The sequence below is a fragment of the Muscardinus avellanarius genome (genome assembly GCF_963383645.1).
Source record: "Muscardinus avellanarius genome assembly, chromosome: 14".
Lineage (NCBI taxonomy): Eukaryota > Metazoa > Chordata > Mammalia > Rodentia > Gliridae > Muscardinus > Muscardinus avellanarius.
The window spans coordinates 52,512,906-52,584,994 of NC_137800.1; positions in this window are offsets into that span (position 1 = coordinate 52,512,906).

Here is a 72,089-nt window from a genome sequence, read left to right on the forward strand (position 1 = left end):
AGAGCCTGACGAGGGGTTAGACCGGTGCCAGGGCCAATGGCCTGCATCAGAGCCTGCCATGAGGCCAGACCACTACTGGGGCCTCCGAGGCCGGAATCAGAGCCAGCTGAGGGGTTAGGCTGGTGTCGGGGCCAGCGAGACCAGAATCAGGGCCTCCCATGAGGCGAGGTGGCTGCTTGAGCCAGCGAGGTCTGGATCAGTCCACCGGGTAGCCAGGCCACTACTGGGGCAGTTAAGAGTGGCATAGGTACTTGCAAAGCGGCATGCACAGAGAAATATCACAGAAAATAAAAATCAGATGCTTTCCCTAATCAGCAAAAACTAGGAAGAAAGGGGCAAGAGGAAGAGGTTGAGCTATAGAAAGGGCCCTATAGTGAAGCAACTAAGGTGACCAATCAGAGGGTATGGAATAGGGGAGGATGGAGCCTCTTTAAAGTACAGGAGGTATATAAACAAATGTATCAAAGTTAATCACCAAACAAGCATGGGATCAAGAGAGGGGGAGGGAATGGGATGGGGGCTGAATGAGGGCTAATTGGATGATGTGTGCTTGTATATCCTCTCAAGTTTTGTACTCCAATGTGATATATGATTACAATGCACCAATTAAAAATAACAATAAAAAATTAAAATAAATAAAAATAAATAAATAAAACACCCAAAACAGAAACATCTATCACATGGCTTGGTACATAAGGCAAGTTCTGTGATTTTACATTTTTCAGTTTTCTCTTCTCCATTCATTTTCCTAATCTAAGGTGATAAGATTATGTTTTGATATATCTGACTGCTTATTTACCATACTGAGCTCAACAAATGAATCTTAGCACTTTCTCACTGTCATTCCTACTGTCTTAGAGAAGTGAAGATCAGAAACATGAAATATATGAAAAGCAAGGAAAATGTATTAATCATAACTTTGATCATTAAGGGGTTGATCTATCAGTTGGCTGATCATGTTTGAGTTTTAATGCCTCAGTTGATGACAACTCAGTCCCACTAAACATGCTTGTTCTGGCCTGTAGAGAACTGAGTGGCTGCCTGCAGAAGTCATGGAACTATGAAGCATGCATGAGGCTTGAGAAAATGACAAATGGACTCTTGGAAGATACTGTAAAATGTGTTTTTAAGTGGAACTCAATCTAGATGTAGTCCTGTGAAGTTTCTTATGACTATATATCTAGTAGTTTTATAACTAGGACCATGCAATATAAGTAAGCATATTCTAAGAAACTGGAAAACTAGAAAACACAGTTTATTTGTTATGTTCTGCACATGAGGCAGAGAGAAGAGAACTTAGCACAAATTGACTTTGATCAACTATCACCAGATGTTTAAGTTATTTCTAGTGAAGGAAGTCAAATCACCAAGAGCTCTGATTTGCGATATGCAAAAGATTATTTTTTGTTTACAATTTCATTAGTTTCTTAAAACCTTGCTCTGCACAGGAATACTCCTTCATAGGGCAGACTTTTGTTTTTGTTCTTCTGGAGCTGAATCTACTTCTTTTTGTAAACAGTAGGTATCACATCAAGTAAAAATTTGCTAAAATGGGAAAGTACAAATTTTGAAAACAAACATTTTTACTTTTTGAGTCCTCCATTCAGATTACTAAAACTTATTTTTAAGATGCCATATTAAAATTTAAATAATTAATGGAGGGAAATTGATACTTAAACATACATTTGTTAATATATAGATATTTTTAGATAAAATGATTGTTATGTAATATAATCTATTTAGAGCAAGCTAGAATATAAGTTCAAGTGTGCAGTGGTTAAGTCCATTTCCTCAGAGAGAAGTCTAATCATATAGCTATCAGCATTTCTTTGGAGCATTTGTATTAGGCTGTTTTTCTATTTTTCCAGACAAGAAACATATTTGTTTAGTTGTTTGCTTGAGGCCTGCATAAACAAAAACAAACAATATGGAAGATGATGAGTTTCATCAATTCTTTTTAGAGTGTAAGTTGAAAGAATTAATGTTTATTCATAGCTGTGCATTAAGTAATAATGAAAACCGATACAAACAATTTTATCAGTTACCATAAAATTATTTTTCTGTAACTTCTGTATATATGTCTGATTTTAGAAATAAAATCTAGAGCTGCACGTGCACATTTGTAATCCCAGAACTTGGGAGGCTGAAAAAGAAAGCCTGCATGTTCAAAGCCAAACTCAACAATTTAGTGAGGATCTCAGGAACTTAGAGAAACCCTGTTGGTAAATAAAAAATAAAATAGGTTGGGTATGTAGGCCATAAATAGAAGACCCCTGGGTTCTATCCCCAGTACCACACACACAAAAGAAGGAAATAAAATCTAATATAAAAATATTCTAAAACAGTGAATAATAATGACTCTCAGTGAGAAACCAGCAGCATGAGTAAATGTATGCAGAAATAATAAATAATCTTATATTCCAAAAACCTTTAGGGGTTTGTATAATGGATATTAATTTCTCAATTCAAATAATTAAAAAAAAAACCTGGGGGTGGCATTCTCTTTTTTTAGAATATTCCTGGGGGAAGAAAGAGAAAAATGGGACATACAAGGTTATGAGGACAAAGAAGAGTAGCTAGCAAGGCCTGAATACTATATTTTAACTAGTTTTAATTCATTTGTTATACCTTCACTATAACTATGCAACAAACATTCTCCACTTTTTCTGCTCTCAGTTTATAGGGAACAGTTGTTGTGATTGAAGATTTTGTAGGTTTAGTTGCTCCACACAGTAAGCTGAACAATCTGTATCTAGTCATGCATAGTCCACTGCCCAGCTTCTACTCTGTTCTTAATACTATATCTAGAAATAGGAAACATTTATATAGTTCTTAATATGTAGATATAGACAATGACTTTCTTTAAAGCTGCTTGATATAATGTATTTTTTATTTTTATTGGTTCACTATAGACACACATCATGATGTGGATCATGTTGACAATGACATATATTTACACAGTAGTACTTAATGTCTCCCCTTTTACATTTCCCTTCCTCCTGACACTGTGTTCATGTTAACAATGTTATATTCACATAATATAGTTGCACATAGCTTTCCATTAATGAACCTCAGCCTTCTTCCTTATCTACCCTTCCTTCCTGGCTTCACTGAAGTTTTCTATCCTTTAGCTGGAGTCCCTCTGGTATTCCTAATACTCCATAGTTTGAGCATGTTAGAGAAAACTGATGTCCCTTATCTTTCTGTGCTAAGTTAATCCGGCTTGAAATAATGTTCTCCAAGTCTTTCCATTTGCTTACAAATGAGATAATTTTGTTCTTCTTTACCGCTGAGTAGAATTCCCTTGTATGTGTTTTTCATAATTTTGTAACCTATTCATCTGTTTATGGACACCTAGGTTGGCTCTATGTTTTGGCTATTGTGAATTGTGCTGCTATGAACATGGGTATGCATATGGTACTATAGTTCTCTGATTTTACCCCATTTGTAAAGATACCCAGTAGTGGTATAGCCAGATTATATGGTTAATACGTTCCCAGTTTTTTAAGGAATTTCCATACTACTCTCCATAGTGGCTGAAATAGTTTGCACCCCATACCAAGAGTGTAGAGAAGTTTCTATTTTTCCACATTCTTACCAACATTTGTTATTATTTTACTGCTTTATGCTTGCCACTCTGATTAGGGTTATACAGAAACTTATTGTACTTTTGATTTGCATCTCTCAAATCAAATATAGATACATAAGCAATATAGATATATCAAATATAGATATATCAAATGCAGATACATAAACAATGTTTTCATGTATCTATAGGCCATTTGTATCTCTTCTTTTGTGAAGTGTTTATTAATTTCAGTTGCCCATTTTTTAATTGGATTATTTATTTTGCTAGTGTAAAATCTTTTAAGATATTTTAAAATTCTGGATATTACCCCTCTATCAGAGTGGTAGCTGGTAAAGATCTTCTTTCATTCTGTAGGCTTTCTTTTTTGATTCTCGATGGTTTCCTTTGATGAGCAGAAACTTTTTTAGATTGATATCATCCCACTTGTAAATTCTTGTTATAATTCCCTGTACTATGGAGGTCTTGCTGAGGAAATTACTACCCATGCCTATATGTTGGAGTGTTGAGCCTATCTAACAGCCCTCATCTAACAGCTTCACAGTTTTGGTCTAATTTCCATCTATGTCTTTGATCCATTTAAAATTAATTCCTATGCAGAGTGATAGGTAAGAATTTAATTTAATATTTCTACAAATGGATATCCATTCTCCCAGCATCATTGGTTGAAAAGGCTGATTCTCCAGCATATAAATTTGGCTCCTATATCAAAGATAAATTGACTGTAATTGTGTAGGTTTATTTGTGTATCTTCTATTTTGTTCTATTGGTTTGTGAGCCTGTTTTTGCACCAATACCATGTTGTTTTAAATACTATAACTTTGTAGTGTAATTTAAAATTAGAAATTGTGATAACTCTTACATGGTTCTTATTACTGAGAATTCCTTTGGCTATTTGGTCTTTTTTTTTCTTCATATAAAATTTATTACTAATTTTTCTAGGTCTATGAAGAATGTCATTGGTATTTTGATAGGAATTGCATTGAATCTATAGATCACTTTAGGCAGAATTGTCATTTTGATGATATTTATTCTGCCTATACATGAGCAAAAAGATCTTTCCATCTTCCAATGGCTTTTTTGATTTTTTTAAATGTGTTTTTAGTTTTCATTGTAGAGTTCTTTTAAATATTTGACTAGTTTTATTATAAGGTATTTTATTGATTTTGAGGTTAATGTGAGTAGAATTTTCTTATTTCTTTCTTCATGGATTCACTGTTGGCATATAAAGAAGTTACTGATTTTTTTAGGTTGATTTTGTATCCTGCCACTTTGTTGAATTGATTAACCAGCTCTAGTTGTATTTCGTTGGTTTTTTTTTTTTTCTATTTGAATTCCTTTGATGTCCTTTCCATGTCTTATTGCTGTGGCAAAAGTCTTAAGGACTATAGTGAAAAAAAGTGGTGATAGTGGGCATCCTTATTTTGTTCCTGATTTTAGAGGGAATTCTTGCAGTTTTCCTTCATTCAGTATGATGTTGGCTTTGGGTTTACTGTATACTATCTTAATGATGTTGAAATAAATTTCTTCTCTTCCAATTTTCTGCATTTTATTTAACATGAATCGCTGTTGGGTTTTTTAAATGCTTATTCAGCATCTATTGATATGATCATTTTTTTTTTTTGTATTGTATTGTTTTGGTGGTACTGGGGTTCCTGGAAGCCCTTTTACCTCCAGGCTACACTCCCAGACCTATTTTATATTTTTATTTGGAAACAAGGTCTCTTAAGCTAGCATGGCTGACTTCAAACCTGCATGATCCTCCTGTCTCCGCCTCCCAAGTACAGGGATTACAAGCGTGTTCCACCACGCTCAGCTGATCATGTGTTTTTTGTCCTCAGGTTTTTTTTTTATGTGGTAAATAACATGAACTGATTTGTGTACATTGAACCCTTCTTCCTTTTCTGGAATGACCAACTTGGTCATGGTGTACCATGGTTTTGAATGTGTATAGCTAGTATTTTGTTTAAAAAATTTTGCACCTATGTTCATCAAACATATTGGTCAATATTTTTATTTTCTTGTGGTATCTTTATTTGATTTTGGTTAATGTGATACTGGCCTCATAGAAGAAGTTTGGAAGAATTTCTTTCTTTTGATTTCCCAGAACAAGTTGTGAAGTATTGTGTTTAGTTCTCCTCTGAATGTTTTGTAGAATTCAGCCGGAAACCTGTCTAGGCCTGGTCTTTTCTTTGATAGGAGAATTTTTCTAGCTGTTTATATTTCTTTGTTTACTTTTGGTTGATTTAGGCTTGATATTTCTTCTTGGTTCAGTTTAAGTATGTTATATGTGCTTTGAACTTATCAATTTCTTCCATGTTTTCCAGTCTACTATAGTATAAATTTTCAAAATAGTTTCTGATAATTCTTTGAATTTTTCCATTGTCAGTTGTTATGTCTCCTGTCTAATTTCTGATTTTAATTATTTGCACTGATTCTTTCTTTTGATTAGGTTGGCCAGAAGTTTGTCAATCTTATTAATCTTTTCAAAGAAACAGATTTTTGTTTTGTTGATTCTTTGATTTTTTTTAATTCTCTATTTCATTTATTTCTTCTCTTTTAATTATTTCCTGCCTTATGCTGGCTTTGAGATTAGACTGTTGCAGTTTTTCTAGGTCCTTGAGATGTGTATTAGGTGTTTGTTTTTTTGTTTGTTTTTACTACTCTCTACTCTTATTATTTAGGTACTGAATTCTATAAATCGTCCCCTTAATACTGTCTTCGAAGTGTTTCATAGCTCTTGGTATTGTGTGTCTCTATTTTCATTTAATTCCAGGAATTTCTTTATTTCTCCCTTTATTTCTTTTTTTGTGTGTGGGTTTGGGGATGGAACCCAGGGACATTTGACCTCCAAGCTATACCCCCTGCCCTATTTTTTATTCTTTATTTTGAAAAAGGATCTCATCAATTTGCAGAGGGCCTCACTAGGTAGTTGAGGCTGTCCGCGAACTGCAATCATCTGTTCTCAGCCTACCGAATGCTGGAATTACAAGCATGCACCACCATACCCAGCTATTTCTTCCTGTATTTCTGATTATACCCATTCATTCAACAGTGTATCATTCAATCTCCATGTATTCATATAATTTCTTTGGTCTTCTTGTTGTTGATTTCTACTTTTATTTTCTGGTGATCTGAAAAGATACAGAACATTATATTACACATTTTGAATTTGCTGGTGGTTGCTTTGTGGCCCCGGATGTCATCTATTTTGGAGAAGTTTCCATGGGCAGCTGAAATAATCTGTATTCTGCTGTTTCCAGTTGAAATATTCTGTATATGTCTATTAGGTCCATGTGGTTTAGAGTTTTCAATACTTCTTAAAAGTGTTTATGGAGGGACATGGAATATGGCAGTGGCTGCAGCTGTGACAACTGTCAGTGGCTAAATAGGACATGTATTCTTCTATGAAACACTGGACAACAGATTTTGGTTTAATATCTGATTGCATTTTAATATCTATTGTATTGTATTCTGCAAGGTTTCTTTTTTGTGTTTCTGTTTGTATGTATCTTCACTGTTTTGTTTCTCTTCTCAAGGGGCTGCTTTGTTAGTTGGATTTTGTTTGTTACAGCTACTGAGATGTGCTCAGTTTCAAAGTCAACATTTTCTCTATCAAGCCTGACATATTGTATTTACACAAATGGAAAAAGTAGTCCAATAAAATACACATGTCCCACAACCCTTAAATTTCTTTCTTCTTTTCACGGTGCCTCTTGTGTTGTACAGTGACTACTTTCTATATAAAAAAGTAAGTTTTTTAGTGTTTTTACTTTAGAATACCCACATGTTCTTATCCCCCCCCTTTTTTTTACAATATTGGCGATGACAAAACCCTAGGGCTTGCTATGTCTGAACTACCCCCTGAAGCCTTATTTTTTTATTCTTTATTTTGAAACAGGGTCTCACTAAGTTGCAAAAGACCTAACTAAGTAGCTCAGGCTGTTCCTGAAACATGATCCTCCTTTCTCAGTCTCCTAAAGCTTGTAATAATAAGCATGCACTACCATAGCCAGCTTACTCATTCACCTCTATAGGATTACCCTAATAAAACATCAGGAAGTTATTTAATTGCAGTAAAGACAGATCTTAGAATGAGATAAGGCCAAGACCCAAATAGCAATGGGGGGAACAAAATTCTGAAAGGAAGTGAAACACAAATGCCTTGGCTCTTTGAGTCAGAGCTCTTTAAGTAAAAGGGGAACAAAGGTGATGTAAGAAAGTAAAAAAAAAAAAAAAAGCATTGTCACAATTGCTGTCAGCTATAGCTGGTTCTCCATATGGCAATGCAGCTCTGATTTAAAGCATCTATTCTTCTCAAAGAGCTCCATTATATGTTATCACATGCTGTTTTTTTGTATTCCAGGCAAAGAGGCTCTAGTAATCACTCTCAGATATGTGCCAGAAAGTAATTTTTAAGAAAGGCATGAGCCCAATATAATTAGAACACAATCTCAGTAATTACTACCACTGTGTTTTATGCAAATGCTGCCTTCTAAGGTTTCTCTATCTTGTTTATGTTATAGAAACATCATTATTCAACCATTCACTCATGTAACAGAAATTTATCAACACCTACTGAGTACAAATGACATGATTTCTGCCCTTAAGAAAAGTCACACTCAGTTACAAGAAGTAAAAATTTGAATAGTTATAATTTAAAAGATGGTAATTGCTGCATTGGTGACAAGAAATTGCAGAATGGTAGATTGACAGGAGGGGTTACATTTAGTAGTTCTTCCTCCAAACCATCTCAGAACAAGTAATTCATTATCTAGGCTTCAAAGAACACAAAGAAGTTTGTTAGATGAAAGAGGCATTCCTGGGGACAGAAATAACAGCATGGATGTGTTGGAAAGAAAGAAGTCAATTGATGTGGCTGAGGATAGCATATGATATAAAGAGGTAGAGAATTTTCACTTAGATGTGGCCTGAGTGGGAGTGAGATCAGATAGCAGAGCAACAAGAAGCAATAGACAATCAATGGGTGGAAGTAGAAAAACTTTGTGTTAGGCAATGCACTGGTAGTTGATGGAAAATGGTGCCAGTGTGGCTGGAGACAGTGATCCCAGTTGGTGTAAATTATGGTGTCCCAGAAAGAGGCTAAACCATAAAGATAAAAGAAGGCAAGTGAGGGAGTTATATCAAAGTCAATCATTAAGCCAAAAATGAGAAGAAAAAAGGGTGGAGAAAATGGGATGGGATTTAGGTAAGGATTAAATGAGTGATGTGTGTAAGTATGCTTACATTAAACCAATTAAAAATACATGCATCCAACTTTTCATTCAGTAACTTGGAAATCTGGCTCCGTAGTCCTTATGAAACATTCTGAATTGAAGTAAAAATAGATATTTAGATGAAAAACACAAGAATATTATTTATTTATTTATTTATTTATTTATTTATTTATTTATTTATTTTGTTGTACTGAGGATGGAACCCAGGGGCATTCTACCTCCAAGTGACACCCCAAGCTCTATTTTTTATTTTTTATTTTAAAACAGGGTCTCACTCAGTTGCAAAGGACCTCACTAAGTAGCCAACACTATACTTAAACTGCAATCTTTCTGTCTCAGCCTCCCAAATGCTGGAGTTACAAGCATGTACCACCATGCCTGGCTAGAAATTATCTTTTAAAAAAGGCTTCATAGGAAAAACATCTTATACTCTGAAAAATATTTTTTTATTCTGGCTTTTTTATTCAGAATGCATGGGTTAAAATTTACTTAATAACTAGGCCATTTGAGCAAGTTACTTAATATTTCTGTTCTTTATATTGTTCATCTTTAAAGTGAAAATAACCCTGATATTGAAAATCACACTATTGTATTACACTTTCATTGAAAATCACACTATTGTATTAAGATAATAAATGTAAAGATTGAAGTGTCTGGCATATTGTAAAGGCTTAATCAAATTATCTACTAAAAGCAGCAGTAGACATGATTACTTATAAACACATTGATGGACAGTTCACCCCCTCTGAACTGCATTTAGAATATTTGTATGTTTGTTTAGTGGACATAAATTTCAATAGGATCAACAAATATAAAGCAGCATATTTTAAGAGAGTTTTTATGATTCGGTGGCACACTCCTATAATTCTAGTTCTTGAAAGACAGATAGGAGGATCACAGGCAAGACCCTTGGCAACTTGGCAAGATCATGTTTAAAAATAAAATATAAAACATGATGAAGATTTAGCTCAGTAGAATGCTTCTGGATCCAATCAATATTACAGAGAAAGGGAAAGAGAGAAAGAGATAGATAGAAAGTATATATCATCAATGAAAGAGGAAGAGATCAGTGTTCTGAGAAAGTTGTAGTTTATATTCATTATGAATTCACATACTCAACACCCTCATGAAGATATAAACTCTTGACACCGAGACCAAGCCAGATTATATCAGCAAAAAATAATGCCTATTAGAGTAGACAACAACATCCATGTTATCAGGAAAGATGAAGAGAGATAAAGATAAAAACTGGAAGACAGAAAGAGAAAGTCTTTGTTAAAACACTAATCATCTGGAAGACCTTGGAATAATGGAAAAGAAATTAATGTGGAGCAGATTCTTAATGTACAGCTACAATCTCAAAAATAGGATGCAATTAGATGTTTTTAACAAGGCTCTAGTAGCCTGATAATAAGTATAAAAAGACTAACTTGATGAAATATCATGGGGACATGTTTATAACAATCATATGCTCTGGATACCAAATGGAGCTTTACCTGCTGGAGAAACAGTTATGAAAGGAAAGAACAAAGCCTACCAGCTGTTAGGAAGTAGAACAGAATGAAGTCTAGGGCCCTAGGGAATGTGAAAATTAACACAGCCTCTGTGTCTTGTTATTTTTTTTTCTTACAACTGTGCTTTTCTCTTCTCAGTTAAAAATTGTACAGTTCCCACTAGGCCAAGAATTTTTAGGAATGCAGTATTAGACCTGATGTCTGGACACTGCAAATTTGGAGATTAGTCTGGGAACCACACTGCATATAACCAGTGATGAGGTGTACCTCACCAGGCTTTATATTTACAGTTATTTGCTTTGCTATTTTTTGTTAATTCACATTTTATATTCCCAGGTGGCTTATTAGCTTACCTGATGTATTTGTTCTTTCAAGTTTCTCAGCAAATGAATATATCAGATTTTCTCTGAACACCTTACATCAAGCCCTAGAGATACTATAGCCAATTATTCTGTTTCATTTTCTTTCTAGCATTTTCAGCTCAAAAATATGATATGCCATTTATATATTCTTGGCTATTTACTGATACTTTACTTGCCCTGCCTACCAAATATGATAGAATCTCCATGAGAATAGTACACTTGTTTCTTTATTACATACTGTTTTTCAAAGTGGTTGAACTAATTTGAAGTCCCACCTACAATGTAATAGAGTTCTCACTTCTCCACATCCTTTCCAGCATTCATTGTTGTTTATGTTTTGAATGTTTGTCATTCTATTTAAAGATAGGTGAAATCTCAAAGTAGTTTTTATTTACATCTCTCTGATTTACATCATCATCTGATTGCTAATGATGTTGAGTATTTTTCATGCATTTATTGGACATTTAAATTTCTTCTTCTATGAAGTTTTTGTTTAGTTTCCTTGCCAATTTAATTGGGTTATTTGTTTTCTTAGTGATAAATTTCTTGAGTTCTTTGTATAGTCTAGATATTAGTCCTGTATTGGAAGAGTAGGTGGCAAAAATCTTCTCCCATTCTGTTGGGTTTCGGTTGAGATTCTTGATAGTTTCTTTGCTGTACAGAAGCTCCTTAGATTCATGCAATTCCATGTACTGATTCACCTTTTAGTTTCTTGTGCCTTTCGTGTCTTACTGAGAAAGTTTTTATCTGTGCCTATGTGTTGCAGTGTTGGACCTATGCCCTCTTCAAGGAGCCTCAAGGTCTCTGGTCTAATTTATTTGTGTGTGTGTGTGTGTGTGTGTGTGTGTGTGTGTGTGTGGTCCTGGGAATGGAACCCAGTGGTCTCTACCTTTGAGCTACACCCCCAATCTATTTTATATTTTATTTTGAAACATTTGACTAAATTGCTGAGAGCCTCACTAAGTAGGTGAGGCTGGCTTCAAACCTGTGTAATTCTCCCATCTCAGCCTCCCAAGTACTCCCAAGCATGTGCCACTATGCCTGGATTTCTCTGGTCTAATTTCTAAGTCTTTGATCCACTTTGAATTGACTCTTGTGCAAGGTAAGAAAGTGGGATTAATTTCCATTTTTTAGCATATAGTTAAGCAGTTTTGACAAAATGATTTGTTGAACAGGTTATCTTTTTTCCAGTGTATATTTTTGGCCCCTTTGTAAAAAATCAATTGGCTGTAAGTGTGTGGATTTGTTTCTGAGTCTTCTATTTTGCTCCATTAGTTTATGTATATGTTTTTGTGCCACTACCATGATGTTTTTATTACAATGGCTTTGTACTATAATTTAAAGTCAGTCATTGTGATTCATCCTGCATGGATTTTGTTGTTGAGAACTACTTTGCTATTCTGGATATTTTGTTGTTCCAAATGAGATTAATGACTGGTTATTCTATGGATGTAAGTAATGACCTTGGAAATCTAGTGGATATTGCATTGAATCTGTAGATAACTTTTGGAAATATGGCCATTTTGATGATATTTATGCTATATATGAACAAGAAAAAATTTTCCATCGTCTAAGGATATTGTCAAAATTTTTTCAGTGTATTTTAAAATGATCATGTAAGTTTTGTCTTTGCTTCTGTTTATGTGATGAATTACATAAATTGATTTTTTTGTGTTAAACCAGTCTTGCACCCCTGGGAGGAGCCCTTCTTGGTCATGGTGTATAATTTTCATGATGTGGTTTTGAATGCATGTTGCTAGTATTTTGTTTAGCAGTTTTGCATCCAAGTTCATCAATAATATAATATATTAATGTGATTTCCTCTTCATAGAATGTATTTGGGAGAGTCCTATTTCTTCCTATTTTAAAAAATAGATTGAGGAATGTAGTGATTAGCTCTTCTATACAGGTTTTATAAAATTCACTTGGAAAACCATCTGGTCCTGTGCTTTTTTTTTGATAGTAGGCTTGTTATTGTTGTTTCAATCTTTTTTAATACTATTGGTTGGTATTAATTTTTTATATCTTCCTGACTCAGTTTAGAAGGATTGTATTTACCATGATATTTGTCAATTTTCTCCAGATTTTCCATTTTGTTGGGGTATAGATTTTCAAAGTAGTTTCTGATAGTCCTCTGGATTTCTACACTAACAGTAGTGACATATTCTTTTTCATGTCTTATCATTATAGTTTGGATTGATTATTTTTCCTGATTAAGTTGGATAGTGGTTTGTCTATTTTGTTAATTTTTTTTGAGAAACCACCTTTTGGTTTTATTTTTTTGTAATTTTTTAATTCTCTACATCTACTGGCTTTGGAGTAAGATTGTTCCTGTTTTTCAAGGGCTTTGAGGGGTGTTATTAGGTTATTTTTTGATACCTTTTTTTTTGGTAGAAACTCAGTGCTATAAATTTTCCTCTTAATACCACCTTCAAAGTGCTCCAGATGTTTTGATATGTTGTGTCTCTGTTTACATTTGTTTCTGGAATTTTTTTATGTCACCTCTTATTTCTTCTATGACCCATTATTTATTCAGCCATATGGTGCTCAGTCTCCACATGTTTATGTGGTTTCTCTGGGTTTTCTTATATTTGATTTCTAGTTTCATTCCATTATATTCTGAAAAGACACAGGAAAGTATGTCACATTTTTTAAATTTGCTAGTGCTCACTTTGTGTCCCAGAATGAGATCTATTTTGGAGAAGATTTCATGAGAAGTTGAGTAAAATATAAATTCTGATATAGTTGGGTGGTATATTCTATATGTGTCTAACAGGTTCATTTGGTTGATGGTGTTCTTTACATCTAAGGGATTTTTACTGACCTTTGTTTTAGAAGATTGGTCTAATGGTGTAAGAGGGGTGTTAAAATCTCCCAGTATTATTTTACTGGAACTTATGTGTGATTTAATGTCTCAAAAATTTTGTTTTATGAAAGTACCTGCACTTATGTTTGGAGCATAAACATTGACTATTGTTATTTACTCTTGCTGTATTTTTCCTTTTACCAGTAAAAAAAAAAATATCCTTCTTTGTCTCTTCTAATAGGCTCAATCTTAAGGTCTAACTTGTCAGATATCATAGTTGCTACTTTAGTGTCTTTGAGTTTCATTGGCATGGATTACCTTGCTCTAGTCTTTTAGTTTTATTTTATGACTATATTTACTTATAAAGTGTTTCTTGCAGGCTGCAGATATATGAATTGTAGTTTTTAATTTTTAATTCATTATACCACCTTCATTCCTTTTATTGGGGAGCTGAATTTGAGGTAGTTGTTTTTTATTTTTTGTTTTTTGTTTTAGTTGGTTTTTGAGTAGAAATTTTTGTTTCTCTGGTTCTGGTGTGGATTACTTCTTTGCAGTTATTCTCTTTAGGCATTTTCTCTAGTGCTGGTTTGGAAGACATAAATTTCTTCAAAATCTATCTTTTAAGATTTTCTCTTCCCCATATATATCTCTTAGTTTTTCTGAGTAGAAAACTTTTGGCTGCAAGTTGTTTCCTTTCATAGTTTATAATATGCTACTTCAGGCTCTTCTGGCTTTCCTGACTTGGTTTGGGAAGTCTGGGGTGATTCTAATTGGTTTGCCTCTGAATTTCACTTAGTGTTTTGTTTTTGTTGCTCTTAAGATTCTCTCCTTGGCATCAGCATTGGTCACTTTGACTATTATGTGGCATAGTGAACCTCTTCTGTAATCTTGTCTAAAGAAGATTCTATAAAGCTCCTTAACCTGTGTATCAAGGTTTTATGTTTGGAAAATTTTTCTGATATTATTTCTTTTAAAAGATTGTTGATCCCTTTGGTTTAACCTTCTATTTCTTCTTGAATGCTAATTATTCTTAGGTTACTTCTTTTAAAAGGAGCCCATATTTCTTTATTGTTCAATTTATGCTGTTGAATTGTGTTTTCTAAGTTATATATTATGCATTTATTTTTTGAGTGATCATCTTTTTTAATTTTTTTTATTGGTGCACTGTATTCATACATCATAGTGGGATACAAACTTTTGTAGACATACATGCACACATCGCCCAAGAGCCCCCACCCAATCCCCACCCCATTCTCTCCCCATCCCTCCTTCCCATGCTTGGCTTAGTGGTTGACATCTAGTATTATAGCAATTTATCCAAAATTAAAAATGATAATTTCACATAACAATTTCATTTGTCTGATACCAAGCTTTTGATGACTTAAAGATAACATTTCAATATTTCTTTTTGCTTTCTTTCTTACCAGAGAATATTTTTTTCTATTTTTTAGGTGAAACTATCATATATTTATATATTTATTTTTCAGAAAAAAATCTATCCTAATATGGAATTTGGACTCTAGACACCCAAAATGATCATGAAAAAGAACAAAGCTAGATGATATATATTTTCTGATTTCAAACCATATAAAGCTACAATAATTGAAACAGTGTGGTACTGTTCTAAAGGCAGATATATAAACCATTGGAGTTAAATAAAAGCCTAGAGCTAAATTCTTCCCTATATTGTCAAGTTATTTTTTACAAGGTTTCCACGAACATTTGGTGGTGTAATATTAATCTTTTAACTAAATATTGTTGAAAAATAATACTTACATGGAAAAGAATAAAATTGGACCCTTACCTAATCCCATATACAAATATTAACTCAAAATAGATAATAGACCTAAATATAAATCTTAAGACTATAAACTTTTAGAAGAAACTCTGGGTCATAAAACCTCAGAACATTGAAATTGGCAGTGATTTCTTGGATATGATTTCAATGGCACAGGCAACAGAAGAGTTTACAAACTCCCTAAAAAATAAAAAAAAATATTGTATATCCAAAGACAATGTAAACAGAGTTAAAAGTTACTAATAGAATGGGATAAAATATTTCCAAATGCTATATCTGAAGGTATATTAATATTCCAACTAGACATCCTAAAAATTAACCACAATAAAAGCAAACAATACCATATAGAGATAGGTAAAAGACTAACATAAATAATGAATCTCCACAGATAACCAATCTTAGTTGACTGTTGGATGGAAACTCTTGTTTCTCTGGTTCTGGTGTGTGTTACCTATTTCTTCTTTGTAGTTAATCTCTTGGAGTATTTTCTCTAGCGCTGGTTTTGAAGACAAAAATTTCTTCAGTTTCTGTTTGTCATGGAAGCTTCTTATTTTTCCATCTAATTTGATAGAACGTTTTGCTGGGTAGGAAATTTTTGGCTGGAAGTTGTTTTCTTTTAGAGTTTGGAATATGTTACTCCAAGCCCTTCTGGCTCTCATGACTTGGTTTGGGAAGTCTGGAGTGATTCTAATTGGCTTGCCTCTGAATGTCACTTGGTCCTTTGTTTTTGTTGCCCTTAAGATTCTCTGCTTGGCTTCCACATTGGTCATTTTGACAATTATGTGGGGTGGGGATCCTCTTCTCCGATCCTGTCTAAAGGGAGTTCTATAAGTTTCCTGGACCTGTGTATCAACCTCTTGCTCTATGTTTGGAAAATTTTCTGCTATTACTTCCTTGAAGAGATTGTTGATTCCTTTGGTTTCACTTTCTTTTCCCTCCTCTATTCCAATTATTCTTTGGTTAGCTCTCTTAAAATGGGCCCATATTTCTTCAATGTCAGATTCCTGCTGTCAGATTTTTTTTTAGATTAGAAACTATACGTTCATTTTTGGAATGATCATCTTCTAAGAGCGAGATCCTGTTCTCCATGTGGTCTAATCGGTTGTTCATGCTTTGAATTGAGGCCTTTACTTCATTAATTGCATTCTTTATTTCCTTTTGGCTCTCTCTGAATTCTTTTCGAAGCACCTCTATTATTTCTACAGTTATTTTTCTGATTTGATCTTCTAGAAATCTGATTTTCTGTTTTATCGGGTTCTGATGTTGTGGCGTTGTGGGCATTCATTGCTCCAGTGTTATTCCTCTTTCCCATGATTTTGGAAGTTTGTGCCTTCTCTGGGTTCTTCCCTTGGGTCACTATGACTTCACTTAAGGTGCTCTGGATCTTGAGTCTGTAGTATCTCAGACCCCACTACTCCTTTACTGGGTTGTATCACAAAGGTTTTGACCCAGGGAGTCAATAGAGGCTGCTTTAGACTCTGGGGGGTGCCAGGTTGCACATTTTCCTATGGTGTGACATCTCTGCCACCGCCACTTCCCCACTGGGTCAAGTCCCAGGGAGTACAGTACTGGGATTTCTCCTCTGTGGCCGCAATTTGACTCTCTGTTCTTGAGTTCGCAGATGTAGCTGTACTGGACTCAGTGAATTCACTGCTGCTGCTGCCGGTGGCCATATGGTGCCGCTGCCACGCCCTCGGCCATGAGGCTGGCATATTTTTTCTTCTCTGGTTTTGAGTTCCACTCTGAGTCCCTGCAGCGTGTGCTGAGCTCTGCCACTGGGAGCTTTAGATGCTCCCTGCGCTGAAAGATCCCACCTGGCTGTTCCGCAGCAGCTCACCTCGGCTTGCTGTAGCCATCTGGTGAATGCGCCACTGCCTCCGGCAGTATGGCGCTGCTGCCACATCCTCAGGCGTGAGGCTGGTGTATCTCCTCTGTGGCTCTGAGCTCTGTTCTCAGTCCGCTTTCTCTCTGGAGCCTGGTGATTTTTTTGTTTCTCTGGTGATGGTTTTTTCTGGCTATAAAAGGTGCTGATTTTTTGGTAATGGAGATTGGTTGTTAGCGGGGCTCTTAAGCCCCGCTTTTCTCAGTCTCCATCTTCCCGGAAGTCCTGGAGTGATCATCTTCTATGAACAAGATTCTATTCTCCTTGTGATCTAATCAACTATTTATAATTTGAATTGATGCTTTCATTTCAATGATTGCATCTTTTATTTATTTCAGGCTCTCTCTAAAGTCTTTTAAAAAGTCCTGCATTATTTCTACAGTTACATTCCTCATTTGGCCTTCTGGAAATCTCTGCAACTCTGTTTTGTAAGGTTTTGTTATTGTAGCATTATCGGAGCTCATTGTTTCCTTGTTATTCCTCTTTCCCATGATTTAAAGAGCTTGTATTTTTTACTTTTGGGAGTTTTCTCTCAGTCTCTAGGTGTCAGCTTGTATATCCAAGATTAAGTTGTGTTGTATTCAATAGTAAAGGCTGAGTGAGGAGAGTTGTAAATGTAGGAAAGGGTAAAGCCACAGATAGGATCAAATAGTATGAGAGTATAAATTTTGTAAGGTAGAATATAGTATAGATTAGAGATGGTGAATATTTAGTAGTATTCTAGTAACCAATGTAGAGCTTTTATTATAGTGGTATTAAGTGGATTAAATACAAGACAAAAAAGAGAGAAAAAAAGGAAGAAAAGAAAAGAAAAGAAAAAAAAAAGAAAAGAATGCCAGACATGGTGGCACATGCTTGTAATCCCCATGCTTGTGAGGAGGAGACAGGAGAATTGTGCAGGTTCTAAGCCATCTGCACTGGCTTAAGAAACCCTGTTTCCAAGTAATAAAATATTAAAAAAAAATAGGTCCCGGAGTGTAGCCCAGAGGTAGAAGGATTTTCAGGAACCCCAGTACCATCAAAAGAAAAAGAGAGAAAGAAAGAAAGAAAGAAAGAAAGAAAGAAAGAAAGAAAGAAAGAAAGAAAGAAAAGCTATGGAGAGAAGAGGGTAGGTATGTACAAGGAAAAAAACATGAAACAGGTTGAAGCAATCAAACTAGCATACACACACACATACAAAAGAAAAAACAAAGATAACAAAAAAGATGCAATCCTACAAATATATAAATGTTCAGCTGTCTCAGCCTCTGCAGTCTCTCTCTGTACAGAGACCTAGTGCAAATGGCACCTATTCTGCTGCAATCCTGGTTCCTTGAGTGTTTCTCAGTCTATGTAAATGGCCAGTATCAATGGATCTGGTCCATTAATAAATGTAGATCACCCTCCACTATCTCCACAGATGTGGAATCTCAGTCTCTCCTTGTCTTTGTAGGTGGCCTTTGAAACCAAACTCTATCTATGAGCCTCTTTTCTAAACATCTAGGGCTGCACTTGTCTAACTTCTCCTTTTTCTTCTCGATTGGGTGGTCTGTAGTGATCCCAGAGATCTTCCTATTTGGATCTAGTTTTAAGCATAGGTCTCCCCCCAAACTTTCTACTTATTCAGAGCCTGAGTCTGTCCAAGCCTCTACTATGTCCAACAACAAACTCCATCCCCACCTTCACAAGGTTGAACTGCAAAGTCTCAGACTCAGAGTTTATTGCGGCTGCATGAGTCCCCATAGGCGCCCCTCTGGGCATTCTTCCGCAGGGATGGCAGGTTCACTTACTGATAGGGATTAAGCTGGTATATCAAAAAACAAGCTGTAATTGTATTGAATAGTGAAGGTTGAGTGAGGAAGGAAATAAAGTTGCAAATGCAAGAATAGGGTAGAACCACAAACAGGATCAAGGAGAATGAGAGTATGGTTTTGGTAAGGTAGTATATAGTAGAAATTAGAGATAGTTAATATATAGTGGTATGCTAGTAACTAATGTAGAGATTTTAGTATAGTGCTATAAAGTGGATTTAATAAAGTAGAAAAAAGAAAAAAAATTGATGGAAAGAAGAGAGCAAGTATGTACAAGGAAAAAGCCTTGAAAGAGTAAAAAAAAAATCACACACACACACACACACACACACACACACACAGAAAAAAAACAAAACAAAACAAAAAACACCAATAACAAATTAATGCAACTCTACAAGTAGATAAATACTCAGCAGACTGGGCCCATGAAATATTTCCTGTACCAACACTGAATCCCACCAGCATTTTTCCTGCTTCAAGCCTGGTTCTCTGAATCTTTCTTAGTCTATGTAGATGGCCAGTATCAATGGCGCTGTATCTAGTTTTAAGCCCAGGTCATCCTCCATGCTCTCCACAGATGCAGAGTCTTGGTCTCTTCCTGCCTTTGTAGGTGGAAGATGCCTGAGACCAAACTAAATTTAAGGGCCTCTGTTCTCCACAGTTAGGGCTGATCTGGCCTGACTTCTCCTCATTCACCATGATTAGGTGGTCTGTGTTGTTCCCAGAGTGTCTACTAGTTGGGTATAGTGTTAAGCATAGGTCTCCCCCCACACTTTCCTCTGATGCAGAACTTGAGTCTGTCTGAGCCTCTCCTATGTCCAAGAGCAGACTCCAACCCCACCTTCTTTAGGTTGAACAGAAAAGATTCAGACCAAGAGAGTTTTTTACAGCTATGTGAGTCCCTGGGAGTGCCGTGCTGGCATTCTCCTGAAGAAACTGTAGTTTCACTTGTGTATCTTGAGCAACCTGGTCGTGTAAGGTCATTCCCCAATGCTACAAGCTGTAGCCGATATTTGTGCAAGAGGAACAGATGACCCACAATTCCAATTATCCATAGCTGCCCATTTCAGGTCTCTGGTTGCCCTCCTTTTTGTTCTTGGAGTGGGGTGCATCAAGGCAAGATGGTGCTGGTGTGGCAAACTTCACTGCAATGTGGGCATGCTTCCTCTCTGGGTGATCTGGATCCTTGGTGGGAGAAACAAATGTAGCTGCTATTGCTGGAAGCAGCAAGTGATGTTTGTGAAGAAAGAACTGATGACCCACAACTCAGATGATCTGCATCTGCTCAATTCAGGTCCTTGGCTGTTTTTCTGTTTCTTTCAGGATTTGGGTGTATGAGGCAAGATTGTGCCACTGAGGCACCTGCTTCCATAATGCCTGAGGGTTTCTTTTCTGCTCTCTGATTGGTCTTCTTGCCTTTCTTTTCTTCTAGCCTTGTACATATTATGTTTTTTTTCTATTCTAGTAGTATTTTCTGGCTTTGTAGAAAGTTTTTTCCAAGGCAATGGAGATAGGGTATCAGCAAGACTGGTATGTGATGCTTTCTTCAGTCGCCATCTTCCTGGAATTGTGATAGCCAGTTTTTGAGGAGAAGTTTTTTATACAGATTATTCTTATTTCACCAAATTTATTTGGCAACTTTGTTAAAAATAAATAAGCTATTCCTATTAAATTTAGTTCTCTATTTTATTCCATTCATCTATGCCACCATCCCCCTTGGCAAAATGCAAGTGTGACAAATGCTTGCATTCGGCAAGGCCCACGGAGACCATGCCCTGAGGAAGGAGATGTCATTTCTGGCAAAAACACTCCCTGCTCTTAGATTTCTACACTAATAAGCTCCGATGATCTAAAATAGGATCCCAAGAATTAGGATTGTGGAAGAAGTTGAGTCCATGAAAGATAAATTTTCTAGTAAAGGGCAGCCAGAATTCAGGGGCTGAAAAAATTCCTTTTGGTTTTTTCCACAGGCAGGTCCTTTGATCTAAAGATTAGCTCCCAGCACCTCTCTGCCAGCAGGGGAATCTGCAAACCCATCTCTTGCCCCATTTCCAAAAGAGATGTAAAACTGTCTCTGGAACCTGGACCATTTGTTTTTCCTCTTAAGAGATGCTAATAAGCTCATATCTTGCCTTAAAAAGCCTATCGTTAGTGACTCAGCAGCAGGACAGTAAAAAACTCAAAAGTCTGCCTTAAAATCATGCATTAAAGAACAATTATAGAAATCCAATCACCTGTGTTATAATGTTTTTGCCCTGTCTACTAACTGTAATATAAATATTGCCTTATAGAGGATGGTGGAGCAGACAGGACTGGACAAATCTGCAACGCAGCCCATGGATCTTGATAAAGGAGGGCCTGGACTAAGCCCTAGAGACAAAAAGACTCTGGAAGGATCAAGGGAGATCTTAGAAGACTGAATTTCCCCAAAACAAACTTTGGGTGTGACCCCCGCCTTTACAGACAGCCTGTCTGTCCCGGATGCCTTTCCAGACTTCAGACCTTGCCCCCTGGCACTGAGTGTCCTCACCTGTGAGGACAGAAATCTGATTCCAATGGCAAAGGTGAAGAGGGCTAACTTCAATCACCTAGTCGCAGATGAATCTTAAACTGTTACGCCATGGATCTTCTTTTATCCTGTTTATCTTGTTTACACTTAATGCCTCACTATTGTCCTTTGGTGCTTACATGGGGTATAGGGTATAAATACTGGTGATGGAAATTAAAACATTGTCAATTTCACAGAAAGCAGTTGTCCATGTCAATTATTTCAGATTTTTTTTCCCAGAGAGGAATCTCCACTTTTAGTGCCATGAACAAGAACTTAAAGGAGTTTATTTCATAAAAAGGGAAAAAAATCACTGCAGATAAGTGGCTACAAACTGCAACCAAAGCCTTTGTCCATCTTTCTGAGGATCTCAGTCCCAAACGGACTCAGTGCCAGATTTATTGCCCCCAGGACTGAGCAAGCTCGTTGTAGCACATCTGTATGTTTATCAGTAAGCACAATATCTTGGTACCAAAGCTTTAAAATATTTTTTAAATAAAAAAATCTTAGGTAGCATATTATTTTATTTGTTTAATATATTTTTGTTGGTGCATTGTAGTTTCACATCATAATGTAGTTGAGTGATAGGGACATACTTGCACAGTCTCAAACTATTTCCTTCTGAAAATTGTATTAGCCATTCTACATACTTGACTTTCAAATATACATATCACTATGCAATGAACACTTTTTAGTACCGCTCTTCCTCCTAAGAAAAAGGAGGTCTTCTAAGATTTTTTTTTTTTTTTTGGTGGTACTGGGGTTCCTGGAAGCCCTTCTATATCTGGGCTACAGGGCCAATGGCCAGCATCGGAGCCTGCCGTGAGGCAAGGCCACTACTGGTGCCTCCAAGGCTAGGATCTGAGCCTGCCGAGGGGTTAGGCTGGTGCCAAGGCCTCCAAGGCCATGATCGGAGCCTGCCAAGTGGTTGGGCTGGTGCCAGGGCCAGCAGCCGACATTGGAGCCTTACGTGAGGCAAGGACACTACTGAGGCCTCCAAGGCCGGGACTGGAGCCTGCCAAGGGGTTAGGCCAGTGCTGGGACCAGCAAGGCCGGGATTGGAACCTGCTCTGAGGCAAGGCTGGTGCTGGGACCTCCTGGCCGGTGCCAGGGTCAGCAAGGCTGGGATGGAGCCTGCCTTGAGGCTAGGCCTGTGCTGGGGCCACTGAGGCCAGGATCAGAGCCAGCCAAGGGGTTAGGCCGGTGTGGGGACCAGTGAGGCCAGAATCGAGGTCTCCCATGAGGCAAGGCGGCTGCTTGAGCCAGCGAGGTCTGGATCAGTCCACCGGGTAGCCAGGCCACTACAGGGGCTGTCAAGAGTGGGATTGGTACTTGCAACACGGCATGCACAGAGAAATATTGCAGAAAATAAAAACCAGATGCTTCCACTAATCAGAAATAACTAGGAGGAAAGGGTCAACAGGAAGAGATCGAGTTATAGAAAGGGCCCTGTAGTTAAGAAATTAAGGTGAACAATCAGAGGGTATGGAATAGGGGAGGATGGAGCCTCTTTGAAATGCAGGAGGTACATAAACAATGTATCAAAATTAATCACCAAACAAGCATGGGATCAAGGGAGGGGGAGGGAATGGGATGGGGAGTGGATAAGGGCTAATTGGATTATGTGTGCTTACATATCCTTTCAAGTCTTGTATTCCAATGTGATATATGATTACAATGCACCAATAAAATAAATTTAAAAATACATATATATATATATATATCTGGGATACACTCCCAGACCTATTTTTGTAGTTTTGGAACCAGGGTCTCTTAAGCCAGGGTGGCTGGCTTCAACCCTGCGCAATCCTCCTGTCTCCGTCTCCCAAGTGCGGTGATTACAAGTGTGCACCGCCATGCCCGGCGTTAAGATTTTGAATGTACTAAATCTATGGATAAATCATGGTACTTGCAAAATATAGTAGTGTGTGTTGTGGATAATGAACATGGTATATATCTTTACACTCAGGTTTACTTCAGATGCAAGTACTTGAAAATTTTAATTATATTTTACTTAAATATTTTGCTTATCAGCAACTTATATTTTTTGTGTAAAAGTCCTATACATATTTTCCTAAATTTAAATTTAAATATTTAATTTTTATGCTATTATAAATGCCACCCATCACCAGGCGTGGTGGTGCATGCTCGTAATCCCTGTGCTTGGGAGGTGGAGATAGGAGGATTGCGCAGGTTTGTAACCAGCCTCACTGGCTTATGAGACCCTGTTTCCAAAAAAAAAAATATAAAAATAGGTCTGGGAGTATAGCCCGGAGGTAGAAGGGCATCCAGGAACCCCAGTACTACCAATAAATAAATAAGCAAATTAATTAATTAATTAATTAAATGCCACCTATTTTTATTTTAAATTATTAGTCACTTGTACTGTATGTACAAGTACAGTTGATAATTGATTTTTATATTTCCCTTAGGCTCTATAATTAAGCTAAACAAACTGATTAGTTTTAATATTTTTTAATTATATGGAAAATCATATATAAACAAATTTTCATTTCAAATAGTGTTATTTCTTTTTATTCTGTCATTTTATTGCACTAATAAGTCTAATAAAAATAATAATTAGAGACAAATATATTCTTGTCTCCTTCCAGAACTTAGAAACATCCTTTTTCTATTAATATTGACATTAGTTCAGACTTTTAGTTAAGAAATATTTACTCCTTTACTACTTGCTGCACACTTGTCCTTAGCATTACTTATCCTTAAATATTTGGAATAATTAACTATTCTCTCAGTCAAGATTTTTTATTGTTTGGGAATTTGAGGTATAAAATCTACTTAACAGATTTATGGATTTTTAGGTTACTATGCTTTGTTTATCTGAATAAATGTTGTCTCTGACTTTTGAAAAATGTGTTCAAGCCGAGTATGGTGGCACATGCTTCTAATCCCAGCATTTGGGGAGCTGAGACAAGAGGATCGCAGTTGGCGGACAGCCTCAGCTACTTAGTGAGGCCCTCTGCAACTTAGTGAGGCCCAATTTCCAAATAAAGAATAAAAAATAGGGCAGGGGGTATAGCTCGGAGGTCAATTGCCCCTGGGTTCCATTCCCAGACACACAAAAAATAAATAAAATAAAATAAAATAAAAATTGAAAATGTGTTCATTACATTGAAGTTGTCAAATTTATTTATCAGGCTATTTTAGTTCATTTTAATGATACAGAATAATGAGATTCATTGTGGCATATTCATATATACAAATAATATATTATATTAATTTTATATGAATTAATTATAATAGTAATATAATATTAAGGCTACTCTTAATATTCTTTTTTTAATCTTTTTATTTTTTAGGCTCAGTATGATTTCACTTCTCATATTCCTGATAGTTTGGTAATTTGTACTTCCATGTTTTATTGATTTTGTTATTTTCAAATAATCAGTTTTTGGTTTAACTAATTTTCTCTACTGTTTGTATAGTATATGTTTTATTGATTTTAGCTCTTTGTTCATTTTTTCTTTTCTATTTGGTATTGATTTGCTCTTTTTCCAACTTATTTCAAAACTGTCATTTATTTTAGCTTTTCTTCTTTTCCAATAAAACTGCTTAATGCTTCCAACATATTTTAGAGCATCTTTAACTGATTTCTACCAAAGTTATATTTTTATTTTAGTTTAAAATATTTTTAATATTTAATATTTTTACTTTGAACAATAGATTACTTTAAATGTGATATTAAGCTGGGCGTAGTGACTCAAGCTTGTAATTCCTGATCTTGGAAGGCTGAGACAGGAGGATTGTACAGGTTCAAAGCCAGCCTCAGATACTTATTGAGGCTCTAAGCAACTTACTGAGACCCTTTTTACAAGTAAAATATAAAAAAAGGTCTGGAAGTATATCCTCGAGGTTGAAAGCCCCTGGATTACACCCCCAGTACCATAAAAATAAATAAATAAATAAATAAATAAATAAGCTATTAACAACTTATATTAATTTTGTTTATATTTATTTTTATACTTTTATTGTGCATTATAATCTCACATCATAATTTAATTTATAATGATAGTGTCATACATGCTTGCAGTACTTATTTTTTTTTCCTTTTAAATTTTTTTTATTTGTGCATTATATTTATACAACATATTGGGGTAAAAAACTTGTGTGTACAAACATGTACTCATCGCTGATTTAACCCCTACCCAATTCCCACACCATTCCCTCTCCGTCCCTCCCTCCCTTGCTTGGCTTAGTGATTGACTTTGATATGTTTAAGTACATTGTGTGTTTCAGTGATTTTCCTCTTCCCCCTCCTTTCTTCTCCATTAGATTGTCTTGTTTGCTCCTCTATAGGATTTCCTCTTTCAAGAGTTCCTCCTATGACCCATTTCTCCCTAACTCTCACATATTAGAGAAAGCATCTGATTTCTTATTTTTTGTGACTGACTAATCTCATTTAGCATAATGTCCTCCAGTTCCATCCATTTCCCTGAAAATGATGTAATTGAGGTTTTTTGATGGCTGAGTAAAACTCCATTATGTACATATCACACAGTTTTGTAATCCATTCATCTGTTGATGGACATCTTGGCTGGTTCCATAGTTTGGCTATGGTGAATTGTGCAGCTATGAACATAGATACACATGCATTCGTTTGGTAGTTTGGTTTCTTTTCTTTTGGGTAGGTATCCAACAGTGGTATTGCTGGATCAAATGGTAGATTTGTTCCTATTCTTCTGAGGATTCTCCATACTGTTTTCCAAAGTGGTTGCACTAATTTGCAATCCCACCAACAATGTCTTAGAGTTCCCACTTCTCCACATCTTCTCCAGCATCTGTTGTTGTTTGTGTTTAGAATGATTGCCATTCTAGTTGGAGTTAGGTGGAATCTCAGGGTAGTTTTGATTTGCATCTCTCTGATTGCCAGTGATGTTGAGCATTTTTTCATGCATTTATTGGCCATTTGAATTTCTTCTTTTGTAAAGTGTCTATTTAGTTCATTTGCCCATTTTGTTATTGGATGCTTTGTTTTCTTAGTGTTGAGTTTCTTGAGTTCTCTGTATATTCTAGATATTAGTCTTCTATTGGTGGTGTAGGTGGCAAAAAATTTTCTCCCATTCTGTTGGCTCTCGATTGAGGTTCTTGATAGTTTCCTTTGCTGAACAGAAGCTCTTCAGTTTCATGCAATCCCATGTATTGATTCTCCTTTTAATTTGTTGTGCCTTTGGGGTCTTGTTGAGGAGATGTTTGTCTGTACCTATGTGTTGCAGTGTTGTACTTATGCCCTCTTCAAGGAGCTTCAAGGTCTCTGGTTTCATTTCAAAATCTTTGATCCATTGTGAGTTGACTTTTGTACAGGGTGACAAGTGGGATTAATATCCAATTTTCTGCATATGGTTAACCAGTTTTGCCAACAGCATTTGTTGAAGAGGCTATCTTTTTTCCAGTGTATGATTTTGGCCCCTTTGTCAAAAATCAATTTACTGAAAGTGTGTGGACTTGTTTCTGGGTCTTCTACTCTGCTCCATTGGTCTCTATATATGTTATTTTGCCAGTACCATGCTGTTTTTATTACAATGGCTTTGTAGTATAGTTTAAAGTCAGGTATTGTGATTCCTCCTGCGTGGTTTTTGTTCTTGAGAACTACCTTGGCTATTCTGGGCTTTTTGTTATTCCAGATAAATATAAGGACTGATTTTTCTATGTCTGTGAGGAATGATCTTGGTAGTTTAATGGGCATTGCATTAAATCTGTAGATCACTTTTGGGAGGATGGCCATTTTAATGATATTTATTCTGCCAATCCATGAACATGGAAGGTCTTTCCACCTTCTAAGATATTCTTTGATTTCTTTTTTCAGTATTTTATAATTTTCTTTGTAGAGATCTTTTACCTCCTTGGTCAAATTTATTCCTAGGTATTTTATTTTCTTGTGGGAGATCCTGAGTGGAAGTGTTTTCTGAATTTCTTTTTCAGTGGATTTATGGTTGGTGTACAGGAAAGCTTCTGATTTTTTAAGATTGATTTTGTGTCCAGGTACTTTGCTGAATTTGTTGATCAGTTCTATAAGCCTTTTGGTTGAGTTTGTTGGGTTTTCTAAATACAGTATCATGCCATCTGCAAATAGTGAAAGCTTAAGTTCTTCTTTTCCTATTTGTACTCCTTTGATTTCCTTTTCTTGCCTTATTGCTCTGGCTAGAGTCTCTAGTACTATATTGAAGAGAAGTGGTAATAGTGGACATCCTTGTCTCATTCCAGTTTTTAGGGGAAATTCGTGAAGTTTTTCCCCATTTAATATGATGTTGGCAGTAGGCTTATTGTAGATTGCCTTAATAATGTTGAGACATGTTCCTTCTATTCCAATTCTCTCCAGTGTTTTTAATCATAAATAGATGTTGAATTTTATCAAATGCTTTTTCAGTGTCTATTGAGATGATCATGTGAATTTTGTCTTTAATTCTGTTTATATGATGAATTACATGGATTGATTTTCATATATTGAATCAGCCTCGCATCCCTGGGATGAACCCTACCTGGTCATGGTGAATGATTTTCTTGATGTGGTTTTGAATGCGTGTTGATAGTATTTTGTTTAATAGTTTTGTATCCAAGTTTATATAGGCCTGTAGTTTTATATAGGCCTGTAGTTTTCCTTCCTTGAACTGTCTTTATTCAGTTTGGGTATTAGTGTGATGTTGGCTTCATAGAATGTATTTGGGAGAGTCCCAGTTTTTTCTATTTCATGAAATAGTTTGAGTAGTATTGGGGTTAGCTCTTCTATAAAGGTTTTATAGAATTCACTTGGGAAACCATCTGGTCCTGGGCTTTTCTTTGATGGTAAGCTCTTTATTGCTGTTTCAAACTCTTTGATTGTTATTGGTTGGTTTGTGTTCTATATCTTCTTGACTCAGTTTAGGAAGGCTGTATTTATCTAGGAAGTTGTCAATTTTCTCCAGATTTTCCATTTTGTTGGAGTATAGTTTTTCAAAGTAGTTTCTGATAATCCTCTGGATTTCTACACTGTCAGTAGTAATGTCTCCTTTTTCATCTCATATCTTCATAATTTGGGTTGATTCTCTCTTTTTTTTTAGTTAGGTTGGCTAGTGGTTTATCAATCTTGTTAATTTTTTCAAAAAACCAGCTTTTGGTTTTGTTGATTTTCTGTATTTTTTTATTCTCTATTTCGTTAATTTATGCTCTAATTTTAATAATTTCCCGTCTTCTGCTGGCTTTGGCATTCAATTGTTTCTGTTTTTCAAGGGCTTTGCGGTGTGTCATAAGGCTATTTATTTGAAGATTTTCTGATTTTCTTATGTGAGCACTCAGTGCTATAAATTTTCCTCTTAATACTGCCTTCAAAGTGTCCCAGAGGTTTTGATATGTTGTTTCTTTATTTTCATTTGTTTCTAGAAATTTCTTGATTTCACCTCTTACATCTTCTATGACCCATTCTTCATTCAGAAGTGTGGTGTTCAGTCTCCACATGTTTATGTTGTTTCTCTGGGTCTTCTTATAGTTGATTTCTAGTTTCATTCCATTATGGTGTGAAATGACACAGGGAAGTATGTAACATTTTTTAAATTTGCTAGTGCTCATTTTGTGTCCCAGGATGTGATCTATTTTGGAGAAGGTTCCGTGAGCAGCTGAGAAAAATGTAAACTCTGCTGTAGTTGGGTGAAATATTCTATATGTGTTCAACAGGTCCATTTGGTTAATGGTGTTCTTTAGTTCTGAGACATCTTTACTGACCCTTTGTCTGGAAGATCGGTCTAGTATTGTGAGAGGTGTGTTGAAGTCTCCCAGTATTATTGTGTTGAGATTTATGTGTGACTTCATGTCACAAAGAGTTTGATTTATGAAAGTAGCTCCCCTATGTTTGGGGCATAGATGTTGATTATTGTTATTTCCTCTTGCTGGACTATTCCTTTTACCAGTAAAATGTGACCTTCTTTGTCTCTTCTAATAAGTTTGGATTTGAAGTCTAATTTGTCTGATATCATAGTTACTACTCCTGCTTGTCTTCGAGTACCATAGCATGGATTACCTTGCTCCAGCCCTTTACCTTGAGTTTTTTCCTATCTTTACTTGTAAGGTGTGTTTCTTGTAAGCAGCAGATGGATGGATTCTGGCATTTAATCCATTTTGCCACTTTATGTCTTTTTCTTGGGGAGTTGAGGCCGTTTACATTCAGTGTGATTATAGAGAGATAATTTTTAATTCCCAACATGTTAAGATCTTATTTCTGTTTGAGATACTGTTTATTCTTCTTTGCTTAGTTGTCTGCTGGATGGGAATTCTTGTTTCTTTGGTTCTGGCGTGTATTACCCATTTCCTCTTTGCAGTTAATCTCTTTGAGTATTTTCTCTAGCGCTGGTTTTAAAGACATAAATTCCCTCAGTTGCTGTTTGTCAAGGAAGCTTCTTATTTCCCCATCTAATTTGATGGATAGTTTTGCTGGGTAGGAAATTTTTGGCTGGAAGTTGTTTTCTTTCAGAGTTTGGAATATGTTACTCCATGCCCTTCTGGCTTTCATAACTTGATTTGGGAAGTCTGGATTCATTCTAATTGGTTTGCTTCTGAATGTCACTTGGCCCTTTGTTTTTGTTGCCTTTAAGATTCTCTGCTTGGCTTCCACATTGGCCATTTTGACAATTATGTGGCATGCGGATCCTCTTCTCTGATCCTGTCTAAAGGGAGTTCTATACATTTCCTGGACCTTTGTACTGACCTCTTGCTCTATGTTTGGGAAATTTTCTGCTATTACTTCCTTGAAGAGATTATTGATCCCTTTGGTTTCACCTTCGTTTTCCTCCTCTATTCCAATTATTCTTAGGTTAGCTCTCTTAAAATGGGCCCATATTTCTTCAATGTCAGATTCCTGCTGTCAGATTTTTTTTTCTAATTTAGAAACTATGTGTTCATTTTTGGAGTGATCATCTTCTAAGAGTGAGATTCTATTCTCCATGTGGTCTAATCTCTTTTTGTAATTTGAATTGAGGCCTTTACTTCATTAATTGCATCCTTTATCTCTTTTTGGCTCTCTCTGAATCTTTTTGAAATACCTTTATTATTTCTACAGTTATTTTCCTGATTTGATCTTCTAGAAATCTCTGAATTTCTGTTTTATCAGTTTCTGATGTTGTGGGGTTGTGGGCATTCATTGCTCCATTGTTATTCCTTTTTCCCATGATTTCAGAAGTTTGTGCCTTCTCTGGGTTCTTCCCTTGGGTCACTAAGACTTCACTTACGGTGCTCTGGATCTCGAGTCTGTGGTATCTCAGTCCCCACTACTCCTTTACTAGGTTGTATCACAGATTCTCAGACCCAGGGAGTCAACCAAGGCTGCTTTAGACCATGGGGGGTGCCAGGTTGGGCATTCTCCTATGGTGTGATATCTCTGCCACTGCCACTCCCCCACTGGGTCAAGTTCCTCGGAGTGCAGTACTGGGATTTCTCCTCTAGGGCCACAGTTTGACTCACTGTTTTTGAGTGTGCTGATGGAGCTGTAGTGGACACAGTGAATTCAATGCTGCTTCTGCCGGTGGCAATATGGCGCTGCTGCCACGCTCTCGGCATTGAGGCTGGTGTATTTCTTTTCTGGTTTTGAGCTCTGCTCTGAGTCCCTGCAGGGTGTGCTGAGCCCAGCCACTAGGAGCTTTATATACTCCCTGTGCCGAAAAATCTGCCAAATCCCGCCCGTCTGTACCACAGCGGCTCACCATGGCTCACTGTCCATTGCTCCTCTCTGGAGCCTTGTGGGCTGTTGAGTGCATTCCTCTGGAGCCATCTGGTGAACTCACTGCTGCCACCAGCAGTAATGCGCTCCTGCTGCATCCTTGGCCATGAGGCCGGTGTATCTGCTCTATTGTTCTGAGCTCTGTTCTGAGTCCCCCTCCTCTTTGGGGCCTGGTGCTTCAAGGAAAGATGGCACCCACTACTCCGTGCTGCAGCTCCAGCTGCAGCACTACGATCTGGTTTCTTTCTGGTGTCTTGTTTTCCAGCCCTCTTTTTCTCTGTCCCTTGTAATTACATATTTTGTTTCTCTGCTGATGGTGTTTTCAGACTATGAAAGGCACTGATTTTGTAGTAATAGAGATTGGTTGTTAGCGGGGCTTGTAAGCCCACTTTTCTCTGTTGCCATCTTCCCGGAAGTTCCCAAGTCCTTTTCAGAAGACAGTTTTTCTATAGTTTTTAACACAGAGTGTACAAAATGTGTTAGTTTACTAACTCTACTTTTGTCATACATTGGCTACTTCTTTAATATCTAGAAACTAGATATTTTAAAATTAGGATTCATATGTCCAATATATACATACTATATACAGTATAGCAAAGTTAAATGCATATAACATACAGGGAAATAAGTAAGCTGAAATTTTCTAGCACACACTATAACACCTTTTGCAATTTCTTCCTGCCCACCTCCCCTTAACCCAATGAACAAGTACAGACAATATATTGTCTAGAGGTGGTGTAACAATTCCATTTCCAAACACAGTATTTCTCATCAGTTTTTAAAAAGCTATTTACAAAAAGTTTTATTCTACTACTTCTACTTTAAAATACTTTAAAATTTCAAAATATATGTTTGGTAGTTAAAAAAAAAGCCAGGAGCTTTAAGAAAAGGGCTGCAGATTTTCAGGCACCAAGAGCCTAGGGTTTTTTTACATTTCTAAGAGAAGGGGACTTCCTCAAAATATGTGGAGGAATCCCAGACTCCAAATAAAAAACAACATATTTTGGAGTGTAACAAAAGGCATGGGGGCCTTTGCTGGAGACAGAGCTGGTGATCTACACATCAGCAAGAAGATATAATGATAGTCCCCAAATGTGGGTGTACCCACATTTATAAAACAAACTTCAGGATATCAGGTTTCAAATAGACTCCAAAACAATAATATCAATACCCAAATATTGATTTTTTATCACCATTAGTATTGATATCAAAATACAATGGTATATAATATAAAATAGACCCAAATACAACACACCAATATTGTGACTAGATCAGTCTTCAAGGCCAAAGATAAGGAAAGATTCTTCAGAACTAAAAGAAATCTGTAAAACAAATGAAACTAATACATATATACAGAATATTTCAACCAGAAGCAGTAGAGTACACATTCTTCTTAGCAGCCCATGGAATTTCTGCAAAATAGGTCAATCACCATTCTTCTTTAATATAGTCCTTGAGACTCTTGCCACAGAAACAAGACAAGAGAAGGCTACTGAAGAAATTCAAATAGCAAAAGAAGAATTAAAATTATCATTGGTTGCAGATGGCATGCTCCTTTATCTTGGAAACCCACAGAACTCAACCAAAAGATTACTGGAGCTGAATAACCAATTCAACCAAATGGTGGGATAGAAAATCAACCTAAAAATTTGCTTTACTATATGCCAATAGTGAATATAGTTAATACATTAAGAAACACAAAAAATTCTATTCACAATAACCTAAAAAACAATAAAATACTTAAAAATCAATCTAACCAAAGACATAAAGGCTTCTTCAATGAAAACTATAAAACATTGAAGAAAAAAAATTGAAGAATATTTTGGCATGGTGGTGCACTTTGTAATACCAGCATTCAGGAGGCTGAGACTGGAGGATGTGGTTCACAGATAGCCTCAGCTACTTAGTGAGGCTCTCTGCAATTTAGTGAGATCCTGTTTTAAAATAAAGAATAAGAAATAGGGCAGGGCGTGTAGCTCAGAGGTAGAATGCCCCAGGTTCCATCCTAAAACCTGCAAAAAAAAAAAAAAAAGATCTTGGAAGATGGAAAGATCTCCCGTGCTCGTAGATAAATAGAATAAATATAATCAAAATGGTCATTCTGCCAAAAGTGTTCTATGGATTCAATGTAATTTCTATTAAAATACCAAGTACACTTTTCATAGGCCTAGAAATATCAGTCATGAATTCTTTATGAAGAAAGACGAAAATCCAGAACAGCCAAACAATTCTCAGCAATAAGAACTATGCAAGAGGCATCAAAATCCCTGATTACAAATTATACTACAGAGTAATAGTAGTTAAAACAACATGATAATGGCACAATAACAGGCACAAAGAACAATGGAAGAGAATACAAGATATAGAAACAAATCCACACACTTGTGGTCAATTTACCTTTGACAAAGGGGCTAAAGGGACAGCCTTTTTAACAAATGGTACTGGAAGAACTGGCTATTCATTTGTATAAAGATGGAACTAAATCCTTACCTATCACCAGGCACAAGAATCGATTTGAGATAGATCCAAGACCTGGAAATCAGGCCAGACACTGTGAAGCTCTTAGAGGAGGGCATATGTTCAATACTCCACAATGCAGGCACAGAAAGTAACATCTTCAACAAGACTTTCAAAGCACAGGAAAATAAAACAAGAATTAAGAAATGGGATGACATCAAACTAAATCACTTCTGCTTATCAAAGAAAACCAGAAAGAATCTATAGAGAAAACCTACAGAATGGGAGAAGATTTTTACCAGCTACCTCTCTGATAGCTAATATCCAGAATATACAAAAATTACAAAAGATTCTACACTATCAAAACAAATAACCCAATTACAAAATGAGCCAATTCTATTTAATATACACTTAGCAAAAGATGAGATACAAATGACCAATAGGTACCTGAAAAAAAAGTTCAACATCACCAGAAAGATGCAAATCAAAACTTCAATGAGATTCCATCTAACAACAATCAGAGTGGCAAGCATAAAGAAGTAAAATAACAACAAATGCTGGTGAGGATGTGAGGAAATAGGAACTTTTTTACACTGTTGGTGGGAGTGCAAACTAGTACAGCAGCTATGGATATTAGTGTGGTGATTCCTTAGAAAATAGTGAATGGATCCACCATATACTCTAGCTAGATCACACCTGGGTATCTTTCCAAAGGAGTTGAAATCAGAGAACTGCAGTAACATATGAATACCCATGTTCATAGCAGCACAATTTCCAATAGCCAAAATATGGAATTAACATAGGTCTCTATCAACATATTAATGGATTGCAAAATTATGGGAAATACAAACAATGGAATTCTACTCAGCAATAAAGAATAAAATAATGTCATTCACAAGAAGATGGAAAGACCTGGAGAACATTATGTTAAGTGAGATTAGCCAAGCACAGAAGGAGAAGGGACATACATTTTATCTAATTTGCTCAAGCTAGAAAATGTTTGGAATGCCAAAGGTAATTTAAAACAATGGAGGGAAACCTCATTAAAGCCAAACAGGAGGGGTAGGGAAGGAAGAAATCTGAGGTTAATTAACGGAAAAGCTACTTTCAAATATGTTTATACATGTGAATATAACATTGTTAACCCAGACAGTATTGAAAGGGAGGGAAAAGAGAAGGTGGAGGAGGGGATGGCAAAAAGTACTGTGTGAATATATGCCATTTGTCAACATTATCCACAGTGTGACTATAGTGTGCACAAAAAAGTGGTAAAATAGACATTCTTGTCTAATTTTCCTTCTAGAGGATTTTGACAGTTTTTTCCACTTAATATAATGTTGGCTGTGGACCTATCATATATTTCCTTTATGATATTTAGGTATGTTCCTTCCATTAAAATTCTCTGTACTGCTTTTAGCATAAATGAATGTTGGATTTTGTCCAGTGCTTTTGTAGCATGTATTGAAATGATCATTTAATTTTTTATTTGTTTTTTTTGTGATGAATTACATGGATTTTTTCCCCTAACTCCATCTACAATGGCAACCATTCAAAAAACAAACAACAACAAATGCTGGAGAGAATGTGGAGAAGTGGAAACTCAAAGACATTGTTGGTGGGATTACAAATTAGTGCAACCACTTTGGAAACTATTATGTAGGATAATCAAAAGAATGGAAAAAACCCTACCATATGATCCAGCAATACCACTTCTAGATATCTGCACAAAATAATGGAAACCAAGCTACCAAACTAATGCAGCCATGTTTATGTTCATAGCTGCACAATTCATCATTGCCAACCTATTGAAACAGGCAAGATGTCTGTCAATAGATGAATAGATTACAAAACTGTGGGATAGGTACACAATGGAATTTTACTCAGCCATAAAAGAACACAATTACAACATTTACAGGGAAATAGATGGAACTGGAGGACATTATGCAAAGTGAGATTAATCAGTCACAAAAAATAAGAAATCAAATGCTTCTCTAATATGCCAAAGCTAGGGAGAAAAAGGGCCATAGGAGAAAATCTAGAAAAAGAAGGAGAAAACATTGATGAGCAAATATGGTAACTAACTGAGGGGGATGGGAGTGGGAAAGAAAAAAATTCTTAATGTACATGCTGTACATTCACAAAATATTAATATCAATCACTAAGCCAAACGTGGGAAAAGGGAGGGGTAAGGGGTAAGGCGAAAACTGGGTAAGGGTTAAATGAGTGATGTGTGCATGTAAGCCTGTACTCTATTAAGATATGTGACTACAATGAACCAATAAAAAGAGCAATTAAATGCAAAACTATGAATGTCAGAAAGTGAATTGAAATTTTATAAATTTTACAAAGAACCAAAGAGTTAATCTGCATGATACTAATGCTAACTTGATCTAAATACACAAATAAAAATATGGACCATTCATTTTTCTCTTGATAGATAAGCCTGCACTTCTCCAATAGATAATTTTTAATGTAGAAACTAAAAAAGAAAAATAAAACTGGCTTGCTATAAACAAAAATAACTATTTTCATTTATAAAAAAAAAACCATTTTGAGGCCGGATGTGGTGGCGCATGCTTGTAATCTCCATGCTTAGGAGGCACTGACAGGAGGATTGCACAGGTTCAAAGCCTGACTTCCTGGCTTAAGAGACACTGTTTCCAAAAATAAAAAAAGTATAAAATAGGTCTTAGAGTGTAGCCCGGAGGTAGAAGGGCTTCCAGGAACACACAAGATATTTTGTGTGAGCCACATATACATAGAATTGTATCCTTATTCTGCCAAGTTTTGCCGTGTGAACTAACACAAATTAGTTTCAAGTGTATATTATCTTAATTTATCTTTCAGTTTAACTTTTCTGGTGTTGGATAAATCCATATATGTTTACATCTTCTCTAGTACAGTCATTGCTGACAAACATGCTGAGAAATTTAATAGAGCATGAGAAAAAGTGTCACTTTAAAGAAATGGTCATTTTACCTTTAAACTGTATCATCTGCTAATGTTGTTCTCAAAACCAAATATTTAATCATAGCTCCATAAGAACAGAAAATGAATGGTGAATACATTTTATTCAAAGCTTATATTAACCCAACAAAATGCAACAATAATCAAATTATTTTAAAAATTATTAAAGATGAGTTAAATGAATTCCTACATATTGATTTTAAAAGTAGCCAAATTTCTCGGTTAAACTAGAAAAAACTGAAAATAAAAGAGGGAACAACAGATAAAATTTGAATAAATACTTAGAAGCTCTGTTATGCTAATGGTAATTTCAAACAAATTTATTTCTGTAATGAGAGTCATGTAAATACAAATATAAACATAGTTGCCTGTGTAAATTACAAAATTCAGAAAGCACCGAAAGCATTTTAAAGTGAAATTTCAAATTGTGATATATACATATGAATGTATACATTTGTGGATTTGCTGCTTAATAAGAAAAATTCTAACTAGAAAACTTGTTCTTTTTAAAAATTAAGTTTAAAATACTATGATTCTCATCACCATATTTCTATTTTGTGAGACATGAGAGATTATTTTCTTATATCAGTATTATAATATGCTGCTAGTCACCTATATCTGAGAACCAATTAAACATATTTCTTTAGATTTATTCCATAGAAAAAGGGGGAATATGTTTTATGATAGTTCAGAGGACAGAACTAATGGGTAGAAATTACTATGATTAACCTATGATCTCAAAAGAAGAAATAATTTCTTTATCATTAATACCACAAAGCAATGCTATAAATTCACATTATAAACCAGGCATGGTGGCACATACTTGTATTCCCAGTACTTGGGAGGCTGAGGCAGGAGGATCACAGGTTTGTGAACAGCCTCAGCTACTTAGTAAGGCATTCTACAACTTAGTGAGACTCTGTTTCAAAATTAAAAATATTAAAAAATGGGGTTGAGGTGTAGCTCAGAGGAAGAATGACCCTGGTTGAAAAAAATATCATCTTTTCATTGTAAGGGAATCAAAGAGAATTTAATTATGAGATCAAATAGGTAAGTAATATGAATTCAGTGTGTTCAAAAATAAGATATATCATCTCTGAGAAACTTTCTTTTACAAGATTGCACTGAGTGTAAAATTGATTTATTTGGCCTATATTTGAGCAAATTAAATATAAGGATAAATTTGAGGTAATTTAGAACAATTTGCATAACCTGTAGACTCTTAATTTTCAGAGGGCAGAGTAAATTTAGTCATGTTCCCAGCCCCTCATGAGCCTCGTGATCACAGGACTCCAACCGTCCGTGGTGTTTTATCATAGTGATCTAATGTAATATCAATTAGAGAAAAGACAGTTGAGTAAAGAGGAAAAAGAAAGTAAGGTTTAGACATACTATTGCTTTTTTGGAATCCTCAAATTAAATACAAAATTAATGTCTATTTGCTGGTTAGTTTAAAAATATAATGTCTATGAAATATAAGAGTCTAAATAATATCTTGTTTTTACAAAAGTTGAATTACAAATAATTTTCAGATGTATTAAAAAATTAACCGATACTAAGTTTACTAGGAAAAAAAAGACAGTTCATACATCCATCACAATATCAAAACTCTACATGTGTAATAATATGTTGACAACACAAATTGGTGAATTTACATAACTGATTTGGCCATAAGAGTGAAGATCATTTGACGTTATCCAAAATTTTCTAGATTAGTCACAACAAAAGATGCTAGCTAGAAACAGAGAAGAAGGAACCAAGAAGCAAAAGAGGAGTGTGGTGCACATATATGTGCATGACCAAGCTTTTCATGTAAATCCAAGCTGGTTTGTTAACTGAAAGTTCTTTGTTCTATCACTGACTTAGGAGCAATCACAGTAAGTAAGTAAATGTTAAAAATATTAATTTGGCTATTCTTTTTTGTATTTTATTAATGCATAAAACATTATTTTACTGGAAAAGAATAAAATGTATTTGTTAGAAACAAATTTCCATGGTGTAATAAGAAAAGACACATTTTCAAAAGCATCCCAGCAAGGTAAAGTTTACTTTTTGAAATAAAAGGTAACCTGCCACCAATAAAGTGGGGCATGCAGGAATAATATGATAGAAAACTGCCGGTTATTTTATTTTCAGAGTGGTACTTCTGTGCTGTGATTATATTGGTAGGAGCACAGCCTCACATCTTTTATACCATTCGCTAAAGGGGATGTTCAGAGAGAGGTTGACACTCACAATTTCCAGGAAATTATATCTTTACAAAAAATTCAAGCACACATAAAGTTATACAATGGGAATTCTACAAAAGAGAGCCCAAGTTAAGGTATTTATTTGATGTAATTTCATTCTCACAGTTTTCCCATAGATTTTATATACTAATGCTATTTTCTTCAAATTTTGTTAATATATAAGTTTTGATCTCAAAGATGTCATCAACTCTAGCATCCTCAGATAATTTATATCTAGAGCTAAATAATTTTTCTAGATCATTCTACTGGTAGGATTTAGTTGTTTAGCCATTACTTTGATGGCATTTCAGGCATAGTTGACAAATATCTGCTGAATAGAACATTACTCACTCTACAAAACAAAAACTAAAAAATAAAGAATAGCATACATTTTAACATACCAACTACTATCACCCTGTACTAATAATTTGCTTATCTATTCTTCTCTTATTTTCACATATTTGACAAAGCTTTCTGTAAGTCATTCATTTTTAAGGTGTCTTTTGATCATAGAATTGTAAAACCTCAAGAGAAATAGGTTTAGTTTTATAGTATCGTATACATACTCCATAAAAATGGCTCTCTCCTTATACTCCAGAATAGCATATTTGTTTGTGGTTATACTTTCCTGCTGGTTAATAAAGACCAGGTAGGTAGGCCTATCTTGGATAAACATAATTTTTATAAAATTATTTTGCTGTTAATTTTATTTAAAGCTCCTCAGGGTTTTTCTTAGAAACCTTATGAGGCTTTTCTTCTACCAGTTTTGCCATCTGCCAGGATGCATCACGGTCTTACTGATCAAACGGTTTCTTTTAAGCATTGGGAATGTTCTTTCTTAATGACCCTCCATTTTACAGAAGAGGCATTAGTGGCCCTTATTCTCTGAGGTCTTCTCATTTTACCTAATTCGATGGGTGGGGTGACTTAAACCAAATTTCAGAGCCCTTAGGAGTCCCATTAATTGCCTGGGTCCTCTTTGACCTCAAAGAACTCCATTTTCTCTTCTCTTCCTCTTTTCTATGTTTGGCTTACTGAATGACTTTGATGTGTGGTTCAATAGATATTGATATTAAGATAAGAAAATATTTTATTTTTTGTTTTTATCATTTGTTGACTACATATTTCAAAAGAGTTATATGTTTAAGACATGCTTCTGGAGGGTGAATAAATAAAGATGAAAAAGTGGCTAAAATGTATACCATATAAAAATAATTGCCAACTAGACAATTTTTTTTTAAAGAAAGGCAGACTGCCACATGCAGTGCCTAATTGGAATGTGTTGGAAGTCTTGGAAGCTTGAGTACCCTATTTCTCCTACAAATAGACCTTGAGAGCTTGTTTGTAGGTTCTAGCATGAGAGCACAGATTCTTGTATACTATTGACTAAAGACCAGTCCTCCTATATTCGGGGAAGGTCATCTTCAACTGAGCATGCAGCTGCAAGATGGATGCACATGAAGTGGTGAGGAAAGAAAAAGATACTCGCCTAGCCTGCCAGATCAGTGGAATCAACCCTGGTGATAATAGGGTGGTAGATCTCACAGCCAGATCACCCTCATATCTATCAACTAGCCAGTTTTAACATGGATAAAAGAAGACTTACTTATAGATGGTGTGAAATATTTTGAAAGTCATTGATGGAGGACATGGAAGAAAGGTTCCAAAAGAAAAAGAAGTGGGAGTGAGCGCCCTGGTACCAGCACTCACTCCCCCTTTGGCCCCTGTGGCAAAAATTATATATCCTTTAGAACACAGGATGGGTCCAGTTCTGCCTACACCTGTGTCTTTTACTATCCTGTGCATCTAGCTTTCACATTCCCTGTCGCTTTTAATGCTGGTTCACTGCAACTGATTGGAGGGGGCTTAAATCTGATAATATATCTACTTTTAAAAAAGCATGGGCTTGTTTCTAATTTATTATATTAAATTCTTGCACTCTTGGGCTGAGAACTGAATCTCTTATGATTTTTATACAGTAACAAAAATGGTCCTTACCAAACAACAGTATTTACAATGACAGACATGGCTTAGTGAGAAGGCAAAACAAATTACATGATCAAATGGTTAAAAAAAAATCAACCCACTTGTAATACAGTTCCTTCACTGGGAGACTACAGAATTCTATTTAAAAAACTATAAAAAATACAAAATTGTCAAAAATGCTTATCAAGCAACTAGCTTTTGATAATGCTAATGAAGACTATCAGACCGCTATCTGGCCCATTAAAAAGGCAAAGAATGTTTTAAATTATATGAAGGCATATCAAAATATAGGAACAGTAAAACATAAGACACAAATAGTGGCAATTAAAACTAAAATAAATAAATAAATAAAATACAAGATATAGGTAAACAAAAGTGTTTTAACTGTAGAAAACCAGGGCATATAAATTCCCTTACAAGCAAATAAAAATAGACAGAAAATAAGGAAACAGTCACCCTCCGAAATATGTCCTAGGTGTAAAAGGAAAAAACATTTTAAAATAGGGTATATCTAAATATGATAAAAATAAAAACAAATTATAAAAAATCAGAAAAACTAATAGGGGGATATTGTCTCACCCCCAAACAAAATGAGTGACAATTTTCTAAACAGAAAGTTAAAAAATTAAAAAATCTTTAAAAAAATATAACAATCAAAATAAGACCACTCCTATGACTTTGTCAAATATAATGACACTACAGCCTTATGAAAAAATGTTTCTATAGACTTACAATATAATAAAAAAAAACTTTTCATAATATTCTTAATTTTTATACTTCACTACAAATTTCTTTGGCTAATTTCATTGAAATTATTAATTTTTATTATCCTCAAAAATTATAAAATTTACTTACTAAATGTGACTAGATCATTAATTCCATTGTTGTTTCACAACTCATTCCTAAAACTCTTAATTAAACAACAGAAAGCAGCTATTTATGGGCCTGATTAAAAATTACAACTCCCAACCCCTTACCAATCTACACACACACACACACAAAAAAAAATAAATAAAATAAAATAAATTGTTTGCTTTAATTACATTGTTAAAAATATTACTGTGCTTTAAATGTGATATCTAACTCAGTTTATATAATTAATTTATTTCCTAACATTAAAACCACGTATATTCCTAATGGCCCTGCACCTATCACACAACTTTTTCTCGGGCTCCAGTGTTTAATCAAACACCGATCCAAACCTTTTTACGTCACCCATATTAGATCACATTCCAATCTTCCTGGCCCATTAATTAAAAAAAATGCTAGTTCTAATGCCCTCTTAAAAATAATTTTTTCTTCACTTCGAAAATAAACATATGTTTTTCATTCTAACACCAATATGTTACATGTAGTACACAAAACTGCCCCATGTACCGGCTTTTTCATTTAACTAAACAGCCTACAGGTGTTAACCCTAAAGGCCTAAAACCCAATGATCTCTGACAGGTAGAATTTACTCATATTTCTTTACCACTAAAAATAAAACTTCTAAGACAACAAGATTAACATTAATAAACACTTTTATGGTTATGGGAATGCCTCTTCAAATAAAAACAAATAATAAACCTGCTTTTATTTCTAAAACATTTAAACAATTCCTTATTAAATAAAATATTTCTCATATGACTAAAATCTCATATAATCCCTAAAGGTCAAGCTTTAGTTAAATATATTAGTACTATTATTAAGCTTCTTCTTTCTAACAAAATAGGGGGAGTATGGACCCTAGAGAAGTCTTATATACAACTCTTTATACTTTAAATTATCTAAAAAAAATCCTCTGATAACATCAGAGCAGAAAATCATTTTTTTTTTCATACAAAAAAGATGGCATTACAACATCAAGCTATTTGTGTTAAAGATTATACTAATAAATAAAAGCCAGGAAAAATACATTTCCTAGGCAGAGATGATGCTCTTGTCTCTACAGAAAATGGTGATCAATTCTGGATCCCCAAATGAAAACTCCAGCAAAGAAGAAGAAAAATGAAAAATGTATGGTTCCAGCTTCACCGGACACAAATATTGAAAAAGAAACCCTACCCAACATAGATACAAATAAAAAATCTGAGTAGGAAGGCATAAACTATAGTAAAAGAAGCTGGAGGACCGGTAACACCAGACAAGATGTTTTTAGCAATAACTGCCATATTGTTCCATGCTTCAGGGGTGAGTGATGACAACTACACATATTGGACTTAGAGCATGTTGACTGGACAGATAATGCACCACTAGTGTTCACCAACAATTCAGAAATGATGCCACCTCCCTGGAAGAAGTCACCACCAAGCCATCTGGCTGAAGAAGAAAAACTGATAAACTTTACATTGGGATATAAGACTTTACCTATTTGTTTTGGGGGAATTTATATATGTCTCCCATTATTTCCTCAGTGGTGGGGATATAATACTAACAATAGGACTGGATTTCATCTTGGATTTTTTGCTGCTTTTTCTTTCCTGCTCAATGCTACTGATTTGGTAGCTCCTCATCATATGAGTAAGTATACCACTGCTTTTATGGTTCCCTCAGATTCACCGTGTGAAGTAGTTTCTTGGAGAAAAAAAAAAACAAACTATGCTCCACTACATTGGAACACATGTAGAGCAAAATTGGCCCGGGTTGCTACTCACAAAAAATGTTTATTGTAATAACCATACCATACACTGGAATGTTACTGGACCTAAACATCAAGAAAATGCCTTTTTTTTGGCGACAAGAAAATGTTATAATCTCCTGGCACAATGGAGGACTGGCTCTGCCTAGGCCTCGCATTGTGGCTTCTGGCCTTGTAGGGCTGGAGCAGTGATGCATATGGAAACTTGTAGCCTCTCTGCATTCATTAAAATTGGCTGGAGCCTACGCTTCTGTAGTGACTCCCCAAAAATATTTTATAAATTATACTACAGAATTCTGAATACAGGCATGTATAAGACCCCCTTATTTGTTAGCCATAGACACTTTAATAGCTCAATAGTGTAATGTGTTATAATTATAGATTATATACCTGTGTTAATAAATCTGGCAGCTTTAATAGGTCTTTAAAAAGTCTTATGATTCTCAAACAGAGAACACATATCTGGATACCTGTTACTTTAAATTATCCCTGGGAAGAATCATCTTTTGTTCATTCTTTTCATCAATATGTCCTTAAAAAAGGAAAATGTTTTATAAAATGGATCATTATCGAGATAACAGGAATTATAACTGTTGCCTCCATGGGTGCTGTTGCGGGTATGGCATTGCATAATTGTATCCAAAACAAAAAATTTATAACAAATTGGCATAATCAATCCCATACCTTGTGGAAAGAACAAGCTAAAGTAGATCAGCAATTGTTAGACAAGGTGAATGAGTTCAGAGAAGCTCTGCAATGGATAGGGAATCAACTAATACAAACACAGTATCAATTATCCTTGAAATGTTATTAGAACATTAGTCAGTTTTGTGTCACTAATCTAGAATACAACCATGCAAAATATAAGTGACACTCTATTTGTTAGCATTTAGCCAGAATTTCTAGTAACAACTCTTTGGATATTGATGCCTTAAAAAGAGATATGAAGGAGACATTTGCTCACACACTCTCCTCTAAATATGATGACAAATTTTTCAATATTTTGGACAATATTAAAATAGTAATCCTTTGTCAAACTTAATAAAAACACCAGCTGGAAGATTGCAATTGTTGCTTATAGGATTATGTTTCATGCTTATAATTTCAGGATTTGGACAGGTCCAAAGAGCCTTTTCTGGATCCAATGCCTCTAACCTCGCTCTCACCACAGCTGCTGTTCAACTTAATAAAAATGATGGAGGACATGGAAGAAGCCTGAGGAACGAAAGGTTCCAAAAGAGTTAAGGCAGTTTGATGAAAGGTCAAGCTTTCTGAGACTCTGGGTGACTTCTGGTCTTTCTGGAATTTCTTACCCCCAACCCACCGGTGAGAGTGGGAACTGGCTGCAATCATGTTCTTAATAATCTTTAACCAGGCCTCTTTGTTTCTTCTTGTTTTTAATTTTCTCTCAATGATTGTATTCTGCAAGCATATGACATATGTTCTATATCAATCATTCTGTATTGTGTTTAAGATTGTACTTTGATGTTTTTCTTTCTTTTGGGGTTGTGGTTTTGGTGTAGGGAAAAAGGGTATAAAAACTTAGTTCTAGAGAATAAAGTTGTCAGTTGCCCATCAGGCAATTGTCCATGTTTCATTTCAGGGCAGCTGCTCATCAGGCAGCTGTTCGTGTGCCTTCATTTCAGGACTCTCCCTCCCAAGTCCCGAAGAAGAATCTCCATAGTCATCGTAGAAAAGAGGCATTAAACATATATCATTTGATTGTAAAAAAATTATTAGAGAATATTAGAAAAAAGAAGGTAGTAGATTTTGTTTTAAGTCATTGTCAATGAATGAGGCCATCAAAAGAATTATGTTGCTTTAGAAGACTCTTAGATCATCAGATGTCACTGATATATTCAAACAAAATTAAATCTTATCACATCAAAATACTTTATAAAGAATTAATAAAACCAAAGAAAGAAGAGAATGGATTTGTAGTATTTTAAAGACATATTTCACTCATCTACTTCCATATCATATAATTTATCAGAGAATATTTAAATAAAGAAAATGCTTGAGTACTTATGAGTAATTTTAGGCAAAATTGTTTTCAAGCCAATTGTTATGGAGTAGGAAGATTTTTATTTTAAATTGGAATATATTTTTTGCAGGGTCAACAGATTTTAGTTTTTATAATACAATAACATGTATACTCTCTTTCAATACATATTATTCTCTAAAATATTTCTCTATTGTATATTTAAAACTGTATTGTAATGTGAGAGATAAGAATATGCAGATGTTTTGGTATAGAACATAAATAATTTATAAAACTAAGTTTCCAAAGAGTTCTTACAATTTATTCAATATAGATTTAAAAGATTTTTAATAAAATTATATTAGGACACTTAATGTTCTCAGAATGAAATATACATAAAATTGGGAAAGTCTAATTGAATCAGTAGTAACATATATTTTGGCAAAGACTTGTACAGTTTTTTTGATAAAGATATAATGGAGGCAATCTATTATGATGTTCAAGGTTAGTGAACATTTATCTTCCTCATGTATAAAGACATACTCAAAAGTATATCAAGAAGATTGTAACATAATGTAGAATCAACTTCTGCAAAAAAGCTATCCAAGCTGAATGTTATCATTAAAAGTAATCATTTTATTTTATAATTTTATTGGTGCATTATAGTCTTACATCTTTAGGGGGATACAAGATGGTGGAGGCCTAAATGTATACATTTCTCATTTAGAACTTGCCCATTTCTCACCTTATACCTTGCACCCTCTCTCCTTCTCATATTTGGCCTAGTAATTGATATGTTTGTGAATGTGCATCATGCACATTAGGAAATATTCCTTTTCTCCTTCCTTCATTTAAGTTGCCTTATTTGCACATTCATGGTTTCTCTTTCATTTAGAGTTCCTCCTATGACCCTTTTATTTCCTAATTTTATACCTAAGTATTTTATTTTTTGTGGAATATCCTGAGTGAAAGTGTCTTTTAGATTTCTTTTTCAGTGGATTTATGGTTGGCATACAGAAAAGCTTCTAACTTTTAAAGATTGATTTTGAATCCAGACACTGCTGAATTTGTTGAACAGTTCTATAAGCCTTTTGGTTGAGTTTGTTGTGTCTTCAAAGTATCATATCATGTTATTTGCAAATAGGAATAGCTAATTCCTTTTTTCCTACTTGTATTCCTTTGCTTTTCTTATCTTGCCTTATTGCTCTGGCTAACATCTCAAGTAATATATTGAAAAGAAATGGTGATAATGAACAAAATTTTCTTGTTCCTGTTTTTTAAAAAAACTCTCACAATTTTTCCAAATTTAATATGATGTTAGCTGTGGGCCTATTTATTGCCTTTATAATTTTTGAGGTATGTTTTGTTTATTCAGATTCTCTTCAGAGTTTTTAGAATAACTGGGTATTGGATTTTGTCAAATGAATTTTCAGGATCTACTGAAATGATCATGTGATATTTTGTCTTTGGTTTTGTTTATGTGATGAATTGCATGAATTGTTTTTTGTACGCTAAATAAGCCTTGCATCCTTAGAATAAACCCTACTTGGTCATAGTGTATAATTTTCTTGATTTGTTTTGGAATGCACATTGCTAGTATTTTGTTTGGCAGATTTGCATTTAAGTACATCAATGATATAGGACTATAGTTTTATTATTTTGAGCTGTCTTTATTTGGTTTTGATATTAACGTGATGTAGATTCATAGAATGTATTTGGGAGAGAGTTTTCTTTTCCTTTCATGGAATAGATTGAGGAGTATTGAGGTTTGCTCTTCTTTTCCTTCTATAGCTGTTTTTCTTCTATAAAACCTTTATAAGTTTTAAAAAATTCACTTGGGAAACCATCTGGTCCTGGGCTTTTGATGAAGGTAAGCTATTTTTTGCTTCTTCAATCTTTTTGGTTGCTATTTCTTAGTTTAATTATTTTATATTTTCTTCAGTTTAGGAAGGTTGTATGTGTCTAATTATTTGTTACTAATTACTATTACTTCTGTCCTTTGTTATTACTATTAATTTGTTTTAATTATAATAAATAACAATAACAGTTTGTAATTAATTTGTTATTAATTACTGTTAAGATTACTTCTGGCTTTTCCATTTTGTTGGAGTATACTTTTTCAAAGTAGTTTGTGATAATCCTCTGTGTTTTCACTCTGTAATATTTTACTTTTTATTTATTTTAATATATTATATTATCTATTTCACTTAGGTTGGATAGGAGTTCATACATCTTTTTTATTTTGGGGAAAAACTAGTTTTTTATTTTATTAATTTTCTCTATTTTTTTTATTCTGTACTTAATTTATTTCTGTTCTGATTTTAAGAATTTTTCTTCTGACATTTGGTAAGACTTTTCCTGTTTTGAAAGAACTTTTAGGTGTGCTATTAGGTTATTCATTTTCTGTTATTATTATGTGAGCATTCAGTGCTATAAACTTTCTTCTTAATATTGCCTTCAAAGTGTCCCAGGAGTTTGGACATGTTATGTCCCTGTTTTTATTTGGTCCTAGGAATTTCTTAATTTTCTCCCTTTCTTCTTCTATGAGCCATTTCTCAATTAACATTGAGGTGTTCAGTCTTTATGGTTTTATATGGTTACTCTGCATCTTATAGTTCATGTCTAGTTTTATTCCATTGTGATCTGAAAAGATATAAGGGAGTATGTTAATTTTTTTTTAAATTTGCTATACTCACTTTATGGCCCAGAATGTGGTAAAAGAAAAAAAGTTCTGTTATCAGCTGAAAAAAAAATTAATTCTGCTATAGTTGGGTGGAATATTTTGTATGTGTCTAGTAGGTCCTTTTGGTTTATAATGTTCTTTAGGTCTAAGGCATCTTTACCGATCTTTTGTCTAGATCATAAGTCTAGTGGTGTAAGAGGAGTGTTGAAGTCTCTCAATATTATTGTATTGGAACTACACGTGATTTAATGTCACAAAGAGTTTGTTTTATAAAAGTAGCTGTACCTGTGTGTGGGGCATAATTGCTGACTGTTGTTACTTCCTCTTCCTCGAATGTTCCTCTTACCAATAAAATGTGACCTGCTTTGTCTCTTCTGTTAAGCTTGGGCTTGAAATCTAATTTATCTGATATCTTAGTTGCTACTCCTTTCTGAATTTCACTGACCTTATTTTTTTGAGACACTTCATTTTATTTAATGTGTACAATGTCTATGGAAAGATAACTCAGCATCCATTCATTTCCCTGTTTTTATCAAAATAGTCACATAAGTGCAGTAAATCTAATTGAATGCCAATGATCCAAAGAAACTTCTACATAGACTAGCTCTAAAGATAATGTAGTGTGGCCATATTATAATTGGTAAAGGCCAAATGCCTGCACTTAGAACACATGATTCAATATAGCCTCTAAATCTTGGCAAAATATTTTAAATCTTAGTTATATTTTTTATTAACCCCTCACAAACTATAAATGCTTCATGTGTTTATGCTTGTCAAATTCCAATTTTTGATTATTAATCATATTCTGTGTCCAGGTAGCAAAGTTGAATATTTCATTTAATGCATATTTTTAAATTTAGGTTTTCTTTTTCAGTGTTTAAGTTTTCTGAATTTGGAACATGAAGAATTAATAGTATCCAGTTCAATTAAAAAAAGTGTAGAAAATGAAATGCTTACTTTTCCCCCAAAGCGTATTTCTGGAGCTCCCTTATATAGCAAAACATTTTATATAAAGAAGAAAACCCTTACTTCTCTGTACCAAATATTAAAACCTAGCTGGCTACCCCCAAAAAAAGAGCTGAAAATGAAAAATTATTTACACAAAAATTCCAATCAAGTATTTTATTTAAATAAATTTTTAAATATTGTTTCACATAAATAGATGTTTGAACTGATAATGTAATTTTATATCAGCAAACCCTGTTTACTAAATTCTGAGGGTAACCTAATAATGATCTTGTAGACAGTAAAGGTAACTTATTGTTTATGAGCAAACTTTAAACCTTAAAAGGTTGTCAATTTTTTTATTTATTTATTTTTTAATTGGTGCATTGTAGTCATATATCAATCACATTGGAGTACAAGACTTGAGAGGATATACAAGCACACATCATCCAATTAGCCTTCATCCAGCCCCCATTCCATTCCCTCCCCCTCCCTCGATTCCATGCTTGTTTGGTGAATAACTTTGATACATTTGTTTATGTACCTCCTGCGTTTTAAAGAGGCTCCATCCTCCACTATTTCATACCCTCTGATTGGTCACATTAGTTGCTTCACTATAGGGCCCTTTCTATAGCTCAAGCTCTTCCTGTTGATTAGGGGAAGCATCTGATTTATATTTTCTGCGATATTTCTCTGTGCATGCCACATTGCAAGTACCTATCCTATTCTTGACGGCCCCAGTAGTGGCCTGGCTACCCAGTGAACAGATCCAGACCTTGCTGGCTCAAGCAGTGGCCTTGCCTCATGGGAGGCCCCAATTCTGGTCTTGCTGCCCCTGACATCAGCCTAACCCCTCAGCTGGCTCCGACCCCAGCCTCGAAGGCTGCAGTAGTGGCCTTGCCTCACGGCAGGCTCTGATGCCGGCCAATGGCCCCGGCACTGGCCTAACCCCTCGGCAGGTTCTGAACCCAGCCGCTGAGGCCCCTGCACCGGCCTAGCCTCACAGCAGGCTCTGATCCCAGCATCTCTGGCCCCAGCACTGGCCTAACCCCTTGCCAGGCTCTGATCCCAGCCTCGGAGGCCCCAGCACCGGCCTTGCCTCACGGCAGGCTCCAATGATGGCCTCCTTTGGCCCCAGCCCCGGTCTAACCCCTCGGCAGGCTCCGATCCGGCCTCCGAGGCCTCAGTATCAGCTTTGCCTCATGGAAGGCTCCGATCCCAGCCTTGCTAGCCCCGGCACTGGCCTAACCCCTCAGCAGGTTTCGATCCTTGCCGCGGAAGCCTCAGTAGCAGCCTTGCCTCACAGAAGGCTCCGATGCCAGCTGTTAGTCCCGGCACCGGCTTAACCCCTCAGCAGGCTCCGATCCCAGCCTCGGAGGCCCCAGCACCGGCCTTGCCTCACAGCTGGCTCTGATGCTGGCCATTGGCCCTGGCATTGGACTAAACCCTCGGCTGGCTCTTATCTTGGCCTTGGAGGCCCCAGCACCGGCCTTGCCTCACAGAAAGCTCCGATGCCGGCTGCTGGCCTCAGCATCAGCATAACCCCTCGGCGGGCTCTTATCTTGGCCTCGGAGGCCCCAGCACCGGCCTTGCCTTATGGCAGGCTCCGATGCCGGCCTCACTGGCCCCAGCACCAGCCTAACCCCACGGCAGTTTCCAATCCCAGCCTCGGAGGCCCCATCCCTGGCCTTGCCTCACAGTAGGCTCTGATGATGGCCTTGCATGCCCCAGCCCCGGTCTATCCCCTCGGCAGGCTCCGATCCGGCCTCAGAGGCCTCAGCACCAGCCTTGCCTCACGGAAGGCTCCGATGCCAGCCTCTGGCCCCGGCACTGGCCTAACCCCTCAGCAGGCTCTTATCCTAGCCTTGGAGGCCCCAGTACTGGCCTTGCCTCATGGCAGGCTCAGATGCCGGCCTCGCTGGCCCCAGCACTGGCCTAACCCCTCGGCAGGCTCTGATCCCGACCTCGGAGACCTCAGAAGCGGCCTTGCCTCACAGAAGGCTCTGATGCTGTCCACTGGCCCCTGTGGCACCGGCCTTACCACTCGGCAGGCTTTTATCCTGGCCTTGGAGACCCCAGCATCAGCCTTGCCTTGTGGCCAACTCCGATGCCAGACTCACTGGCCCCAGCACCGGCCTAACCCCTTGGCAGGCACTGATCCTGGCCTTGGAGGCCTCAGTAGCGGCCTTGCCTCACGGAAGGCTCCAATGCCGGCTGCTGGTCCCAGTAATGACCTAATCCCTCAGCAGGCTCCAATCCAGGCCTCAGAGTCCCCAGAACTAGCCTTTCCTCATGGTGAGCTCCGATCCTGGCCTTGTTGGCCCTGGCACTGGCCTAACCCCTCAGCAGGATCTGATCCCGGTCTTGAAGGCCCCAGCACCGGCCTTGCCTAATGGCAGGCTCTGATCCCAGCCTCACTGGCCCCAGCATCAGCTTAACCCCTTTGTAGGCTCTGATCCCAGCCTCAGAGGCCCCAGTAGTGGCCTTGCCTCACAGCAGGCTCCGATGTCAGCCATTGGCCCCAGTACCAGCCTAACCCCTCAGCAGGCTCCGATCACTGTCTTTGGGGTTATTATTTCAAAGGTTCCAGGTGTAATGTATCAGATCTCTGTCTCCCCTGACTACTGGCCACTGCCATTACCACTGCCTCCACCATTTCAAATCCTTCCCAGGCTCTTTTTCCACTCTGAATGTTGTTCAGTGTTCTTAAGCATGCATGACCATAGCATTTGACATTTGGTGTAATTTCTCCAAAAAAAAAAAATAAGGTTGGTAGGATCCAGTTTCTGCTTCTGCTGAATACAAGTCTCCACCGCCATCACAGAGACCACTTTCAACACCGCCTTTCTCCTTGGTCTCCACTATACTCTCTCCTTATAGGTGATGTCCAAGATTCTTAACAATATAGAGAAACAGCAGTCCTCCTTCATGGGGAAGTTTTCCATAAGTTCCAGTGCATTTAGATAAGTTTTGTCTGCATCTCTAGTGTCCTGGCATCTGCAACGGCTTTCTTAACTCCTCTCCGATATTTTTCTTTTTCTTTTTCTTTTCTTTTCCTTTTTTTTTTTAAATAAGAGAAGACAGTATATGTGGTTTGAGGAGGTAGTGGGATCAGGCACTCAGTAGCACTGTGACCCAGTCCATTTCCCCATGGGTCCAGAGTGCTCTGCACTACTCTGCCTGGGACCCAGGGTCTCGCGACCCAGGCCCGGCTGGTGTGCCCCGCGTGACCCCCGCTCAGGACCCAGGGTACTGAGCCCGGTTTCTCCGGGGGTCTGGCATGCTATGCACATTCCAGTCCGAGGCCCAGAGTCCCGTGATGCGGGCCCCGGCTGGCATGCCCCACGTGACCCCCGCCCAGGACCCAGGGTACTGAGCCCGGTTTCTCCAGGGGTCTGGCGTGCTATGTGCGTTTTGGCCCGGGGCCCAGAGTCCTGCAACCTGGGCCCCCGAGGTTGTCAATTTTTAATCTCAATGAAATCTAAACATGCAAATAGAATAGAAAAGGAAACAAAAAAAGCAAATAAAACAGAGGGGTTATATAAGAACCAGATGATAATTCTAAATTAAAAGATAATAAACCTGGTATTAAAGAACTTGCAGAGAACCACATTTTCTTAACATTTTGTTACAAAAATTAAGCATCAAAAATACTATGGAGGATGTGAGGGCCATTTTACTGAGAAACCTCTTACTCCACTGATTGTCAGAGATGATTTGAATGATCTGGCTGGCTAGATGAGTGTTCCTTCTTTTACTCATCACTCCATGTGCCTCTCTTCCAAAATTGTGTGCTCAGTCAAACAGAATGACCTTCCCTGAATAAAGGAGAATCAGTCTTTGGTCAAAGGTATAGAGTAGTTGTGCTCCCCTGACAGAACCTCCAACAAGCTCTCAAGGTCCATATGTAGGAGAATGTAGGGAAATCAAACCTCCAAGACTCCAGACACATCCAAACAACGTGCTGCACATGGCAGTCTTCCTCTCTTAAAAATAATAAAACAAGCCGGGCATGGTGGTGCATGCTTGTAATCCCCGTGCTAGGGAGGTGGAGACAGGAGGATCGCACAGGTTTGAAGCCAGCCGTGCTGGCTTAAAAGGCCCTTTTTCCAAATAAAAAATATAAAAATAGGTCTGGGAGTGTAACCTATAGTTAGAAGGGTTTCCAGTAACTCCAGTACCACCAAAAATATATATAATAATAAAACAAAACCATGGCACAATACAAAGGATATCTATTTAATAGTTGTCAATATATTGCCATAATAGTTTATCTATGCATACAAGTACACCACTTTATAGGTTATAAACTTCATGTTTACAATAAATAGATAATGAGAATTGTGCCTTAGTTCATGTTCAATAGCATAATTATTTCAAGATATTATGTATAACTTTTTTTATTATCACATAACAATCCAATTATAGTTACCATTTTGCACTTAAGCCCCTTTTCTCTTATCTAGAAATATTGCTCTTCTTTCTTACATAATATTGACACTGAGAAGAACCCTGGACTATTGTATATTAGAGTGCCTCCCATTTTAGATCAGTTTGACTGCTTCCCTTGAAGTCTTTTAATTTACTTTATATCTTTTTAATTTGTGGAACTTTAATAGTTAATTAATTAGTGTATTTTGTACTCCAGAAACTGTCATCCAGCTTCATTGCCCAGAAAATGTGAACCATTCTCTGAAACATTGGCCCTGACTTGACCATGACTAAGAAATTTGTATATGATAAAAGAAGGTGTCTTAGCTACAGATAGAACTGATATTTTTTAAAATAGCCCATTTTTCCAGTGATTTGAGATGCCTCTTCAATATTAACTATGTTTCTGTGTAGTTATGTCTACTCTTGATTTTTTAGTTTGTCACATTTGTTTATTCAAGTACTAATATGTAGTGGTTTTAAGGATAAGATATAATAATTCATGCTGTTTGAATTTTAAATGCTGAGTTTTAACAATTATTGTGCCTTTATTTTTCTGTTTAAATTTTACAATCAAGTTGCTAACTTCAGAAAAAATTATTTTTCTAAGTATATTTATTAAAAATATGAGAAACTTCTATTTGTTTGAAAGATTTACTTTTTATAATGTCTAAATTTTTATTCAAAAAATAAGAAGCATATCTCTGGAATTTCTTCATCAGAAAGGACATTGGTTTTTGGAATGATGTATGCATTTTTATCATTTGAAAAATTATTAATTGATTGCTTATTTAATAAATTCCTTTGAATCAGAAATAGGTATTGGTTATTGTTGAAATCTTTCTTAACATGTGTGCAGGTAATTTTTTTCTTATTTCTTTATGCTTTTGATATGGGTAGTTTCATCAATGGATTTTCTAAAATTGAGCTATCCTTGTATTTGAGAAATAAATACTATTTTGTCAGAATATGTTTACTTTTAATATGTTAAATTCTATTTAGCAGAATTTATAGTTATATTTAAAAGTGAGATCAGTTTTCTTGGTGCAATCTTTCTCAGAAATTTCTAAATGTAATGGATTTATTCATTTGTTTTCTGGAATTCTTTAGGAGTTATCTGGTCTCTGGATCTTTGATACAATTCTCTGTTGAAATAAATCAATTCCTAAAGATTCCTGTAAATTTCTTTGAAAATTACATGTTCTATTTTCTTTTACAATTAACTGTATTTTTAAATTTTCTCTGCATTTATAGGGATAGTTTTGGTAAGTTATATTCCCCCCAAATAACTATTTATATAGATTTTCAAATTTCTTTGCATAGTTTTATGCCCATAGTCTTGTGAAGATTTTATGTTTTATGTTTCATTTATACTTGTGCCTTTTCTCTCTTGATTTTACTTTCAAAATTATATTTGCCACTGTTTTAATTGTATCCCATGGATTTTGACATGCAGTACTTCTACTTCATTATTACTATTGCATTTTAAAGAATTTCTGACATTTTGTCATGACATCTTTTTTACTCAAGAGTTGGGGGAAGAGTTTTAGAGCAAAATGACTCTTTAACTTTATATTTTAATTTCTTTTTATTGAAAATGTACTTTATAAAAGTTACTAAAGGCTTTCTTTGTGACCAAATTTGTAGTCAATTTTATCATGTTTGTATTTGAATAGAAGACTTGTGCTCTACTAGGAGGTAGATAGCTGGTATATATTAAGGTTACTTTCTTATACTATACTAAAGAGTCTTTATATTTTTATTTATTTGATCTTACTAAAAACATCTTAAAACTAAATCTATGTTTAAAAATATCCTATTACTCTAATGTCAATTTCTCCTTGTACAGGCCATATTTTATGCATTTTCAAATTGTTTAATTTGATATTTGGCACATAGATATTCATAGTAGTTACCTAGTTATTATAAATGATCTTCAGCATTCATAAAATGTCCTTTCTTTCATTTAATTCTTTAGGAGCTGAGTTTTATTTGGACAATTATCAAGAGTACAGTACTTGCATTTACCTGGTCAGCTTTGCCTATTGTTTGTTTTCATTCTTTCTGAATTTCTTTGTTTTACAATCGGGTCTTCTTTGTAAGTATGCCCTATAATGTTTTTTGTTAATATGTTATCAAATGACATTTGTATTTATTAATAAAGTAATAATTAAATCTTAGCCCTATTTTTCTTATTTTATTTTATTAAATATATATTAAATATGTTATGCTCTATCTAGTTATTCTCCTCTTTTTTTTTTTTTTTGGTACTGGGTATTGAACTCTGTGACATTCAGTCTACCCTTGAGCTACACCCCTAACCCTACTTTATACTTAATTTTGCAATTGGATCTCATTAAGTTGTGGAGGGCCACACAAGTTTCTGAGGCTGGCCGTGAACCTACAATTCTTCTGTCTTAGCCTGTCAAAAACTTGGATTACAAGTGTGCACCACCACATTCAGCTTACCTTCCTCTTATTATTTTACTTGGATATTTAATAAGGGTGTATTTTAATAGACATGATAATGTTAATGCTTTTATAAAAATTAGTTTATTTTCCTCTTATTTACATTTATTCAACTTGAGTTTTAGTTTTAAAAGGCTGCCTTTACTAATTAACTATGCAGACTCCATAATCTTATTTTATCTCTCAATAAATTTCTTTTCATTTTGTTATTTTTTGCTCATTTGAAGAGAATTTTTGTAGATAATATTTTTCCTTCTAGATTCTTTGGGAGTATTTTTTAATTCCTTAAAATGAAATAAATTTGCTTGAGATTATTTGATGTTAGTCCCTTTCAAGTAGCTAGTAAGTATTTTTTATATTCAGAACCATGCATTCTATTATTCAAAATATTTTTCTTTAATTATATGTACAATTAAATATATTAATATTTTTTATGACTTCTTCTAAATACATACATATTATATCACTTTTCTTATATTTTCTACCTATAATTTTTCTTTTTTAATTTCAACTTTTTTTATTCCCTTTACTTGTTGGTCCCAATCATTTTTCTCTTTTATGTATTTTGTTATATTTACAATTATGTCTATTGTTTCTTAGATGTCTCCTCATTTAGAGCTTACCCTTGTGTTTATATAAGTATTTTGCTGCAATTTCTCTTCCATCTCACTTCTTGGGTTTTTTGATTTCTAGTTGTGGCTTTTAAATTTCTGATTTCTGATTCCTTTGAAATTACTTTCATATTGTTTGCTTAAATGCATTTAATTAATATTCGAGTGTTGAGCTTCCACTATCATCTTTTTGGGAGCAAAGTTTTGACAATAATATTTCTGTTTTTGTTAAAAATAACTTTTTATAGAATTTGTATCTTTTTCACTGTTAAGGATAACATTAGGAAATTCATAACTGTCTTGATATCACTTTAATGATCATCCCCACCAGCAGTCCCACAGTTGGATAAAGACTTCAGTACCTCATCTGGTTTCTGAGTTGAAGAGCGCTTTCTTTATTCAATTGGTACAACAAAGTGCACTTAATATAATAAAAATAAATATTGGAGAAATTTGCTCTTACCTTGTAATTATGAAGTATGATTTAACTTTGTCACACTAATTAACCATTATCATATGAAGCAGCTTACTTATTTCATTGCCACATATTTCAGGAACACTTAGGATGCCTTTTCCCAGAGAATGTGTTCCTCATTCACCTCTCATTCTGTAAACTTATCAAAATAATTTTTTAAGTTTCTTGAATTCAGCTGAGTGTGGTGGCACACTTCTGTAATCTCAATACTTAGGAGGCTGAGAGGAAGGATCAAAGGTTGGAGGTAAAGCCGGACATGGTGGCTCATGCTTGTAATCCCAGCATTTGGGAGGCTGAGACCAGAGGATTGCGGTTCACGGAAAGCCTCAGCTACTTAGGCCTTTCTGCAACTTAGTGAGACCCTATTTCAAAATAAAGAATACAAAAATAGGGCAGAGGGTGTGGCTCAGAGGTCAAATCACCCTTAGTTCCATCCCCAGATTCGGAAAAAAAAAAAAAGGTTTTAGGTAAGCCTCAGAAACTCTGTGAGATCCTCAGCATCTTAGTGAGACCTTGTTCCACAAGCAAAAAATAAACAAGGCTTGGGTTATAGCTCGAAGTTAGACTGTTTCTGGGCTTAAGTCCCCAATACCCACCCCCAATGCCAAAATATTGTTTGTATCCAATGCTCTTTTCTAATACCTGTTACACTTGATTTTATTATTTCTTTATCATGGTGCCCTTTTACTTTTTGGGGGTACTCAAATGCTGTTTCTTGTGTTCTCCCCAACATTAAGATGCTAACAAACTCTACTGTTGTAAGGGCTTTGGGGATGATTATTTCAAATGTGTATTTACCAACTGACATATAAATTTGATGTTAGTACTATTTTCAATCTTCTATTTCTGCCGTAGGTAATTTTCATTTGCTTTACTTGCTGATCTACATGGATTTTAGATGTTTGAAGTTATTCTGCATATCATTGTCATATGGAAATCAGAAATTAATAGGGTAATATATTTTATTAAATACTTATTGTTAAAAATAAAAGAAAATGTGATAGCTTTTTTTCTATAAAATTAAGCTTGGATTAAAAAAATCAAATTTGATGGTAGAATGTATGTTAAATAAACTAGAGAACATTATACTAAGAATAATAAGCCATACTCATAAATACTCATATATTTTCTCTCATATATGATAGCTAGAGAAAAAAATGAAAAAATAATAAAAAACTTTATGAAATTGAGAAGAGAAACAAGTAGAGTGGTGAAAGTGTGTTGAAGGAAGGGACATGGGAGGTTTGGGTAAGAAAACAGATTAAACAATGTTATATAAATATATGAATGTATCAATATGTATCTCATCACTATTTAGAAAAAGGAGGGGCAGGGAGAAGATGTGAGGAGAGAAGCAGACCAATAATGTATGCATGTATAAATGTATCACTACAAATTTCAGTATGATATTGAATTACAATACACCAAAATAAAAACTAATAAAACTATATCCATATAAATGTCTTACAAAAACAGGAGTTTATTATGATATTATAATTAAAACCTGTACTGAAATTAGTAAAAAACAAAAAAGAACAGTACAGAAAGTCAAATTGGTGATATTAAAGTTTAAATTTTTTTCCAGAACAAATATAAATAAAGTCAAATTGAGATCTCTGTGAAACTATTTGCAAATATATAAAAAAAGACTCAAAACTAATATATATTGTGGTGGTGGGGATGGAATCCAGAGGCTTTTTACCTTTGGGATACACTCCCAGATCTATTTTCTATTTTATTTGGAAACAGGATCTCACTAAGTTGCTGAGAGTCTCACTAAGTAGCTGAGGCTGGCTTCAAACCTGCGCAATCCTTCTGTCTCAGCCTCCCAAATACTGAAATTACAAGCTTGCACCACCATGCCTGCCTCGAACTAAAATATTTTTTAAAGTCAAAACACGAACTCCCCTTTGATGGTCTGCTCCAGCCCAGAATATGTTTTTTTTTCTTCCTTGGTTTCTTTGCCTTCCTATGCTTCACCCTTTTGTCTACCCAGAAATCCATCATCAAGCATTTGTTGGGCTTATAATTTGGGGAAAGCTCTCTGATGGCTGCGCAAAAAGAGAGATAAATGTGAAGAAGGCATGCTTAGTGCTTTTGGAAACTTATCTGTGGAGGAGACACATCTAAATACAATGTAATAAATGAAGACATAAAAAGAAAAAAAGAATACAAAAAAGCATATTAATTTAATTTGACAGTAGATAAAAATTAGCAATTAGATGTTTAGCCAAGAAGAAAATATAGATAGCAAATAAAACACAGAAACATATGTTCAATGCTTCTAGTAATTAGATTAATTTAATTAAAAACCACAATGAGATATTACTATATATTCATAAGAGCAACTAAAGTGAAAAATAGTGACAATACCAAATGCTGACAAGGATATAGTGAATATGAATTTTCATACATAGTTGAGTAGGAACATAAATGGTAAATCCACTCAGAAAAAGTTTGGATGTTTACTATAAGCTAAACAGAAAACAACATTATGACCCATACAATAATATAGGATATTATGTGGCTAAAAATACCAAATCATTATACCCTATATTATTTTATTCATATAACATAGTAATGAAACAAGAATAGAGATAAATATCAGATAGTGACTGCAAAGAACCGGGTACAGCAAGTTGTGGAGTGGGGAGGATGTGAGCTGTAACTTTATTTATTTATTTATTTATTTATTTATTTATTTATTTGGTGGTACTAGGGTTCCTGGAAACCCTTCTAACTCCAGGATACACTCCCAGAACCTAATTTATATTTTTATTTGGAAACAGGGTCTCTTAAGCCAGCGAGTTTAACCTGAACAATCCTCCTGTCTCTGCCTCCAAGCATGGCAATTACAAGCATGCACCACCATGCCTGGTGTGAGCTGTAACTTTAAATAGCTGAAGTGGAGAAGGAATAATTTTCTATCTTGATTTGGTGGTTTCACAGATAGGCAGATAAAATTGCACAGGACTGCACATTATTCATATATGCACACCTTCAAGTACATGCAAAAGGAAAAAAATAAAAGCACAGATGAACTTCCATATCCAGAATATACACATTTGCAGATTCAACTACAGATTAAAAATATTTAGAAAAAATCCTGCCTGTCCTGAACAACATTCTTTTTGTCATTAATCCCTAAATAATATAGTAGAACAATAATCTGTGTAACATTTACATTGTATTAGATGTTATAAATCATCAAGAAATGCTTTTAAATTCATGAAGGCTGTGTAGGTCATATGCAAATACTTTGCCATTTTATCATTTATAGAATTTGAAGGTGGAGGATTGTGAAACCAATCACCATGGAAATCAAGAGACTGTACATATGAAATCAAAACAAGTTTAGAATACAAAAACCATTGTTAATTTCTGGCTTTGACAGTAACAGATAAAATTTAACCACTGGAGAACATTGGGTGAAGGTTATCATGAGACCCTGCTGTATTTTTATTGTGTACTGGGCATTGAGCCAGAGGCACTCTACCACTCCGCTATACACCAGCCCTTTATTTTTTATTTTGAAACAAGTTCTTCTTAAATTGCTGGCCTTATAACTCTGAAACTTCTTCCTCAGCTTCCCAAGTTATTGAGATTATAGGAATGTACCATTACATCCAGCAATACTACACTCTTTTTTATTTATTCATAAATTTATTACTTCTATTTTATCCTCCCTTTTTACTATTTAAAAGTTTTTTTATTTTTTATAATTATTTTTTGTGATCATACATCACATTGGAATACAAAACTTGAGAGGATATATAAGCACATACCATCCAATAAGCTCTCATCCAATCCCATCCCATTCCCTCCTCCTCCATTGATTCCATGCTTAATTGGTGATTATCTTTGATATAAGTGTTCATGCATCTCATGAGTTTTAAAGAGATTACATTCTCCACCATCCCCTCCCCTCTGACTGGTCACCTTAATTGCTTTTCAATAGGATCCTTTCTACTACTCGACCTCCTCCTGTTACCCCTTTACTCCTAGTTCTTCCTAATTGGGGGATGCATCTGTGTTTTATTTTCTGTGCTATTTCTCTATGCATGCCACATTGCAAGTTCCGATCCCAATGTTGACGGCCCGAGTAGTGGCCTGGCCACCCAGAGGACTCTGATCCCGACCTTGCTGGCTCCAGCACCGGACTTGCCTCAAGGGAGGCCCTGATCCTGGCCTCGCTGGTCCCTGCACTGAACTAAGCCCTCAGCTGGCTCCTCTCCCGGCCTCAGAGGCCCCAGCACCAACACAACAGGCTCCAATCCCAGCCTCGCTGACCCTGGCACCAGCCTAACCCCTCAGCAGGCTCTTATCCTGGTCTCAAGTCCCAGATCCATCCTTGCCTCGCTGGCCCCAGAACTGGCCTTACCCCTCGGCAGAGTCCAATCCCAGCCTCGTAGGTCCCTGCAGATATCAGTAAAAGCCATGCTCTCTCGGCATCTGCATTTTCGCAGTTAATAGACAAAATCTCACAGTGAGAAATAAGCCCCGAGACAAGGTGTGCTTGCTGGCCAAAAGCATCTTTCCACTTTTAGATATTCTTGCATAACTATTATTCTTCTACTATTCTTTTAACTCTCTACACGAATTGCTCCAGTGATGTGAAATTAGGACTATGAAAGAAATTGAGTCTGTGGAAATAAATTCTCTAATAATTCGTCTAAACGTCCTTGGCTCTGCTCAATAATAATAATAAAAAAAAACTGGCCAGAATTCAGATGCTGTGATAAGCATTCCAGCTGCAGCAATTACAAAGGGTCTCCGACCCTCACTCCAATCACTAACTTAGGTTAAGCCATTAACTCTGGTAAGGTAGCTCAGTTCAAGGTAACTGTTTACCCTGGAGATCTTGCCTAGAGACAGAGAAGATAAAACCTTGTGTGTGACCTTAAAGCAATTTAGTTGATAAACAACTTAGTTGCTCAAATACAATAGACCCAAGGAAGAAGATTGTTGACTTTTACCTCAGTATGAGCATTCCTGGAGACAGAGAGACTGACCGCATGGTTAGAAATGAATATGACAAAATAAAGGACAGATGTTCTAAATATATATGTATGAAGAAAAGGAAATACCGTAAGAGTAAGAAAAGCATTTTTGCATGAAAAAGAGCTTATCATAAGAAAGTCCCAACTGGGAAAGAAAGGAATTAGAAAGTTAGAAGCAGGCTTCAGAGAGTTTGTGACAGGGAAATGGATTATTAAAGATGAGTAGGCTTTTAATAGGCTTGTCGTCTAAAGAAGAGTGCTCAGCAGTTAAGGAAATACATCTGACAATTAGAACTAAGAACCTTGTGGTGTTGTTTGTGGTATTTTGTTTGCCAAACTGTGTTGTGAGTATGCTTACGCTTTCAGATTTAGAAGATAAGATGCCAACACCTGAAGAAACTCTATCGCATCCATCTGAATCACCACATCTCCCCACACTTGCTATATGAACTGAGCCCAAAAGATGGAAAGCTCCAAGAAAGTTAAAGAAGATTCCCTGAGAAGCCCCCAAGCCTTGGGCATGCCTGTTTCTCCTGGGAGGTCGCCCCCTGGAACTGCTTATCTGCAAGACCTTGGAGAGGATCAGGAGTTAATCTCTCGAAGATCAACAGCCAGCTGAAGGACTAGTTTTATTACATTTGTTTACATGTCATTCATTATTATTTCACAGTGATTGCATTCACCCCCTCTTCTCTTTATCATTAACTTTACTGGTGAAGGGTATAAATTTCTGGGTTTTTTGTAATAAAGTGTCATTGGCTCAAGAAGCCTTTGTCCACCTCAGGTTCTTTCCAAAGTGTCGTACCTAAAAACTTAAAGAATTCATAGAGGGGAAAGAATCGCTGCAGATAAGTTTCTGCAGGACTTCACCTGTCTTTTGCCCCATCTTTCTGAGGATTTGACTGGGAGCGGACAATAACGACCCGACTGAGTTTAGTCAGCAACAGGTCCCAGCACTGGTCTTGCTCACAAAAGGCTCCAATCCAGACCTTGCTGGCCCCGGCACTGGCCTAACTCCTTGGCTGGCGCCGATTGTGCCTCGGAGGCCTCAGTAGCAGCCTTGCCTCACAGCAGGCTCCGGTCCCAGCCTCGTTGGCCCCAGCACTGACCTCACCCCTCGGCAGGCTCCAATTTCAGCCTTGGAGACCCCAGCACTGGCCATATCTCAAGGCAGGCTCTGATACCGGCCTTGCTGGCCCCGGCACCAGCCTAACCCCTTGGCAGGCTCCTATCCAGGCCTTGGAGGCCCCAGCACCAACCTTGCCTCACAGCAGGCTCTGATCCCAGCCTCACAGGCCCCGGCATTGGCCTAACCCCTTGGCTGACTCCAATCCCACCCTTGGAGGCCTCAGCTCCAGCCTTGCCTCTCAGCAGGCTCCAATCCTGGCCTTGCTGGCTCTGGTACTGACCTAATGCATCAGCTGGCTCCAATCCTGACCTCGGATGTCCCAGCACCGACCTTGCCTCATGGTAGGCTCTGATCCTGGCCTCGTTGTCCCTGGCCCTGGCCTAACCCCTTGCAGGCTCCAATCCTGTCCTTGGAGGTCCCAGCACCAGCCTTTCTCACAGCAGTCTCCGATCCCGGCCATGCTGGCCCTGGCACCAGTCTAAACACTCGGCAGGCTCCAATCTCAGCCTCGGAAGCCCCAGTACCAGCCTTGCCTCACAACAGGCTCCAATCCCGGCCTCTCTGGCCCCAGCACCAACCTAACCCCTTGACAGGCTCCGATCCTGGCCGCAGAGGCCCAATCACCTGCCTTGCCTCATGGCAGGTTTCGATCCTAGCCTCACTGGCCCTGGCACTGGCCTCACCCCTTGGCAGGCTCTGATCCAAGCACCCTCTTCACCCAGCAGGTTGTCCCACATTCCTAAGGGTGCATGGTGGTAGTATTCCACCCCTGAGGTAATTTCTTCAAAAGTTCCAGGTATATTAATTTCTTCAAAAGTTCCAGGAGTCAGAGCTCTGCCTCCCCTGAGTACTTGCCACTGCCAATGTGAGTACATCCACCATTTCAAATCTTTCTCAAGCTCTTTTCCCATACCGCATAATGTCCAGTGTTCCTAAGCATGCGTGACAGTAGCATTCGACCTTTGGGGTAATTTCTTCAGAGGATCAGGGTGGGTTGGATCAGATGTGTGCCTCTCCAAAATCCAAGTCTCCATCGCCATCTTGACCACTCTAATGTTTCCCTCCCATGTCTCCACTAGACTCTCTCCTTACAAGTGATATCCCGGATTCTTAATGATGTAGAGAGGCAGCAGTCCTCCTTCACGGGGAATTTTTCCAAAAGTTCCAGTTCAGATAGATATATTTTGCCTGCATCTCCAATATTCTAGCTGCCGCAGTGGCCATCTTAACCCCTCTCAATTATTTTTCTATTTTTGTTTTCCTTTTTTTTTTAATAAGAGAAGAGAGTATGTGCAGTTTGGGGAGGATGTGAGATCAGGCACTTGGTAGCAAGTGCCTTTCCAGGTGGGAGGGGGGTCTCCTAAGGGTGTCCTGCCTGCACCCGCCCACCTGTCCAGAGTCAGGGCCTTGCTGCCTGGACCTCCAGGCTCTTCCAGGTGTTCGGGGTTGCCTAAGGGTGCCCCTGCCCACACCGCCTACCCACCCAGGGTGGGGGTCATGTGTCCCGGACCTCCCAGGTGGAAGGGGGTTGCCTAAGGTTGCTCCGCCCACGCCCACCCACCCTCCTGGAGTCACGACCTGGGCCTCCGGGGCCTTCCGGGTGTGGGGGTTTTTCTAAGGGTGCCCAATACGTGCCCGCCCACCCTCACGTGGTTGGGGCCATACAGCCCGGACCTCCAGGGCCTTCTGGGTGGGGGGGTCGCCTAAAGGTATCCTGCCCATGTTCGCCCAACGTCCCGGGGTCGGGGCCAAGCAACCCGGACCTCAGGGGACTTCCGGGTGGGGGGAATCATCTAAGGGTGCCCAGCCCATATCCTTCCACCCTCCCAGGTTTGGGCCCAAGCGGCCAGGGCCTTCTGAGTGGGTGGGGCACCTAAGGGTGCCCCACGCATGCCCGCCCACAGTCCCAGAGTCAGGGGCAAGCACAAGGAGCCGGGACATAAGAGGCCTTCCAGGTGTGGGGGGTTTGCCTAAGGTTACTCCGCATGTGCCTGCCCAACATTCCGGGTCGGCGCCAAGCTGCCCGGACCTCCGGGGCCTTCTGGGTGGGATGGTCACCTAAGGGTATCCCACCCACGCCCTCCCAATGTCCCAGGGTCGGGGCCAAGTGGCATGGATCTCTGGGGCCTTCCGGGTGGGTGGAATCACCTAAGGGTGCCCCTCCTGTACCCTCCCACCCTCCCAGTTTCAGGGCCAAGTGACCCGGCTCTCCAGGGCCTTCCGAGGGGGTGGGGCACCTAAGGGTGCCACGCGCATGCCCGCCCATAGTCCGTGGTTCTGGGCCAAGCAGCCCAGACCTCCAGGGCCTTCCAGGTGTCTGTGGGGTTGCCAAAGGGTGCCCTGCCCATGACCACCCACCGTGCTGGGGTCGGGACCAAGTGGCCAGGACTTCCAGGGCCTTCTGGGTGTAGGAAGTGTTACAGATTTGGAGAATATGGTTGTGTGGAAACTGATCCTGGGGACCCTGTTAGGGTCCCGGACACTATTTCCCTCAAACCACAACAAAACCCCAAACGACCAAAAACAGAAAAAAAAAAAAAAAACACGGATTCTTGTCCTGAGCTAAGGATAAACATACATAGCTTGGACAGTTGCTGAAGATTTAAAGAAGTTTATTAGAAAGATAGAAATAGAAATACATAAAATAAAAATATAGCCCCATGCCACAGTCGCATGGAGGGCTGACTCGAATGAATACACCAAAGGAATCACATGTGGACCAGAATTTTTATACCCATGACCTCCATCTTGTTTGCATAATTCTGACATAGTGTAAGGTGCCTCCCCTTACCCTGTAAGTTACCTCCTCCAACAAGGTGTGGCAAGGTGTCTCCTTTCATGAAGGTCGACCCCTCCTACCATCTTAGCTAGCTTGTTTAATCATGTAGATCTGTCTTTAGATAGAGAAAGGCTTAGTTCTCCTCTCCTAAGATCTGTCTTCAGATAAAGGCCTAGTTCTCCTCTCCTATTGACTTGTTAATTACTTTTAGCTATGTTAATTTACATTGGAATAGTTGCCTGCTTTTAGGCAGAAACCAAGTCCTTGACAGATTTGCCTCTCACCCAAGTTTTGAAATCTATTAATAATCATAGCTTTCTCAACTGTTCCTAGGCCATTCCCAATACTGGTACAGGGGGGTCACCTAAGGGTGCCCCGCTTGCGCCCGTCCACCGTCCTGGGGTCGGGGCCAAGTGGCCTGGACCTCCAAGGCCTTCCAGGAGGGGGGTCCCCTAAGGGTGCCCCATGCGCACCCTCCCACTCTCCCGGGGTCGGGGCCAAGAGGTCTGGACCTCTGGGGCCTTCCGGGTGTGTGTGTGGGGCAGCCTGAGGGTGACCCACGTGCACCTGCCCACTGTCCCTGGGTCGGGGCCAAGCAGCCTCTGCTACACTCTTTTTAAAACTCTCTGTAAATCTATACACATTTCAAAATAAAAATTAATACCACTATTATTAAGAAGAATTAAATTAAAAATTAAAGGCCAGGCATGGTGGCACATGCTTGTATTTCCAGCATTCAGGAAGCAAATACTTGAAGATTGAGGTTCACAAACAGTCTGAGCTAATTAGTGAGACCTTGTTTCAAAAATAAAAAGACTGAAAAATAGGGCTGGGGGTGTGACTTGGAAGTAGAATACCCCTGGGTTTCATCCCTAACATGACAAATAAAAAAAGACTAAAAAATAGGGCTGGGGGTGTAGCTCAGAGGTACAATGTTTCTGAGTTCCATCCCCAGTACCACATAATAATAATAATAATAACAACAATAACAACAACAACAACAACAATAATAATAATAATAATAATATGTAATGAAATACTTAAATGTATTTTAAATATTTAAACTAAGGTAAATTAGTGAAATAGCTCTAAGACTAGAAATTATTTCAATAGCTGGGCATGATGGTGCATGCTTGTAATCCCCGCCTTTGGGAGGCAGAGACAGGAGGATTGCCCTGGTGTCAAGCCAGCCTTGCTGGCTTAAGAGAACCTGTTTCCAAATAACAATGTAAAAATAGGTATGGGAGCATAGTCTGGGGGTAGAAGAGTTTCTAGGAACCCCAGTACCACCAAAAAAAAAAAAAAAAAAAAAAAAGAAAAAGAAAAGAAAAAAATATTTCAATAAGAGAAAGAACAGTTGTGAAACAGTAATGCTTAATTTTCTCTCAGATTTCAAAATTCTTAAAAGAAAAATTGAAACTTAGAATTAAAATTGGAACTCTAAAATTACAATGATTAAATCTTGGGATTTAGAGTAACATGGACATAGATTTTAAGTGTATATATTCTAAGTAGAGTGGTGATTGGTGTGCTTCTCCTCAGGCAGAGAAGGGATATCCAGGGTCCAAACCTTTTATTTAACTATTTGTGTAGTAATATATTTACAGTCAAAATAATGAAGGTTGAAATATTTTTAAAATGCTGCTACTTAAACTCCTCTCTCAATTCTATTGAACATTTCTGTCTCTCTCTCTCTTTCTTTTACTCTCTCATCCTGAGGAATTTTTTTGTTTGTTTGTTTTACTGTCATTTATAGATTTTATTTTGGAGTTGTATGTGTTTAACTGCATAATAAAAGTGCTATTTTTTTTTTTTTTTTTTTTTTTGGTGGTACTGGGGTTCCTGGAAGCCCTTCTACCTCCGGGATACACTCTCATGGGCTACACTCCCAGACCTATTTTTTTTTTTTACTTTTTATGTGGAAACAGGGTCTCTTAAGCCAGAAAAGCTGGCTCCAAACCAGCGTGATCCTCCTGTCTTTGCCTCCCAAGCGCGGGGATTACAAGCATGCGACACCACGCCCAGCTAAAAGTGCTATTTTTTAAAAGATGATCTGAATTAGTATTATTAAAACAAATGTTTTGCACAATTAGCACATTTCTAATAGTAGTGCTGTGAACTGAATTTAATTTTAGGAAGATTTTAAAATTTTGAGGTAATTCTTAGAGATTCAAAACGGCGACTGAGGGACACAGCAATTCTCAGTAGCTGAAACAAATAAAGTTCAACTACTTAGAAGGCTTATCCAACAAAAGAAATATATCCCAGGAACCAAAACAGATCCAGGTACCTCGGCGGAAAAATAGTCGAGAAACCCTGTACTTGAGACCCACTGCAAAATAAATAAATAAATAAATAAATAAATAAATAAATAAATAAATAAAGTTCAGGCATTGGACCTGCTGCAGACACAAACTGGCTGCCCGCTGGCACCAGCATGGGTTGCCGGCCCAAACTGCATTCCCTGGTCCTGACTGATACCACCGTGGCAAAATAATCAAACAGTTTAAAAACAGTCATAGGGCCTCATCTTAAGCAGCGAGTGGCACCCACACCAGAAGCCTGTGTGCTCACCAAAGATGGAAACACAGTGGCACATTGAGTCCTTCAGACACCTGGATCAAGAAAGCCAGTTATCTGAGTGCATCTGGGGAAGCTGCGGGTCTTAGTATGCACCTCAGGTCTGGCACTGGCCCTGCGCGCCTGTCCCCTGCCACAGAAGCCAGCGCTGTCCTTGTGCGTCCTGTCTGCACCCCAGGGCCCCCACTAGTTGCATGTGCCTGTGCCACCTGCACCCCTAAACTCAGCGCTCAACTTGTGCGCCTAGACCCTGCAACCCGCTGGAGCCCGGGCACTTACCTTGTGGGCCCTGCCTGCTTCACAGGCAGCCAGAGCTCTGTGCACCCATGAGATATCGTCGGGCCCCTATCCCATGCACCAGGTCCAGCACCAGCATGTATGCCCGTCACACACCCTGAACCCTAGTGCTACTGTCGTGCACCCTGCAGAAGCCAGAGACCAGTGCTGGACCCTTCACTACACCTGTGCCCCCAGACTCCTGTGTGCCCACCCTGCACTCCTGACTCACCACTGGCTGTCTGTGCCCACCCCGCAGCTGGAGACTCAGTTCTAGTCTAGAGTGTAGTCCTGTGCACTGTGGCTAAGCCCAGGACCAGGAAATAGGCAGCTGAACCCATTCACACTGGGGTCCAGTACTAGCTCTGCACCCAGCCTGCACCCTGGGAACTGGCAGTGCTCTGGCAGTAATTGTGTGTGCCCAGAAACCCTACAGAAACCCTTTGCCCAGGGTGCATCTTGGGACCACATGGGCTAGCCCAGTTAGAATTTCCAGAGACACAGGAAAATTCAAGATGCAATACCTGCACAGGGCCACAGGGGGAGGTTCCAAGTCTACTTTGGACACCCTCCAGCCCTTCTGTAGGGAAGCACAGCCCTGAGTCTAGGGTGGTGAGTGCAGAGGTGCTGACTACAGGTTGGAAATACACAGAATCTGAGAATTGTACAGAATTTATAAACAGTGACACCAGACATCCTGACACCTAAACCCAAAGTTGTTAAAGGAAACAAGGTGTCCAAAGACCCACAGAGTGACTTAAGAAACTGAACATAGAGTACGGAGAAAATTAACAGACATTGGATAATATTCTGAAGCTAACACAGCAAACAGACATTCAAATACTATATGGACCTGACTCCATATTTGTAAATAAGTAGGACTGTTTGTTTTTGTTTTTATTTTTGCTGTTGATGCTTTTGTTTTGTTTTTATATTGCCTCTGTTTTGTTATTGTGGTTGCTGTTTTTTTTTAATTAGAATGATATTAATATATTCATGCTGTTTTATTTTTATTTTTTTTTAATTTATTTTTTATTGGTGCAATGTATTCATACATCATAGTGGTATAAAGAAAATACTTTTGTAGACATACATGCACATGTTTGTTTGTTTGTTTTACCCATCCTTCTTTTACTTTTACTTGTTTTTATATATATCTTATTTTATTCTTGTCCTTTTATCCTTTCTTCCTTTTTTTTTTTTTGCTAGTACTGGGGTATTTGGAAGCCCTTCTACCTCTGGGCTTCACTCACTGACCTATTTTTATACTTTTTAATTTGGAAACAGGGTCTCTTAAGCCAGTGTGCCTGGCTTTGAACCTACGAGATCCTCCTGTCTCCTCCTCCCAAGCGCAGGGAATATAAGCGTGTGCCACCACACCCAGTGGTTCTTCCTCTTTCTTTTCTTTTTCTTTTTCCTCTTTTGGTTGTTTTTTTCTTTGATTACATAAGTTAGTCGTGGTATCTTTTGTTGAAACTTTATGTTTGTTTGCTCCTCCTCCCACCCCTCTTACAAACTTCCCCACACTAACCTATCTACTCTTTTACCCAAAAACTTTTTTCCGTAATAAACCTCCTTGTTTAATACTCAAAATATTTCATATCTCCATAATTACTCTACTAAATACAAGAGACCTACTAATTAACTCTCTCTTTCTCATTCTCAGCAAGATATTACCTTATCATATGTAAAGTCTTTCTCAACCTAAACATATCCTCTACCTAATCCAACTCCTATACCCATTATCCCAGCTCTCCCCCAATACACCAACCCTCACCTCAACATTGGAAAAACACTGCTGACCTGCTGATACATCTAAACTCCTAATACTAACATTGGATTAAGCATAATACTCAAAAATGATAGGTAGAAATCAGAAAAACAGGATTGAGAATGCTGAAAATACAAGAACAAGGAATAATGAAGAGACAACAAAAATTATGAATACTGACCTACAAGAAATGCAAGAAGGGGAGTTCAGAATCTTGATCTGCAATATGATGAAAGGCTTTAAAACAAGTCCACAGGAAATGAAAGAGGAAATTGAAACACTAAGAAAGAATCAGAAAGAGGTCTGGAATGAAATGAAAGAGTCAATAAATAAAATGAAGACAGCAATAGAAAAAAATTCTGGAAAATTAGATGAAATTGAAAGTAGAATATCACTGTTAGAGACAGTTGTTTCAAAACTGAAAACACAGTCAACAGCATAGAGAAGTCAGTACAACAACAAAACCTAAGCATCCAGCAACTATGGGACAATATGAAGCATCCTAATTTACGGATAAAAGGGATTGAAGAAGGGATAGAATTAAGACCAGAGGCATTTGTAATCTCTTCAAAGAAATAATTTCAGAGAATTTTTCAAACATGGAAAGAGCCTTGGATCTTCACATTCAGGAGACATACAGAACACCAGTAAGACAATATCAAAGAAGAACATCCCCACGACGTATAATAATCAAAATGACCAACATAGACATCAAGGAAATAATCCTAAAAGCAGTGAGAACAAAAGGATGAGTAACATATAGAGGCAAAACAATAAGAATCACTCCAGACTACACATCCGAGGTCTAAAATGCCAGGAGAGACTGGTATGATGTGATCCAGACTCTGGTAGAAAACAACTTCCAATCAAAATTGCTATATCGAGCAAAACTATTATTCAAAATTGATGGAGAAACAAAAGTATTCCAAGATAAGCAGAACCTCAAAAAATTCATGAATTCTAAGCCAACACTAGAGAAAATACTTAAAGAAATAAACATTCCGGGGCACAAAGAAAGCACCAGAAAATTCAAAAGATGTAATATAATTCCCTGCATCTTTTCAGATCATAATGGAATGAAAGTAGAAATCAACAACAGGAAACCCCCCAAAAAGCTACTTAAATACATCGAGATTGAATGATACACTCTTGAACGATGAGTGGGTAAGAGCAGAAATTAGGGGAGAAATAAAGAAATTTATGGAATTAAATGAAAATAGAGAAACAACTTACCAAAATCTATGGGACACTTTGAAGGCAGTGTTGAGAGGAAAGTTCATAGCATTGAGTGCCCACATAAGAAGACCAGAAAGCCACCAAGCAAACAACCTAATGACACAATTGAAGGACCTAGAAAAACTGCAACAGTCTAATCCCAAAGCCAGCAGAAGGCAGGAAATTATTAAAATAAGAGCAGAATTAAATGAAATGGAGAACAAAAAAAATTAAAAGAATCAAGAAAACAAAAAGCTGGTTCT